Below are 72,089 nucleotides of genomic sequence, written 5' to 3'. Positions count from 1 at the left end.
TTAGTAAAAATAGCACCAAAAAGCACAAAGTGCCAACAGTGGCTATCTGGTCACACTGGACTGGGACAAAGTCACAAGTTCAAACCGACTGCAATGGAGTGCAGGCTAACTACAGAGACCCAGTTAGGCCCACTGAATAGAGTACCTTAAATCCTGATTTGCAGAGAGTTGCAAGGATCTACATAAAAAATGCGTTGCGAAACTGAAGCAATGCGTACTTCCAAGATGAAGCAAGGCTGCGATGCGAGGGTCTGCATCGTCATCGATGATCCCATAAACAGGGCTTGCATTGTAAAGTCCATCATTGAGGATGCTGCACACAGTCGGATAATGCATCTGTACCGACGAGCTGCTTGGCTCTGATGCTGAGTCAAGCATCCCAGTTCCCGCCTCACAGCTGCGCTTCCCTCCCCTTCCCAATTTAATGGCAGCCACTGCACAGACACCCAGCAGACCCGCACAGTGTGCGTGCTGCTTGTTCGCCTTTGGTGCGCCAAATTCAAGCCTGTCTGCACCCAACCGTGACCCGATCACAACCAGTGCCAGGGACTCTGGTACTCAGGCCGCCCACTGCTTCGACTCTGCTGCCCTCCTCGCACTCAACCACAGAAGGAAAAACAACTGCCAGCTGTCCACACTGAACACCACCCATGGCCAGTTCTCCTGTCCCCACTGCCGCTGAACTTTCACCACCCTCCGCACCATCACGACCGCTGCCCACAAGCCGGACGCCAACAACACCAAAGCCCTGTTGTGCATCCTCCTCAACGTGTGCTCCCTGCAGAGACATGCCATAGAGATCTGGGACCTCCTCAACACCCTCTCACCAGACTTCGCCTTCTTCACGGAAACATGGACCAACACCTCCTCCGCCCCTGACATCACCACCACCATTCCAGACGACTACAAGATCCAGAGGAAGGACTGTCCCAACTTCCCAGGAGGAGGACTCTCCATCACACACACGAGATCCCTCTGACTCTCCACCTCCACCATGAGCGACCCCTGTGCCACCACCAAACACCTCCACTTCCAGATCCAGACCAGTCCTAGAACCTCTCTTCGCGGCAAACTCACCTGAAGACACCCCAGACCCGCACTTTGTTCGCCAATACTGTTACTGACCTCGTCACACCCCACGCCATCGCCACCATGAACTAAATACTCATCAGAGACCTAAACTTTCACTTCAACAATCCCAGCTACCCCAACCCCCTCCTGGACAACTTCACCAACATTTGACTGAAACAGCTGATCACTACCACTCCCCACAATGGAAGGACACACCCTCTACCTCATCTTCGTAGGTGGGAACAACATCCGTTTCAGTCACACTACGCAGCCCCTCTGGACAGACAACCACTGAGTACACTTCTCTTTCAACACCGCCACCACTCTCAAACCCAATCCTCTCCCTCCGCGAAGGAACTGGAGCAAGGTCACTGAGGAGCACCTCGACTCCACCCTCAGCCGCAACCCCCCTACCTCGACCTACGCCAACTCTGCAGCCAAGGAACTACACCACTGGATCACCAACTGCACAGACAAGATCGCACCCCTCCGCACCACCAACAGATAATACCCCCTGAAGGCCACCTGGTTCACCATCGACCTCTAAGTAGCCAGACGCTCCTGCTGACTTCTTGAAAAACAATGGAGAAACAGCAAAACCACGGAAGACCTGACCACCTACAAGAACGCCATGACAGACTTCCACCAACGCACAAGATCCACAAAGAAGACCTTCATTCGAAACAGAATCCTCACCAACTCCAGCAACTCAAGGGAACTCGTCAACATCCTCCAGCAATTCACCAAGTCCCACAGTGAAGCCACGGACGTCACTCCCTCCAAAGACCTCTTCAGCAAGCTGGGCTACTACTTCCATCTGAAAATCAAAGCCCTCTACGACAACCTCAGCAAGCTGACTCCAGAAACCACCCTTCCCTCCAGCAACTACAGCTGGTCAACCATCACCACCTGTACCCCAGTCACCACTGAAGACACCACTACTACCATGAAGAGCACCCACCAGGGAGCCCCCATGGACCCTGCCCTCTGCACATCTTCCACTGAGCCATCGCAACCATTGAGCCCCAGCTATGACGCACCATCAAAGCCACTTTTGAATCTGGCACTTTCCCAGATGACTGGAAACGTGCAGAAGTCAAGCCCCTCCTCAAGAAACCTCCGCAGACCCGAAAGACCTGTAAAACTACCGTTCCATCTCTCTCCTTACCTTCGCGGCCAAAGTTACTGAGAAGATCGTCAACGCCCAGCTGACTAGCTTCATCAAAGAGAACTCCATCCTTGACCCCTCCCAATCCAGATTCTGCAGCAACCACAGTACCGAGATCACCCTACTCGCTGCCACTGATGACATCCACATGCCCCGAGACCACACCACAGCCCTCATCCTACTTGACCTCTCCACAGCCTTCGACACCATCTCCCACGGCACCCTCGCAGCCAGAATCCACAACGCCGGAGTACAGGGAACCGCTCTCGACTGGCTCCGCTCCTTCTTTGCCGGCAGAACCCAAAGGATCAGACTCCCTCCTTTTCTCTCCGAACCCACAGAGATCAACTGCGGAGTACCACAAGGATCTTCTCTCAGTCACACGCTCTTCAACATCTACATGGCCCCCCTCGCCGCTATCGTCAAACAGCATGGACGTAGCATTGTATCCTATGCCGATGACACCCAGCACATCCTCTCCCTCACGAAGGACCCTGAAACCACCAGACTCAGCTTTCAAGAAGCTTTGAAAGATGTTGCAGCTTGGATAAGCAGCAGCTGTCTGTAACTCAAATTGGAGAAGACAGAAGTGCTGGTCCTCGGACCCTCCCCCTCCTCATGGGACAACTCCAGGTGGCCCTCTGCACCCCCATGGACCATGCCCTAAACCGCGGCATAATACTCAACTACTCCCTCATCATGACCCAACAGATCAATGATGTCATCTCCACCTGCTTCTACACCCTCCGCATCCTCCGCAAGACCTTCAAGTGGATCCCCCCAAAGCCAGAAAGACCATCACTCACGCACTCATAACTTGCAGATTGGACTACGGAAACACCCTCTACGCTGGAATCAACAAATCCCTGCTACACAAACTCCAGACCATCCAGAACACCGTGGCCAGACTCGTCCTTCGCATCCCACAGCATGACCACATCACCCAATACCTGCAAGACCTCCACTTTCTCCCCGTCGAGAAGAGAGTAACCTTCAAGCTACTCACCCTCACCTACAAATTACGCCAGAACAGCGGACCCAAGTACCTCAACAAAAGAGTCTCCTTCCACGTACCCAAAATGAACCTCCACTTTGCCGACCTCACCCCAGCAGAAACTCCACGCATCCTCAGAACCAGGGCGGGTGGAAGAGTCTTCTCCTAAATCGCAGCTAAAGCCTGGAACAAGCACTCAGTCAAAATCAGACACTCCCCCACTCTGCACACCTCCAGGAAGCGCCTCAAGACCTGGCTCTTTGGCTGAACCGGAGCTGCACCCCTCTCCCCAGCACCTTGAGACCCTCACAGTTGAGTAGCGTGCTTTAAATCCCCTGATTGATTGATTGAAGCATCATTGTCAAGGCTCCCTTTGACGAAAGATGTGAGGGCCTGTGCTAAGACTGCATCACGCAGTGGCAGTTCCGAGGAGGCTATGGAGGTGATGCAGTTCCTTGCGATGGGTCCAATCCTCACAGCAGCAGCGATGCATCAGTTCTGCTCGGGTTTGTGACACACAGCGAAGGGGATGAGTTGGTTCTGCTGGATCCACAGAGGCTGACAGAGCATCTTAAGCCCACTTTCAAGAGTCCAGGACTGGGGTGGCACCACTTGGCAGGGTAGACGCACAGATGGCAGAGTGCAGGTGCAAAGTTGTTGGGAGCCTGTTGTTTCCATGAGGGTTCAGATCAGAGGGCCAGCCAACAATCTCTTGGAGGCACTCTGGGTATTGGGTTCAAGACATGCAGGTCCAGTCCTTCTTACCCAGGCAAGAGGGCATCACGTCACCACAGGAGGGCACCAGTCCTTCGGAGCAGCAGTCCAGCAGAGTGGCAGTCCTTTCATCAGCACAGCAGTCCTTCTTGCTAGCAGAGTAACCGCAGGTCTAGAAGTGTACTGAAGGAGTGGTGTCTGAGGTCCAATATATATATAAAGTTGTGTCTTTGAAGTGTGGAAAAGCATCTAAAGACAGGCCTTTGAAGTGCACAGATGCCCTGCCTCCCCTGTCCTGGCTCCAGACTACCTACAGGGGATATGCAGCCCTCTGTGTGGAGGCAGGACACAGCCTATTCAAGTGTAAGTGGGGCTGGGTCCAGCTCCTCACACCCCATCCTGTCACTGAGGGCCCCCCTGGCCCACTAAAGCTCCCCATTGTGTGTGGCTGCCTAGGCGGAATGCACAAAGCCCAACAGTCACCCACACAAAGTCATGTACCCCACAGACAGGTTGTAGGCATCAAATGGCTAAGGCAGGAAAGTGGCAACTTTCTGTGGTGTTTTAAAAATTGTAATATAAATTCCAACTTCACCATAAGATAAGATTTCTCATTACAATTCAAACGACACCAAACAAGACCTCTGTACCTGTACCCATTTGGAAATTCTCTCTTCTCTGACTTTGCATGCTTACCTAAAAGAGTATTAATGTGGGCTGGCACCAACATTTTACCACTTCTGTTCAACTGGCATTTTTTCTCATGGAGAAAAAAACTACCAATCACACTCTTCCTAGAAGGATACATTATGTGAACAAATGCCAATGGGCAGGGGAGCAACGAGAATTTGGAAGTTGGATCCTAATTATTTTCACATAAAGGCTTTCAAATGGTGCTGGCAAAAAATATAATGAATGTGCTTTCTGTTGTGCTGACTCCCGCAGGCTGCGGCTATAGAGCATCACGATGCCTGATTGTTTGTGCCAGTCCTGTTGCATTGATTTAATAAACAATAAAGCAAAGCTTACAATGAACGTATTAAAATGCATAGAGACAGCTGGCTTCACCAAGTGCAGTGTGCAAATGTACACAATTAGTCATTCAGGCAGTCATCATAGCTATACCAGAGTTATTCCTTGAAACAAATCTTTTCACATTGTAGAGAGACAAGCAAGAGCCAAGCAAGGGGTCTGCCTTTGCCCCAAGATACAAAGCACAAGCTGAAGCGTTTAAAGAGTTGTCATGCAAATCACACGGCAACAGTCATGTAAAACTATAATAACAAGCCGGGTCTGGTGGCTCAGTGGACTAATGCATCCACTGCAGGGGCATGTGTTCGACCTCATATTCACAGGTTCAAATCCGGGCAGGTCCACTCAGCCTTTCATCCATCTGAGGTCGATAAAATGAGTACCGTTGGGTAACAATAAACATCTGTCATTCAGCGCCAAGATTGGGGTGAACGTGCGATTTACAAATACATATGTTATGTTATTTAATTCAATACATTTAATTATACATGAGCATTGAGTGACATTTATTGAATGTCATAGTTTTAAACAGTTCTTCCTTATGAAGGGAAAGCACAGCACATGGGTTTGTTTGCCCTTGCTCTATTTGGGCTTGCCAGTCTCTGTGGCCAGGCTTCACTCTTGCTTGGTTTGCTTACCTCCAAAGTATATATGGGCATGTGTACTGGATGGAGATTCAGCAGATATAGGCCATGCAAAGGAGTGACCTTCTCCATCACTGATTTGACCATATACAACTTCTTGAAGAAGCCAGGGATGAAAAGGGTGGTGTATTTTTATCTAAGGCAGCATATGAGTTCTGTTTGTGGGCTTCAGTGGGAAAGTATATAGAACCTAAAATAATACAGATGCTTCTGACACATTGAGGGGCATATTTATCAAGGTTTTGCATTGCCCTTGCATCACACGAGGGGATGCAAACCCTAAATTGTATTTATCAAGACACGCAAGGCCACCTTCTGTGGCCCTGAGTGGCTTGATGAATTTATATTAACACAAGGCAATGAAAATCACTGCCTTGCATTACTTTGAGGCAAGGGAGTGCCATGGGTGGAGCTTGGGGGATCCCACACATCCATCCATGGATTCTGACACATTCCTAGATTTACCAACATAGGTAGACCTGGGTATGCGTCAGAATTGTACCCCTCCTCACCACAGGCGCAACAAGGAGAAATTATTTTTTTCTCCTTGTTGTTTCCTCTTTCTAAGAATCCTGCATGGCTCTTAGTATTATTTTTGTGCAGGAAGGTTCCACTTCCTGCACAAAAACAATGATGCCTTGCATGCTTGCAAGGGTGCTTGCATTGGAGCTAGGCAGCCAAAGGAGTGCCCGTGCTAGGAAAGGACAAGAATGTGCCATATAATGGTAAATATGGCGCATTCCTGCCCTTTCAAGCAGCAAGGTAGCTTGCTGCATTGCGTGATGTTCTCATAAATATGGCCCTGGTTATTTTACCTTTTTTCACCAGTTCCAGTGCACAAGACTTTCTTTGCAATGTGGGTAAAAAAAACCTCAAAGGGGCTTATTTACAAGCATATTGTGCCACCAGTGAGTCACTTATTTTGACGCCCCAGTGGCGCAGAGTGCAGACCCATTCCTACAAGACTACTCAAAGCCACATTGCATGGCTTTTCATGGCCTCGTAGATATGGAGTAAGGCAAAGCAGTGCAAGTCACTGCGTTGCCTTACTCTGCATCCAAGAGGCATTCCATGGGCGTTTTGATGGGTGTTCCCAAGCAACACACATGGATTTTGGGTTGTGTAAAATTACCACGTGTGGTTTTACTGTGCACATCTTTACAATAGATATTTAACCATGCATACAATTACCACTCTTGTACATCAATTAACACTAAAGGTATACTTACCACACAAGCAACAAGCACGCACACTTTCACCACGTATACCCTTTCTCTCTCTGTGCTGTAAATGTTTTGATTTTATTATAGAATGAAAATTAACCCGTTCCATGCTCCCATCGGCCAGCACTACCTCGCGGGTGCTGCCGTCGGCCAACGACTGACGGAGCCCCGCCCACTCAATAGAACCCACGCACCGCGGCGTAAAAACCGCCGCGGTTAAGGCGTTAAACTTACTTACCTGCATGCAGCATTCTCTGTTCCGATCACCGGTCCTGCTTCAAAGTGCTCTATTCTCTATAAAAAGAGACGTTCAAGCACCTGCGTCCTTTAAATTTTTATTGAAAGTGAAAAAGGACTATTGAGGTGACAAGGAAGAAGAACAGTTAAGAAATGTCTGCACCTGGAGTTTATTTGAACCGCAAGGGGTAATTAAATGTATTTCTGTAGGCACTCGTTTTAATTTTCATTGCTGTATATTGCATCTTTACTAAATTTGGTGTGTGCTGGGGAATTTGAGACGGTAAAATCAGACTGTATTGCACATAAGTTTCAAAGGTGAAAACCAAAAAAGGATTTTCAAATATTAGGGTATTATAGTAAATTACAAGCCAACTTCACATAAAAATGTACCAAAACATACCCAAACAAAGCCAAGTCCCATATGGGCGAAACAAACACATGCCCTGAGCCCTACAACACAGGAACCTTAGCCCACACCAACTCTAACCCTTAAAAACTTGCCACACAAGGTGAAACACTGCCACCTACTGATCAATTGAGTGGTAATGTCTTGCGTTGTTAAGTATTGTGTAGTAACACTCTTTTCGTAGTAAAAAATGCTTAGTAAATGTAATCCAAACTAAAAACTTCAGAGGAAAGGCTGTTCCCCGAATTTTGATGCATTCCCAGATTTACAAGAACTTGTAAACCTGGAAAAGCGTCAAAAGCCTACACTCGTTTTTTTCTCTTTCTTTGTGTGCTGCAATCTGCACATTGATTGTTTTGTGCTGGAAGGTGTCCATTCCTGCACAAAAACAATAATTCCTACAACGTAGACACCCTTGTGCCATGGTGCAAGGGCGACTTCTTTGGCACAAGCCAGCCAATTGTGTGCCAGCGCAGTGGAAGAGATCAAGAATGTGCCCTATCTCATCGATACGGCACATTCCTGCCTTTTTCTTTTGACGCAAGGCAGCACAGCAAAGTGACTTACTGCGCTGCCCTGCATCAAAATTTGTAAATGTGAGGACTTATTTACAATAAACTGGCGTAGGGGATTACCGCAAGGTTTCTTGCAGCGCTGACCTTCACCAATTCTAAAGGGCAGGAATGCACCATATTTACAAGATTCAGTGCATTGCTGTTTTTTCATCCAGTGCCGGTGCACATTGTGCAGCCATGCCCCAACGCAGGCGCCCTTGCACCATGGTGCAAGGCTGTCTGCGTTGTTGTCAGGATTGTTTTTCTGCAGGAAGGGAACCTTCCTGCACAAAAACAATCATAAGAGGAGTTTTCCTTTTTCTATGTGTGCTATAGAATGCAGCATGTTGTAAATCTGGGAATGTGTCAAAATCCATGGGCATTGCGTGGCAACACCCCTAGCAAAGCCCATGAAAGGCCTTTTTGACTCTGAGTAAGGCAAGCCAGCTGCTTTGCCTTACTCCATATCTATAAGGCCATGAAAGGCACACATGGTAGCTGATTTACCTGGCTTTACAGATGTGGCTAAGCCCTGTGCGCCCCGGAACGTCACAAAAAGTGACGTTCTGGCCCTGATGCCCCAAATGTATGGAAATGGTTCCTATAACACTGCCAAGATCGCACCCAAACGAGTTATGTTGTGTAACTACTACCGACAAAATGTGACATTGAGGGGCAGATTTACAAGCCCCTTGCGCCTCATTTACACCGCCGTTGCGTCACTTTTGTGATGCAGCGGTGGCGCAAATCCTGCTCCATGGTGCAGGGGTACTTACAATGTGACGCATCTGGGAGATGCGTCACGTTGTAATGCCCTGCGCCACATGTAGGCGTTCCTGTGTAGGGGGGGGCGTTGCGGCGCAGGAACGCCTCCTAAAAGTGGCTGAGTGAAATCTACAAGATTTCACTCAGTCACTTTGGGGCCCATGCTGCGTCAAAACCCTGCACCTGCCTGAAGCAGGCATAAGGATTGACGCAGCATTAACTAGATAGGGACCCCAGAGTATTGCTGGAGCTGCGTCGCGCTTGCGACGCAACTCCAGCAATGCGTCACTTTTACGGCACAGATGCGTCACGTATCGGTGCCGTTTTTGCACCATGGTGCGCCGCATTTACAATGCGGCGCATCCATGATGGTGGAGCTGTGGCGCACAATAACTGGCGCATCCCTGCTGATTTGCAGGGATGCGCCAGTTATTGTAAATATGCCCCTCAAATCTGGGCAGGCTCCTGCTCTCCTCCTGTTTACATCTATTCAGCAGCTCCATATCTCTTACAGAGTTCTGTATGTTAGAACTTATAAACAAAGAGACTGGGAACATGCTGCTTCATTAATAGTGATTATACCTTTGATAAATTAACAGCAATTATCTCTGCTGAAAATCGGCGGATTGCCAAAACATCTGGTCAAAACGGGTCAGGACTAGCCTCTTCGCCTCCTCGGCGGAACAGTCGGGGACGATGCAGTGCTGAGCTATGGCGTTCTCCGGGGAGCGCTGCTTTACCTAATGTACTGGCTGCACGGCACGCATCAGTACAACAACACCTGCTTTCAGGCTCTGAGCTGCCACTCAAATCCAATCCAGCAGAGCATGGAAATTGGGAACAGTGGGGGGAGACACTGAAGCAATGATAGAGTGAAAGATAGCCTCTTAAATGGGAATAGGGGACATGTCAGGCACAGTCCTGCAGTACACGTTGTGAGAGGCTGAGAGAAAACATTTTCATGTTCGGGTGTCGGACAGAGGTCTGAAAATGAATTATCATTTTGCACAGTATAGATTTGCTTCTGTTTATTTAAGTGTGCGTTCGTGTGCCAGCGTGTGACCAAAATATATCCGTCCAGATGCATTTAGCGAGACAGAACGAGCGGCATACTCATAAAAATAATATTTAAAGAAAATATTAAACGATTGGGCCAATAAAAAAAAGCAAATGATACAAAGAGCTAAAGGATAGATTTTGTTGAAAACGAAGGAGGAAAAATTAATATTGGTTAGACAAACAAAGAATTTAAAATAATGATTTTGCTGTGGGTTGAGTGTAAATGTTAAAATCAAGATCTGGGGGCGGTGACAAAAAATGATTGTCAGAACAAGAACCCTAATTTGTTTGACAGGTGTTACTTAATACGGCAAAGGCAGTCCAGGCATTATACAAAACGGTGGGGAAGCAAAATGTTTATTGCGTAGATTAATAAAAACCTAGCAATCAACTCAATCCAAAGTTAAAAGCAATTTGCATAAGCATTAAAATCAGACGTGTCAATCATTTATTTAACACATGCATTACAATATTATTCAATAAAGAGGTACATTTAAAGACAATGCAAGCATAAGTTAGCCACGATTGCAAACGCCACCGAGCCTGCAACATGGAGGCTGGCTGCAAAGAAAGAAACATATCCTTTATAAACAACCCTGTCATGCGAAGCTTCCTAGGGAAGCCTGTTTTTGACATAAAATGTTCTAGCGGAACTACGCTCTCACAATAGAGGCAACCAACGTGACATTATAGGGTTTGGAATTGCCTTCCATTGGATTAACTTCGTCTCCACTACTCAAGAGAATAGGAAAAAGTGAGTTTGTGCTGCTGCCAAAGTAGTCAGTTTCGAGTTATGTCCTCTTGCTCCACTTTTTGCTGCTTTCCCGTCTGCCCCAGGGTCTGCAGGTATCCGAGAGAAGCATGGGAAGCCATGCCCAATGGCTGCTCCTTTTCTATTAGAGATTGACAGAAGACATAGCACTCTAGGAGGGAAGCAGAGTAAGATCTTAGAGTGAAGTGGGGGCTAGCGACAGGCAGTAGTAAATATTTTAATGTTTCAAGGTAATAAACCATCACAATATTAAAAAAACACTTAGGGGCATATTTACAAGGATTCAACGCTGCTGTAGCGTACATTTTTTTGATGTCCTGGGTAGATGTCCTGAAGAAGACCGACGTGACCTGTTGAATGTGGGCACTATGATACGGTCGAAACATGTTGGCTTTCGCAGTTTAAGGAGGGGTGTTTGAAGAACTTGATTTCCTGCAAAAACACTTCCCGTCCTTTATTCACTTTTAATCCTGACCTTGGAACCTACGAATAAAGGTCTGACAGGTATCCATGAGCCAGTTTTAATAGCACTACTTACTTACTGCACTTTTGTCTATCACTATACCCAGTCTTGGGGTAACACTTTATTTGTGATCACTGTTTGTCACATTTGTGTTTGTCTTCGTTATAGTGTTATGTGTTTCCCCCTCCCTATGCTCCGCCCTGTGCATGGCTACGCCAGTGCGTTTTGTAAGCAGACCCGATGATGAAGCATGTCACACACATTTGTGTGTGACTGAGGTCAGTTTTTCAAAACACACAATCGTGCCACTGCTTGTTTATTTATTCACTCTGGGTGTGGTCCTCTCCACCCCTTTATGTGTTTATAAGTGATACTAGATGGTTCGGGGTGGTAGAGTTTTTTTGACCCTCTCCCCTTTTCTGTGAAGGATGACCTTTTTTTTATTGACATATTTACAAGATGCCGCAAAGCCCCTGTTAGCGGCAGTTTTACATATTTAGTAGCAAATTCGCACAGCACCAATTCAGTTAGCATGACTTACTGAAAATGAGATGCAACGTAGGCGTACCCATGTAAAAATTCACGTAAAACACACAATGCGATATTTACAAGGATTTCCTTGTACATTACTAAAACAGAAAAACGGCGCTAAGTCATCTTTGCGGCAGTTTCTTACCACTAGGAATTACCAGGCCTTAAAAATGATGCTAATACACTTGTATACTTGGAACCTCATTTGTGAGGTTTTGGTGCAGGGCACAATGGGTTGCCATTGCTCCAACGCAGGCTCCCTTGCACTATGGTTCAAGGGTGCCTGCATTGAAGGCCTGACTGATTTTATGCAGGAAGGGACACCTTCCTGCACACAAATCAATCGCAAGAGGCTATTTCCTCTTTTTATATGTTCTGCAGAAATCAGCATACATTGAAAAAGGAAAAATAGAGGAGAAATGAAAACATTTTCCCCCATTGTGCCTTGTTACACTCCCTAAGGGGTGGAGTTAGATTTTGACGCATTTCCAGGTTTACGATTTCTTGTAAATCTGGGAATGCTTCAGATTCCATGGGTGTTGCATGGGAACACCCACGGCAGCACCCATGGAACACCCCTTTCACGAGGTGTTCTGCGGGGCACATATTTACAGGGCCATGAAAAGCCCGGTAAAGTGTCTTTATGTGGCCTTGTAAATATGCTGTGGCACATTGCTCCACCTCAACATAAAAAAGTGCCAATACATCCTTGGCATGCACAACGACACCATCAGCTTCTTGTTATTGCAGCCAGGAGCACAAAGGAGACCACCACCACCACCACCACTGTCATGCATCACTCACCTGGCCACCTGCTCCTTTTCCTCAGTAGCAGTGATAATAGTAACACAGCACCGTTGGAAGCTCTCAAAGGGAAGGGGGAATGAGAAGGAATCCAAAAAAGACAATCCATGTCTCGAGATCTATGTCTGGACAGAGACTGGATCAAGGGCGCACTGTATCAGGGTGGGATGGTCTTCTGACTGGCTCTCTTAGGTCAGTGGAAATGGTTAGTATACCCCTGGAGTCAAAGTGCAGTGAATTATTCTGTACATGTATACAAGGAACAAACATACCAAGCAAGGTTCTTCATAAACGAGTTATGTATCTAGATTTTCATGTAGCACTTGTTATAAATCTTGAAGCCCCTTTTGTGGCGAGTCAAAGTGATCAATATAAACTCTGCAACAAAAGAATGATCATTAATTACACTAATCTTCACTTACTGTACAGACTGATGTTTGCATTTCCAGAACAACTCCCATCTATGTCGACTGATTTACACAAAGAACGAGGGTGCCAGGAAATTCGAAATAACCAATCAAAAGAAAATAAATTAAGCCATTCCATCCTTGAAAAACTCTTTTTAGTAATACGAGGAAATGTATTTAAGTTGTTCCATTTTGCAATGTCTGCTCTTTGCGTTGTTGTAGGAAACTTCTGTCATGTGCTACAGAAAGGCAGTCGTGCCACAGAAGGCAGTATCGCACACATGTTCACATACAAAATTGCAATGTAAAAATAATATAATGTTCCACAGAAAAATAAATGTTCAACATAAACGAAACCGGTCTATGTCAATATTTTTCAATTTAACTCAGTGTTGCAGGAAGTTCAAAACAACAACCGAAAGACGCAGCGTCGAGAATACCTGAGAATGTTCTTTGTCTTTTCTTCTTTTCTGTTGCAGATTAGCGGTGAAGGTGTGCTTGACGTGCAGACCCAGGAAGACCGGATCGTCAGCAACAAGAACCTGAAGACATGGAACCGTGGATAGCCAGAGACTCTCCAGAGCCGTCGGGAACTGTGAAAGAAGGATAGGCAAACAACCAGAAACTGTTGGGGGAGCAGAGACATCTAGCAGGGAAGATCGTCACTGAAGACAGGAAAGCTCAGGTAAGGTAGCGCTGACGAGGGCAAGCGCGTGCAAATAGTTTGAGCGTCTTTTATAGCGCTCAAGCTGCCGCATGTGGAGATGTGCTGACAACTTCACCATCAATTTGGCATTTGTGCGTGTCTACGTTTCTGTGAGCATGTGCCATGGTTGAGAATCCAACGTGCTTAATGTCTTTTCCATAACTAATGTAACTCATGTATACAATTATTGTTGTACATGTCCAGAATGCACAAACATGTAATTGATGGAACAACCACTGCCTCCAGGTATTACTCAGATCAGTAGCACACATGATACATTGGGACAGTTAAACTATCAGAATGTGGGACAGTTCCATAAAATTAGCACTATTTACACTCCAGGCAGGACAAGCGTGAGCGCACACAGTGCGTAAGGACAGGGGTAAACAGGGTCATGACAACAATCACTGCAGTGCCGTAGAAGGAAGTGGATCTATTGCCAGAGGATCACCCTCATTCTACCTCCGGCAAGAGGAAGTCAGAGCCCATTACATGCTTTAGAAGGGACCATTGTCTGCCTCCTGAACCAGATAGGACCTGGACTGCAGACCCACATCCCAGCACTGCACCAACAGTCCTCCACAGACCAAACTACTTGATGTCCTCCACATGCTGACATCAGGAACTTTACAACAAACCACCTCCAGAGTGGCAGGAGTATCACAGGCATCCTTTTCCACGTTCCTCCCCACTATTCTTGATGCCAACATAAGCATGAGAGCTAACAATGATGTCTCCAAGGGCATATCATGAGTGTCATAAAAGAAATCTGCACTCCTATTGCCAGTGCAGACACTCAATGAATGGATACCAAATACTGTCAAAGCTGTGGCCTACACTGGCCCCAAGGTGTCTTGTATTGCAGTGTACACAAGATGCTTGTTCAATGGTTCTGTGCAACCTCGAAACACATCTGCTAACTTCTATATAGTGTCCCTATAGTGGACACTGTGCACCTCCATTTGTCATAAACATCTCACATGGTTACATTCATCCACTTTCATGACCATGCGTCACACTTTGAACTAGCAATTTCCTAATCAGAATTGTCACGGGTAAGCTATGATGAAAGGTCTGAGGCTGGTGTTGTGCGAAAATTGGCAGCACTGCACTTTGTCTTGTCTCAACACACAGGGATGAGGCATATTTATTGTGCATCCCTGTGCATGTCTTTTCGCTGATACCAATAAATCTGAGCAGTGCCAGTGCCGGCACACTTGCACCTTGTAGCAAGGGTGACTGCGCTGCAAGGTTATTTATTCTGAGCATGAATGGACATTTTACAGCCCCAAAGTAATCCAGAAGGGGATGTGCCTCATCCACACATGGAATGAGTGGAAATGCATGAGAACTAACTACATGTCTCCTAGTCTTGCCTGTCTAACATCGCTTTTTCAGAGCTGCCAAATTTGACACAGCCCATATATGTGATTCTGGAGCAGCATAAAAAGCTATGGATGTTGTGGTGGGACACCCAACCCAACACCAATTGCCCAACCCTTTGCTGTAGCGGACTGCTCTGGTAAGGCAAGTAAGATCAGAGTGGTGTAAATCAAGGTTAACTTGCTTGTGGCAACCCTGTAAATATGGGGATGTTTTTAACACCACAAGAACATAAACAAAAGCGATGTCCCATTGGTGTTTGTGCCTTGTAAGCATTCCCAGAACTCTTTGACAAAAGTAGAGAGCAGATCTGAGATGGAGATAACTTCACATAAGGGTATAATATTAGGCACACTGCCTAGAACTGTAACTCCTCATCACATAGGGTCCAATACCTCAAAGAGCAATCCCGCTGATAAAACAGATGAAAGAATAGGTCTAAACTTACATCCCCAACCTAATACTTTGCAACATACCCCAATAGCTGATGGAAATAGTTCTAAAGGCAGAAACAGCAGAGATGACCAAGCAAGGGCACTATTTTGGAATGTCGCAAGCTTACTGAAGAAAATAACAGATCCCCTTAGGTTAGGCTTGGTAGAGACATTTTGGGCCTCATTTATGAAAAGCGAGGCTTCGCTGCGTGAAAACAGATATGCGTCACGTTTCATTGTGCTCTCCTTGCAACATGCTGGATGCGTCATATTTACAGTATGATGCATCATGTCGCAAGGAGTTACAGATATATCAGTATTTCTGACTTATCTGTAGGTGCAAAAATGATGCATTGCTGGAGTGTGTCACGTAAGTTACGCAACTCCATCAATGGGTCATTTCACATGGGCAAATGCCATTTCCGATGTGCATGCTGTGAGGCAGGGGTAAGATATTAATGCATTTGCGTCCTAGAAGTGATGTAGTGAAATCTCATAGATTTAACTGTGTCACTTCTACCAGGCTTACTTGCGTCAAAACGCCCACTCAGCATACATAATACCTGGTACAGGTATAATGTGGCGCAGGGGTTTATAAAGTGACGCATCAACCTAGGTGCGTCACTTTGTAAATATGACACAGCATGGAGCATTTTTTAGCCTGCTGCTGCGTCACAAAAAGTGATGCACCGGCGGCGCAAAAGTGACTCAAGGGCTCATAAATAAGCCCCCCAAAATTCTTTGTTTCCAGGAGACCTGGGCAGAGGACTCTATGCATATTAGTGTGTATAAGACCTATCATACTGCAGCTGTGCCATCGGTACATGGGAGCTCTAAAGGTGGACTAATCACATATGTATCTAATTATATGAACAAAATAGGATAACTTTGGCAATTTCTGATACCCATTACCAACTAATTATCATTGCAACAAATAAACATCATTGTACAGTCGTGATATACTTCTATAATAATGCTTTGCCTGGGGGTTATGAGTAAAATGAATACAGATCTTAACAATGTATTGAATTGATCTTTTAAAGACACATTAGTCCTCTGTGGTGGAGACTTTAATATTGGGTTGTGTGCTTTGAATGGGGGAAAATTATGGTATACTATCCGATGACAATAAGAATTACCCCTACTTAACATATTACAACTATGGGGATTGCTTAAATGAGACCATGTTCAGGTTTGATTTAGGCTTAGCTAATGATTTATGTACCCCCTCGGTGCCTTTTGATTTTACGCTCAATGGGAGGGGTGTAAAATCAATTATTGACTACATAATCATTTCAAATATACATCCAACTGGACTTAAAGGCTTTAAAACTCATCAAAATGCTTTAAGTGACCACTTCCTCCTGAGCATAGCCATTCAAATGCCAATAAAGGTGAATAAATACTAGGGGCAAGTCTACTCACTTGGTGCAAGATATAGCGCTGAATAAAATCAATGGTTATGCCCTATGGTGGTCGAAGGTGGACGCAGTAGAATTCACTAGAAATGTAATGTGGAAATATCAACCAGCCTTTGTGGCCTGCCTTGATGAGGCGACTGAATATTCTGAAATTTTAGAAGCCTATGCATTGATTACTAGAGGAATTAGGGAGGGACTAACAATGGAAAATAAAAAGGTACATAAGATACCCCCAGGTTGTTTTAACACTAGATGCACAAAAGCATACACAAAGCTGAAGCACGCTCTACATAAAACACCAAGAAATAGTGGTGAGATAAAAGAGTGTAGATGGGAATATAAATAGACCTTGAAAGAGCGTAAGGTGGATGCAAAAAGTGAAGCATGGGCAGCGCTACATGAATCGACAATGGCCAGCAATAACATGACCTTAGGAGGGTGGTCAACTCCCCATTCCTGGCACCTTATGATACTTTACTTATAGAAATCGCTATCGGCGAAGACGAATGGGTGAACACTTTACAGACATTTATAAGTCCACACGAAATAAGCCAGACATTGACCAAACCCAGATAGCTCTGGGATCAACTGCTACAAGTGTGTACCCGATAGATCTCCACATTACTTTAGATGTCGTAATCATCACAATTAAGTCTATCAAGGGAGGTAAAGCACCTGGACCAGACGGAGTGCTGGTAGACCTATTTAAAGCCAATTTGTCACTTTGGGACCAACAGCTGGCCCAAGTGATAGTAGCTTGTTGCTCCACGCGGTTCATTACAACATGGTCAGAATCACTCCTGGTACCGACCTTCAAGAATGGGGATCAACAGAACCCTGCTTGTTCTCACTCCTCGATTCGCTGGTTAAGGTGGTGGGGTGCATAGTACTTAACAGACGCCAGGACTGGTCCGAGGAAAACAATATAATATCTGACTATTCAGTTTTCGGGCAAGCTTGGGTACGGTTGAGCAGGGATTAAACCTAAACTTGTTAATTGGAAAGTTTGCAGTGGCCAAACAGGGCAGACTATATCTGGTCTTTGTTGACATAACAGCAGCTTTCGACTGCATGGAACACAATAAATTATGGACCATACTGGCCATTATGGGTGTGGAACTCCCACTTCTATATTTTCTGAGACAGCTATATGCGAACATGAGAGCTAGGGTACGCTATGGGGTAAAAGTCAAAAGCAAAGCTTCATTTGCTGTGGAGAAGGGGTAAGATAGGGCTGTTCCTGGCACCATTCCTATTTATGCTCTACACCTATGGCATCAGTGCCAGGACTTGCCACAAATTGACGAACGCCCTGTACCGGCCCCCCTCTATGCGGACTACACCGTTTTGATGTCACACACACAATTGGAGCTCTAATGGGTCTTAACGTCTTTCACTGCATATATGCTGTAGCTGGGTCTTCGAGCAAATATATCATCAAGTGTGGATGAGGGAGCACTAAGTGCAGAGACATATATATGTATAGACAATAAAACAAATAGAACCCACAAAGACATTTCCCTATTTAGGAATCCTTTATGGTCACAAGGGAACATGGTCTCAGGAAGTTAAAGCCAGGAAGCTTTTATTCCTGAAATATACAGCTGCCCTAGTGAATGTTACAGGAAACTAGGAAAAAGACCTCCTGAGGAATTGATAAGCATATACAAGGCAAAATGCAATACCACTGCTATATATGGAGCAGGTATATGGGGCTACACTAATGCCCAGCCCCTACAGATGGTGGAAAACTGCTTTTTAAGATTTTTCCTTGCTGACCCAGATAGTTCTTCCACATATATATGTCACGCAGAGTTGGGGTTACCCTACATGACGGATTTAATAAAAATCCAACTAGTTCTTTTATGGCATAGAATATGGACCAACACGAAAACCAACCTCAACAGGAATATCATAAGAAACTGTATTAAACTTGATCGGGTCCTTGACATCCCATGTCTGAAATATATAACAGATTTTATGCATGATCTAGGACATACGGAGTACTATGAACAGCCAAACTCTACAGTCTCTGTTACTATAAAAGATCTTAGAAGTGAGTGTATGACTCTTTTAGAGACTTAGGGAGGCCAACCGTCCAGTCCAATCAATTAAAACTGACTACATACAACATGCAGCAATACTTAAAAGAAATTGAGATATAGGGCCATTTGTATCAAGCAAATTCGCATTCGCAAAAGCCGAAATTCGCAGAATTTCGGCCTTTGCGAATGCTAATTTGCTAAATGGTATGTATGAAACATTTTGGCTGCAAAATAAGGAATCGCACAATTTGCCATTCCTTATTTTGCGATTGCACTTAGGGAATCGCAAATTTTGCGATTCCTTTAATGCAATGTATCAAAGAAAAATTAATTCAAAAATGCCCATAAGGATTCGCAAATTACCACCAACTTCTAGTTGGTGGTAACTTGCGAATTCTTTTAAAAAAGCAATTTTTTTTAAATTCCAAATGTGCCATATGACGCTCAAACATTCCCTTAGGGCATGTATGTGCGCCATATGCCCACACATGTCATTTTCAGGCGTGCAGCAGGGTGTTCTTGAGACACCCTTGCACCCTTGAAAATATTCCTAAATTGCGATTAGCAAATTGCTAATTGCAAATTTCCCCTTCATTCCTATGGGCCTCCTGGAATGAAGGGGAAATGTTTTTCATGGGTTACATTAGTTATAGTTACATAGATCAACATAGAAGAAACAAGTCCTCAGTGGAGGAATAGAGGAAATGGGGGAGGGGAATGGAGAACAGGGGGCTGGAAAGCAGATCAGAATCTGGCAAACAAGCAGTGAGAGAAAAGAACCACGCAGGAGCCCAAAAGTTAGAGTAAGCAGGCCCATAACCCAGATGGTGTCACAAAGTCACTAAGTCCAGTGCCAAGTTCAATCACCACAGTAGGTCATCTTGGCAAGGCAGGGGGGACCGTGCAGCCTCCCTCAGAAGTTCCTGTACTCCAGTGCGGTCCATCGAAGCAATGGGGAAATGTTTGGCAGGATTCTGCACTATTGGGTCAGAAGTACGCAGCTGCATAGTGTTCTCCAAAAAGGCAGCTTCAATTGCTGATATCTCCAGGCTAATTCAGGCATTGCCATATGCAACGGGACAGCCCACCTCTAGGAGGCTCTTAAGGTGTCAGTCCGGGAGCCATGGATAGGCGCAGCAGTAAGTTCTTGATTGAGCAAGGCAAAATCGCTGAGTTTGCGGAGAAACAAGAGCACAGATTATTAGTACTAGTGGTTGTCACTTTAAATAGGAACATTGTTTAGGTCAGATTACAATAAAAGAAGATGCGGAATGTCAGGTTTTCACTAGGCGGGCACCATCTTAAATGTAGACAGAACAGATTCTATAATGTTGTGCTCAGATGCGATCGTTGTCATACCCAGACACGAAATGGGCAGCTGGTAAGCAAAGAGTTAATGATCTGGCACGAGTGAGGTACAACGATAACTCCCTAGGCGTGTGCATGATTGAAAAAGGACTGTCAAAGTGTGAGCGCAATTAGTGCGGTCGCCATTTTTAGGTCAGGCAGAGTTGAGGGATCGATAACCCCGGAGCTCGTTTTGAGCTTTAAAGGTAAGAAATAGTTGAGTACCTTTATTAGATGTTGGTCTGAGTGTCGTTGATTGGCCCGCCTTTAGGGGAGCATCTGCTCAGGATGGGATCTGGAGCACCGTCAGGCTGCCAGCACCGCAGTCGGAACATCCGGGACACTGCGCGAGCGTGTCATCACCGGAGGATTAAAAATAGCATAGAATGGCTAGTGGCGTGTCTCAGCGGCAGATCCGGAAGGCGTCGCTGGATGGTCCAGGAGGTGTCTGCAGTATACCCAGCACAGAGGTAGAGTCCTGAAGGTAGGTGGCGGCTGGCAGGGGAAAGCCGCCAGCTCACATCAGCCCAGCAGAACCAGTGGCCATGAAGTGTGTGTGGGGGTGTAGCTCACACAGCTTCGAAACACTAGGGAGCGCTCCTGCCTCCCCCCGCTGATGTAACTCTATGCTAGGGGCGCCCCCACTGGTGCACCGCCCTTGTGAGCCACCAGCGCCTCGCCCCTTCTAACCCTGCAACACGTGGCCATACAAAGGATTTAATTGTTACTGCTTTAATGATTTTTTGTAAAAAATCCTATAAAGCATATTGAAATAAAAAATGACAAAAGTAGTACAAGCTTGGTTGATACATATGTGTGTGTCTCAACCCCATGACCATGGTAGATACCCGACTAGAATGGGGTGAGTACTTGCCATATATGTAGTCACACATACAACATATAGAAAACATGGAGCTTGTACCACTGCATGAATTGCCAATCATACATTGTGAAGTAGCATGCATCTGTGAAGGATTGCATGCTGAGAGCTGAGACACATTTTGAACCGAAGACATCTGACCAATGAAAGCCACATACACAACATATGTCACATGGCATAGCCATAGACTGATGGCAGGCATGCAACAGCTAAAGAAAATGGAACAAATATAGGTCAAATACCACTTGGCGTTGCACATTAGAGTGAAGTTTTTATAGCTGAAAAAAAAAGCCTTGCAAAGTACCTGAGTTGTCAATAGAAATTCAACTCTTAACCATTTGCGGCACACAAATTCAAACAAACTACATTGGCCTGCCACCTCTGATCTCCAATGCTGCCTGTTGATTGCTAGCCAGTTTCTGCATAGTTTTGCGCTTGGCACCACACCAGCGCTTCTTGCAGTCCGTCACTATTCTCTTGAATTCTGCAATGGAGATCACCTTGTTGGCAATGGACTGCAATATAGCGGTTTTGGTCCCCAATGACACCTTGGAGGTAACGAAGGGCTGATGTTGATGGTCCTTCACATCCGCCATCAGGATCTCATTCTCCTCCTGACTGAATATGTGTTTTCTCTTCCTCTTCCCCTAGGAATCTTGCTGGTCATCCTGGCTGTTGGGTGGGTTGGGGAGGTTGTTGCCCAGTGCTGGACTTAGTTTTTGCTGCTCCATTATGCATTCAGGTAATTAAAAAAAATAATTGTTTGCAGCGTATTTGTAAGCTCTTTTTGCCACTAGATGCTGAAAAGTGACGTTGAGCTGACTAGCCTGAACTTTTTCACTGCTATCTGGCTGGCAGGCAATATTCACGCTAATTCGATTTTTTTTATCACCTTGATGCTACAGTTAGCGTCATTTTTCACAACCACTAGCCATAAAGCGATGTATTGTAAATACACCGCAAGCATAGCATTAGGATTTGTCAATCGGCATCTGTAAAAAAATTGCCGCTAAACAGCGTGAAAACTGCTTAGCTGCAATTCTTGTAATATATGCCCCCTTGTGTGAGCATTCAATAAATAATACAAAACACAATGCTGTTGGGGACCGAGTTTCCTAAAGTGCAAGATACAGTAGAAATCCAATATAAAAGACCTTAGCAAAATTACAACCCAAGTCTAAGATTATAAAAGATATGGACCATACCAAGAATCACTATAATCTCTTCTAAGCCAATTTATCATTTTATGTTGTGATAAACAAGCACCTCAAACAATATTATTGCAAATTTATCAAATCACAAAAACGTGTCTCCTGCAAGTTTCCCTAGTTTTTCCTTCTCCCCCCCCCAAAAAAACCCACAGAAAAACAGCTCCCTACAAGGAGTGTGACTTTTTGGCTAAGGTTCACGAAGCAAACTCAGCAGCTAAAGCAGCACATAAAAACCCTAATCCCATAGTCTTGACGATAATATTTCTTATCACAGTTCGATTGACACCTAGTACATAAAAGTGCTACCTGCGTGTGTCAGTCTTACTCCCAAAATAGAACTAATATTCCCATCCCGTATAATTAAAAAAATAAATATGGAAGATATGATAAAAAATTTAAAGCGGATGTTTAAAATGTCAAGCTGCAGTCAACAGTCTTAGAAGAGCTAATGGTTAAAAGCTTGCTGGTCCTACAGACAGTAATTGTTGTGCTTCTTTAAAGAAATTGCACACATCTGGCTGATAACTGTGGACTCTGGTCACTCAGCCATACGAAGATAGCCTTATTATATTGCCTTATATGAAGTTTGGGGTTAGCGACAGGAGATCATATACATTTTATTGATGCCGAAGTGGCATGCCTCACTACACCCAACTTGTCTAGTCTCCTATGAAGGACAAGTATACCAAGCATGATGAAAGCCACAAAGATGTCCAGAGTCTCTGGTCATCTGCTATAAAAGAAATGTAGGTTCACAATTTAAATGTCAAAGGGTTGCCCACCTCTCCGGAAACAAGTGATCACATCTGAATCTGAAATACCTTGCTCCTATTAGTTGTTCCATTTGGCCAGGATTCCAGTGACTATATTTGACACAACACAGTGCAGCAACCAAAGTTGCCGCACTCTCTTGTGTCAAAGGGAGAAAAGAAATGCACTATTTCTTTTTAGATATAGGGCATTTTTTCTCTCCCCCAATGCTGGCACACTTGTGGCTCTGTAGTTAATCTGGAGCAAGAACAGGGAAGGCAGGATGCCTGGGGAATTCAAAGGGAACCCTCTAGAAGTTTCTCCTCCAGTTCAAAGGCACAACTGGGTATAAATACTGGACATCGGACACCACCACTTCAGTACACTTCTGCAACTGTGGATACTCTGCCAGGAAGAAGGATTGCTGTGCTGATGATGACTGACACTCTGCCGGACTGCACTATGCTGGGCTCCTGCTTTGCTGTGCTGACCTGCTGCATGTTGCCCTCTTGCCTGGGTGAGAAGGGCTGGACCTGTACCTCTTGAAACCAGAACTCAGCGTGATTCCGAGGGCAAGTTGATAGGCCTCCTGATCGGAAGCTTCAGAAATATTACAGACTTCCAACAACCTTACATCTGCACCAGGACTCTGCCATCTGTGAGTTTACGCTGCTCAGTGGTGCCACTCCAGTCCTAGACTCTTTGAAGTCAATTTAAGGTGCTTTGCCAGCCTCTGTTGATCCAGTCACCCCGAGCAGATCCGACGTATCACCGCTGCTGTGTGGATTGAACCCATCGCAATGACTCGCATCATTGCTGCTGCCCGCATCATCTTCGGAACTGCCACTGCACTACGCATCCAAGGCATAGTCACATCCCTTCTCAATGGTAGCCTTGATGATGATGACGGACTCTTCATAGCAGCCTCGCAGCTCCTCGGAACCGACGCCTCACCCCAACTTCATGGCGCATCCTGACTCCTGACTTTGTATCACAGCCCCCGTCTTAGGGATCCTTGAGGTTGTGGCAACAAGACCTTGCACTACAGGATTGCCGCATCCCGTAATTGATGCATCACTTTAGCTGCATGAAGCATCTTCGACTCGGATCCACACTATGCTATGCAAACCAGGTTTTAAGGTTTTCTGTTCAGTGACCCTACTGGGTCCCAGTAACCTACCTTTTCTCTATCTCAGTTGGCCTAAACTTGTGACTTTGTCCCAGTCTGGCACAGTGATTGCTTTATTCCTTTTGGTGCTATTTTCTCCAAAAACCTTAAAATTCAATAGCTCCAGTTCTAGTAATTGGATTATTGTTATTTTAGTCTTGAATTCTTTTTTAAAAATAATTATATTTGTAGAATACTATTGGGGGCACCTTTTGTTATGTGTTTTCACTTTGTTACTGCTTGAAGTGTTGCACAAGGGCTTTACATATTGCCTCTGACTTAATCCTAACTACTCTGTGTCAAGCTACCCGAGGGTTGAGCACAGGGTAAATGTAGGATTTCCTTGTGACTTCCCTCTGAGAAGAATTGTGGTACCTGCTGGAGAAGTGTTTCACCCCCTCAACCAGTAACCCAATTTCTTACAGAAACCTATTAAAAAAAGATATTCCTCAAAACTAGATGCACAGAGGAATCATGGATGGAATGACTGCTGTGGACCTCACTATTTTTCCTACCCATAATGTCCAGGTAACCCCAAATATTAGCTACAAACTAACTTTTCCTCCACCCAGCCTGTCCAAACTACTCCAGATCAAAATGGCATCCCACCTGTGTGGGTGGCCAAGTGCCTGCAAAAGGAAAGGGCCCAAAATGCAACATGAACAGATTACATTTTTCCAATCAAAACCCATCATTATTTTCCAATTTTGGTAGCTGTGGATTCTGGCTGCTAGCTCAACCAGTACCTAATAAAACCTCCCATACCCAGACATTAATAAAACCTACTTACCCAGCGGTGCCGGGGATGGTATACCCTGTGTAGCTCTCATGAGGTGTTCATACCCAGAAGCCCTTGCAAGCCGAAAACTTTGGCTAAAAATGCACTTTCTTCTCATATTTCTGTAATGGAAGGTACTGGAATCTGCAGGATGCCACAAATGTCCTACCATCCAGCATACTCGCACGACTCCCAATAAAAACAGTATCTCACTTATGTGGGTGAGCCAAGCACCCGCAACAGAAAAGGACCCAAAACGCAACATGTACACATTCAATTTTTCCATCAAAACCAACCCTTATTTTGCAATGTGGATAGCTGTGGATTTTTGGCCCTTGCTCATGCTGCATCAAGGGAGACCTATAGAAGTCAGACATTTATGAAAACTAGACACCTGGGAGAGCCAAGAGTTGTGTGACTTGGGTGGATCTCTTGAGCTTGTCCTACCCGTCGGATCTCATGAGCTTTTCCTACCCAGAAGCCCTTTCAAACATTCAACTTTGGTTAAAAACACAAATGTTCCTCATATTTCTTTGGCGGATCCAAACATTTCCTACCACCCAGTGTTTCTACATATCTCTCAGTAAAAATGGTACACCAATTGTGTGTGTGTGCCAAGCACCACCTGCAGGAATGGGCCCAAAATGCAGCACTGACTGATCAAAGTTTCCCATTAGAAGCCAACACTTCTTTGCAATGTGGGTAGCTTTGGATTCTGGGCACTAGCTCAGTCTATACCCATGGAATCCTCCAAAACCAGGATATTTAGGAAAACAAGCCTTGGAGAATCCCATGGATCTCATGACATTTTTCTATCCACAAACCTCAAACTTTGCCTAAAATTGTGTATTTTCTAATGCCTGAAGGGGAACTTTACTCCTTCCGCGGAGTGTTTTCGGAGTGTTACCTACTCCGCACTCCGCGAAGTAGGACGAGTAGGCAAAACTCTGCACACTCCGCGGCAGAGCAGAGTTGGCCAGCCCCGCCACCCATCCGCCCTATTAACAAGTATTTAAAAGTTTTAAATGATTAAAACAGCCTTACCTTACATGTGGAAATATTAGAAGGGGTAACCCCATATACCCTTGGAGGCTTGGGCAAATATAATATGAACAAGTAGAAGGTGCCAACAAGGGATTTCGTTCAAGAGTGTATAGATCTTCAGAACAATCAAAATCTCATCATTTAGTGGTTCAAAGTTAGATCAATCTTAAACCAACAATCAAATAAATTGAACAAATATACAATCAATTTACAGACAAACAATAATGATAAGGGAAAAGAGAGAAACACGGGAATATCTTATCAAAATGTATAAATATATTTAGTAGGGTACAAATAGACAATGACTTTTCATTAAGTCACATGCGAAAAATCATGAACAAGGTACAGTCAAATCTGACCCATATCTCATGAATAAAATGTCAGTTCCTCAGTAAATAAAATCTTGACAGATGTCATGCAGGGACAAATAGTCAGAAACATAAAACAATTGTGCTGGAAACAGACAATGTAGTCGACGTTTCGGTCTTCGTTCAAGTTATTCTTTCAGACAATCTTCAGGACAATATGATACTGCATATGACAATAACCCTTTCCGGAGAAAGGCCCAACTGCGAATTGTTTGTAATACTCCCTGCCTTGAGGATTGCTGCCACTTCTGTGATTCGTTGCTGTATATGGATTATTTACTTTATCCGAAAAAAAACGACAGTGTGACTAATAGCGCACCACTAAGGAGATTGATTTTGCCTCGGGAGGGTAGAAGACAAAAAGCTTGATGTTGATAGTGCTACAGTAGCATATGGGGCACACAATCAAACCACAGAAAACAAAAAACAGAAAGATAAATAGGTACAATCATGGAGCATGTGTACAGGAGCCTTAGAGGTTCCCACACAAAGGAATTGTCATAATTAGGCAGTAGCAGGACCAGTATTTAATTTGTCAAATTAGCAGTGCCGAATCCCAAAGTTTTGTTTTGAAGTCCTTAGCCGACATAATCGAAGGTAGGAGTAGCAAACGCCAAGGCTGCAAACTCTTGATTTCACCACATGCCTCTTAATCCACCACTAGACACTACCTGTCTCTTTATCTCACTCTTGCAGATTGCTTTTCGTCCCTGTTTTCTCTCTTTATTACAGTTTTCCATCTTTCTCTTCCTCTTTCTTTTGCCCTTTTTGGTTTTTCTTTTTCTCTTGCTCTGGATCAAAGTCTTTTGAGATAAACAAAGTGATGGTCCCACAAAAAGGCATGCAGGTTAAGTGTGCACCACTTGCAACCACCAGCTCAAATTAAGTACAGAGTAGGAGGCACATGTAAGACAAGTACTGAAGTGAAGACACTATACAAAGGTGGAAAAAGGGGGTATCATGGATTCAAGGGTCCTTAATATCACAATTTCTCTTGCCATTGAGCACTAGGGTGGTATTATCTTACTGCATGGCTATGTCGTGTTTTCTAAAGCCTCAGACTTTCTCTGTATCATGTTATGCCCTCAGCCTCTGCCCAATGAAGAACTGAGCAAAGCCACATTTTGTATCTGTCAGAAGTGACTGACACACGATGGTACATTCTAAAATCATTACGAAAGCCATTCATATTTTACCCCAAAGTATGTATTTTATTTCTGCATCCAGTATGTGGCATTCTGTGGAAGGGTCTAGCAAGAGCTTATGATGTCCTTTAGGCGAATTTTAAATTGGATATATTTGAATTTCACATTGCACAATATTTTATGGGAATACGTTGGAAACTGGGTTACTGGTTGATGGCAGTGAAATCCCATTCAAGAAGCAGCCACAATCTCTGTCAGGGTAAAACACAAGCAAACCTGAAATTAACCTATGATTAACCCTCTTGTAGCTTGGCATGAAGCAGTCAAGCTTAACTTAAAGGCAATGTGTAATATGTTTATGCAGTACTTTAAACAGTAATAGAGTGAAACCACAACCCAAGAAAAATCCACTAAACATTTAGAAAAATTTAGTAAAATGTACTAACTTATTTGAGATCATAACAACAAAAATCCAATCGGTAGAACCAAAGATATTCAATTTTAAGGTTTTCAGCAAAAATAGTGACCAGAAGAAGCACAAAGCTCCAACTGTGGTTATCTGCTCATGCCTGACTAGGATAAAGGCACAAGTTTAGGCCGACTGAGATAGAGTGGAGGATGGATACACAGACCCAGTTAGGCCCACTGAACAAAAAGTCTTAAATCCTGGTTTGCAGAATGTTGCAAGATCTCATGTTGAGGATGTGTTGTGCGGTGGCAGTTCTGATAAGCTGCGAGCCCTGTGCCTTTGTGGAGGATGTCGTCGATGAGGGGCTTGAGATGCGAAGTCCTGCGAGGAAGATGCATTGCACCTGGTGGTACTGAAGAAGCTGTGAGCCTGCCATCTAAAATCCTGCATCATTGTCAAGGATGCTGTAGAGGAAGGGCTTGTGATACAAAGACCTGTGTGTGGATGCGTCTTGCAGCGGCGGTTCTGAGGTGACTGCAGGCTTTTATGTGAGGTTTGGCTTCAGGGAAGTGTTGTGCCGCTGTGGTTCCAATGCAGCTGTGAAGAGATGTAGTGCTCTGCATTGTTTCTGCTCATAGTACCTCCAATGGGTTGGCAGTGTACCTTCAGGCCACTTCCAAGGGTTCGGGGCTGGGGTGGCACCAGCTGGAGGGTAATATTCACAGCAGACATAGACTAGGTGCTGGGTTCAAGGTGGTCGTATCCTTTTCTATCCCTGAGGGTCTGATCATGAGGCCCGCCAACTAGCCCTTGGAGTCACTCTAGTGGTCCTTGTTTTAAGATGCACATCTAATCCTTCACTCCGGCAGCAGGGCTGCAGGTGGCAGGGCAACAGAGTTGCAGTACTTTTTGCAGAGCAGCACAGTAGTCCTCTGAGTCTTCCACAGGTCAAGAGATGTACTGAAGAGTTTGGTACGAGGGTACAATATTTATACCTGGTGCCCACTTTGGAGAAGTAGGAGAAGGTTCTAGAGGTTTACACCCCCAGGTTTGCTGGAAATTTTCTGCCTACCTGCCCTAGCCCGAACTTGTCTTATGTCACAATAGACTAGAGTCAAACCCTTTGTGAGTGTGTTCAGGCAGAGCTTTTGTGATGTGCAAGTGTAGTAGATATTTGATCAACAAGAGAGAGAGCATCAAGGAAAATGGAGGCAGTCTTGGTCTCTCTAAAAATAAGTATATAAATTACAAAAGAGTAAATCCAAAGATTCAAGAGCCAGTAAGGGAAATCACCCTTGTTTTATAAAAGAACCCTCACTCACCAACCTAGTTGGTGACATGCTTCATCATAGGGTTCCCACCAGAGAGGCTGAAAGCTGCTCTGGTGTGCTACAACGCCTGGTTATAGTGGAGCACGTTTTTTTGTAAGTGTGAAAAAGTGATGGTGCAAAAAAATTGTGTTTAAAAGGACGTTTATTCGCCCAATCAAAATTTAATAATAGAGGAATAAGGTAAGAGATAAAAACAGTGTGGTGGATGTTGTAGACTGGAAAGATTGTCCAGTTACATCATGTGGTATAACAAAAAACAATAGTCTACATGTTTAAGCCTCGTTGAGCCAATCGCGAGGACCAATTACCACAGCGAGCGGTATGCGCATGCTAAGGCTAAGGCGCACCCTAACCCGAGGCAGGAACACAGAGGGACCAAATGACTTACGGTTCTCATTGTACCTTCAAAATATTTTTAGAAGGCGGATCAATCTTCTAGCGAGTATATACCCATGGTGTAAGGTTTTCCTAGACTTAAAGTAAGCTCATTCTCCATCTTGTTTGCAGTCTGCCAGCTCCTTTGTAGATATCACAAGCGTCACCACTGCTAGTATTTTTTTAATTAGTCAAGTTCACCTCCTGTAAAAACATATATAGCGACTGGCAATGCCTGAGTCAGTGTGCAGGATTAAAAGCGTGCAAATGCCACAAACTATTGATATTATTAAATCACCTTTCTGGGAATTACCCAGTTCACTTATTTTGGCATATGACTGGGGTACAGCATCTATGCACTACTGTCACGATTAGTTGTGAGCTGTAACTTGACATGGCTACACTTCTGAAGAGCACTATCATCAGCATGAACCTTGTCACTCTTCTGGCGACACATGTTGTTATAGAATTGTATATAACAGCCTTATGTTTCGTCTGTTTCTCTGTTTGTCTTGTCTTGCAGATTGACCCACCTTCTAAAAATGTTTTAAAGGTACAATGAGAAGCGTAAGTCATCGGTCTCTCTGTGTTCCTGCCTCAGGTCAGGGTGCGCCTTAGCATGCGCATACCACTGTGGCAGTTGGTCCTGACGAAAGCCTTGCGATTGGCTCAAGTGTGGTAGATGATAGATCCTCAGCAAGTCAGAGATGGCCTATCCTGCCAACACCTATGCTCTTTGTCCCAAAAAGGTGGGACAATAAATGGACCCCGTCCAAAAGTGCTATTTTCAGAAAATGCAACTTAAAATCCAACTTCATCATTAAAACAACAAGGTAAAGGATGGAGTGCTGAAACTTTTTGACCACTCACCACTAGTCAAGAGATCTGGGTTGAATTGTTCTTTTGCTCACTATGCCACCCCAGTTTGGACTCAGCCATATTCAAATCCGTCTTGACCCTGCTACTCATGGTAACAGTCCAGCCCGAACTGCCAGGCCAGGTCCTACTTGAACCGTAAAAAAGCATCTTCAGACTGGTTTCAGTGTATCACCCCTCATCATCCAGGCTAGCTTGAATCCAGTGGCGCAGCGAGCAAGGGGCCAAAGTCTGGGCATACCCTTCTCCTCTTAGGGTGAACATAGCAAATACAACAAGATGATGGGCGGAGTGCCGGACATTATTACCCACTCACCCCCAGTCAAGAGATCTTGGTTGAGTCCATTGTTCGTTTGTTCACCCCAGTTGGACCCAAACATATGCAAATCAGTCTTGACCCTCCTTCTCATGGTAACAGTCCAGCACTAACTGCCAAGCCATATCTTCTCTGGACCGAAAAAAATAATTCTCAGACCGGTTTCAGGGTATCACTCCTCATCAGCCAGGTTAGTTTGAATCCAGTGGCACAATGAGCAAGGGACACATGTCTGGGCATACCCTTAGCCACTTAGTGCGAACATAGTAAACCTAACAAGATGATAGATGGAGTGCTGAAACCTTTCCATCACTCACCCCTAGAGATCTGGGTTGAATCCATCATTCCTTTGCTCTCTATGTCACCCCAGTTTTGACCCACCACTACGCAAGTCAGTTTTGACCCTGCTCCTCATGGGAACAGTCAAGCCTTAACTGCTAGGAAAGGCCCTCCCTGGACCAGAAACAAACAACCTGGGACCGGTTTCAGGGTATCACCCCTCATCAGCCAGGCTAGCTTTAATCCAATGGCCCAGTGAACAATTAAAAGTTAGCACTTAATAAATGCATGGGCGGATCTAGCGGATCTGGCGTACGCGAAATTGCGAGTTTACGGATTCGCAATCCGCAAAATTCGCGGATTAGCGGATTTTTATGTTTTTTGTGTTGGCGAGCGTTCGCGAGGATTTGTGGACCATTTCGCAATTGCGAACTTACTTTTCGGCTCGCAAAGGCCGCGACTATGTTGTTTCTATGTCTGGTTTATCATCACAGGTTCACAGCACCCTCTGTTTCACCACTGCCACCCTCTGGTACACCCATGCCACCCTCTGGTACATCCTCACTGCCACCCATTAGGTTTGTTTATCACTGTACATTATGGGGGTGAAAAAAAGCAAGCACACCTGCCCTGCTTCAACTGCCATGAATTAATTTGGGGTTGATTAATGTGTCAGTGATTTTGAAACTTCCAGTCTGGCTGGCACCTGCTTCCTTCCTTATCTGTAATTTGCTTTCTGTTGCAGTGAAAGCAAGCACACCTGCCCTTCTTCAACTGCCATGAATTAATTTGGGGTTGATTAATGTGTCAGTAATTTTGAAACTTCCAGTCTGGCTGGCACCTGCTTCCTTCCTTATCTGTAATTTGCTTTCTGTTGCAGTGCAATTTTTTTTCACAGGACCTTTATGGTCTACTTGTAGCTATTCTATGAGCCTGCTGTTTGGGTCATAGCTGGGTCATAGAATAGTTGCAAATAGGCAACTGAACTCTGGAGGGGCCCCTCAGGAAGCACTAGAGTGAATGGTTACTAATGTTAAGTTTGAACTTTTGCACCTACTGATTGCTTTCATTTTTGCTAAAATCGTTTTTCTGCAATTTCGCGCGATTTGCGGGGCGCGAATCTGTGCGAGATCGATTTCGGAAGCCGCGAATTCGTGCGAATACACTTTTTTTTTGGGCGGCGTGTATGTTCACGTGTTTTTTTCCGTGTTCGCAAGGCGCTTGTAGCGATACGTTTGCCAAGTTACCCTAGCGGTCGTACACGGGCGCGTCCATCTTGTTTGCGTGACGTAATTCCGTTTCCGGCCGCTATGTGTAATCTCGCAATGTGTGCGGCTCGCTAGTACAATTTCGCGCGTGATCGCGAGGAAAATCTTGCGCGAACTTACCCACGCGGTCGTGAACGGGCACGGCCATCTTGTTTCTCATTCATTGCTATGGTTCTGGGCATGCTTTCTGTATCCTCTCTGAATCTTTGCCATCCTTTGCTTGTTTGAAGTTTTTTTGATCTATTTTACTTATTATCTATCCCTCTATTTTTCTAGCTCTATATTTTTGTGTTTTCTGCTACTTTTTGTTAATTTTAAACTACTTTTTTAAACTCTTTTCTTTTCTTCTTCCCTATTCTATTTCTTCTTTATTATTTAACTTCATTTCTGCCCAGACCATGGTAAAGGGGGGAGACAGTGACAGCCCGGGAGATTTTTAGTGCGGAGGAGGTGGCCGCACTAATATTCCACGTCCAGCGCCGCTTCCCCAAGATCATCCTGGGAGGCGGCAAGATCGCAACCGGCTACGGCATCCGGGAGCGCCGGAAGCGGTGGGAGAAGGTGTGCTGGGCCATGTTTAAACTCTCTGGGGTCCGGCGCACCTATAACCAGGCCACCCACCGCTGGACAAATGTCATCGACCGGGAACGCGACTTGCTGGCCGTGCTCGGCATAGAGGTCCCCAGGCTTGGTGAGTAGTAGTAGCTATTTCTAGCTATTTCATCACTACTCTGTTTTATCCGGCTCTGTTATTTGCAAATCTTTGTTCTTTACCAAGAGCAATAATGCTGCCGATTACATTGTAGGTAAATTATATTTCAAAATCTTCTATGCATTTCAGGTGCACTGCTCACCTTCTCAGTAGCCTTGCTACTATGCTTATTTGTTTTGTATTTTGTGTTCATTTCATTGGCCTGATAAATTATGTATGAGTGTAGTGTAAAGAACTGCGTAATGCTAGACACTAAGGGTCATATTTTCAATTACCGGCGCATCCCTGCAAAGTAGCAGGGATGCGGCAGTAATTGTGCGCCATGCCACCACCACCACCCATGGGCCCAAAACGTCACAGAAGCCTTACGCATCTGTGCTATAAAGGCGGCGCATTGCTGGAGTTGCGTGCCAACGATGGCGCAGCTCCAGCAATGCTCTGGGGTGCCCTATCTCCCCAATGCTGCATCAAGCCGTACGTCGGCTTCAAGCAGGCGCAGGGTTTGAGTCACGCATCATTGTCCTAAAAGTGACTGATTGACATCTTGTAGATTTCCCTCAGCCACTTTTAGGATTCATTCCTGCGCAGGAACGCCCTCCCTTGCGCCGGAACGCCCCCTGATGGCGCAGGGCTTTACAACGTGATGCATCTCCCATTTTTTTTTTATATACGCCACACCATGGCGCCTCTTTTGTTCTGCCGCTGCGTCACAAAAGTCTCGCAACAATGGAGGAAAATGAGCCGCAAGGGACTTCTAAATCAGCCCCAACAGACTGAAGTCCAGTACTTCCTTTAGACACATGGCTATAAGAAGAAATAGTGGTGGTGGTCGGTGGATTGATAGTTTGAGTATTCACTGATCTGCAAGCACGATGGACTTTGTCTGTCATTTCGCGTGCTGCGGACTGCTGCCTGCCAGGCCTAGGCAAACCTTTTTAGTAGTCTGTTTAGTGAGTTACATAGGAAGTTTCAAAGTCAACGGTCCGCAAATCAGGCAATACGAATAACGTAGTATACCACATGGGATTGGTCAATATATCCCGTGGAATAGTTGTCTATCTATTTGCTATTTCGCCAAAATATTTTGTTATTGTTCTTTTGAAATTTTTGATTTGGTTGACAAATATCATCCATGTTTTCTGGTCTTTCTTTCTTTCATGTTGTACATCAGCTCCCCCCAAGGGCAAGAGGACACAGGAGGAGGAGGGTGCTGTTCAGGAGGATGCAGGCCAGGATCGGGCAGGCGAGGGCTCCTTTGCTGGCCCCAGTAAGTTTTAATTTCAATATAGAGTACCTATTTTTTCCTAGCGTTCCTCATTCGATTTTTTCTAAATCGTCTTTGATCTTCTTGTAGACTGGATCTAAATTCTTATCCTGCCTCGACTATGACTCCCTGTGGTATTATTAGATTATTCTTATTAGTCTGTCTGTGTAGCTAACTAAGATTGCACATTTGGCAATTCCATTGGACTCCCATTCTAGTCAGCAATAGCTCTATGCACTGAGTGCAGTCCTCTGGGATTGTCCATAATGTCTTTTCAAGTCTTCTAAATGTTTATGCTTTGACAATTGCCAACAATAAAAAGGTGAATGACCACCAAGAAAGAATAAGATACTACTTTACTTTTGGTTTGGATAGGAGGACAATCCATTCTACTACTGTTGCAGGGACAAATCTGCACAAACCGAACTATGAACACTAAATAGTGCATTGTTTATCAATTATAATAGGCGCAGGTAGACTTTCTTTCCACATACCTCAGTGATATCAGACTTTGAAGAACCCCCAATCTCCTTACTGACTAGATAGTGTGGCAGAGTCATTTAGCTCCCAAAGTCACCGATGATTGATCCCCAATGATGATTAGATTATCCAACGCAGGACAAGAGTACGGAGTCAGAGTCAAGAAGTGTCAGAGGCACTCATGCTTGCAAAAATTCCAAAACCTTTAGCTCATCCAGTCTAGTCTGGAGGACCAAAAACCACAGAGTCTATTTAAGTTTAAAAGCTTTATTAAAAGTAAACACATTTATTAAAATCAACTTTGTCATAAAAGTAAACGTTTAACTGCAAATGGAAAAGTGCTTAGTGCTAACGATTAATTGGACACATTTCTTGTGGTCGAGCTGAGCTCTCACCTGGTTTGAACTTGAGCTTGACCCTGATCGTGTTCTTAGAAGTCAAGCTTCTGTTAGGAGAAAAAGTGGTGTGTGTTAAAAATAAAAAGCAAGCATTCATCAGTTGTGCCAAAAAGTGCAGCAAGACAACAGCCTTCCCTGGAAAAAGGGACATTTTTACTTTAGAGTAGACAGTTACAAAATATTACATTGTATTTCGTTTTTTTAACATTTCTTTATTCCTCCTAGACCAAATATTATATAGTAGTGAGTGGTGTATTCTAACATTCTTAAATGTACTTTGTAGGTGGAACATCTGGTGGCGGGGCCAGCGCGGAGGTGGTGGTGTTGGAGGAGGACTCTGGGGAGGAGGCGGTGCAAGTGCCGGACGTTCCTGTGAGGGTTCACACGGTGGTGGCGGGAAGAGGTAAGCTATATATTCCTTACTTATTGAGATTGAAGACTGCATAGTGTGCTTTCTGCATGGGTGTATTGTAAATCAACCAGGTAGTAGCCTCCTCTAAATGTACTTCGACTTAGCTGTGAAGTTTTTGGTGAGAAGAATCCCAATAAGATCTTAGATGAACTTGATGGATGGGATGAACAAAAAGCGAAAGAAGGGTGTAAGTACGTGTGGAAGGATGAGAAATTTTATGATGGCTGGCAAAGAAGAATGATATGTGTTTGCTTGGTCCCCGAGGTGGCTGGGAAGGAAAGAATATGGTATGGTGCATGGCTGGGTCAATGATGAAGCAAGGATGGTTGGAAGGAGAACAGCCTGGGTGGGTGAAACAGAAACTGTATGTGTGCATATACTTTGAATGGATGGATGCCTGGAGCATGGTATTATCTGACTCTTAGATAGCATATGTGTATCTAGAGAGAGTAGATGGTCACTGCACTGGATGAACTAAGTGTTACCTTGAAGAGCATGTAACACCGCACCCGCACGTCCGTTCCAGTGTAGGGAAGGCAAGGAAAAGAAGTTGTAAATGTGTCCAAATACTACCATGAATAGTAGCAGTAGTTTGTATTGCAACTGCAAGCACAGCATATATCCGATTATCCGGTTATTACGGTGGACACTCCGTACCTCTCTTAATAACTTTAGTTTCGTAGTAGTACGTCATTCATGGGTGGGTGTATCACTGTTCACTCAATAATAAGCAAAGCACCTAAAGTCATCCCATATGTCATCAAATACATCCCATGTTAAGTGATAGATAATCAAATTATTTAGCTTCTTCATTTTCCTTTTCTAGTACTCATTTGCACTGTAGGGTGAAAGCTAAATTAATTAAGCAGTAGCCCTTGTAACAGAGTATTCTCAGTGCCACCCGTAATAGAAAAGTAATAGCTTCACCACCTGCATGTACTGGACCGGTACAGTAACGCAAGTCTGTCTCACTCATCATGGTGTGCGTCTGTTTTTCTCGGGTGCAAGTTCACTGCGCTGGCATTCTGCCGGCTTGCATAAGATAACGTACCAATTTTCCTAAACAAGAGAGAAGAAGAAGAATAAGACTGGTGTACTGTCATAGTCGACTGTAATGGAAGTGCATAGTGGTCGTAGAATGTGTTCATTAAACTCCCACTAATGTTAGAGCAAGGATGCAGAAGTGGGAGGTTAGATAGATACTGTCCTCAATAGTTATGTACTGTGCTTTCAATTTGCTACTTGAACTGTGACACAACTTTCGGCTCAATCACTTTGTGTTATTAATGTTAAGGAGCATTGGTTACAGACTATGTCTTTCTTTCTTCATATAGTTGCTCCTTCCAAATCGACATCACGGAGGGAGCAGGCTCGAATGGCCCGGCAATGGAGGCTGGATGCCACTGTCGCCGAATATCGGCGGCTGGTGGCCCTGGAGGAGGAGGACACGCAGTCAACCGGTGGAACCACAACATCCTCCACTGGGACAGCTGCATCCTCCTCCGTGCCCCCACGGGCTGCCAGCCAGCGCAGTGCTCCAGCGGTACGGAGCCGGGCTACCAAAGCCAACCGCCACCGCCGAGCAGCAAAGACATCAGCTGCCCCCCACAGGAGTTGCAAGGCACGCCAACGCCGCTTATCCCTCAGAGTGTCCTACCTGGAGCAGGAGGTCCATAGCTACAAGAACTTGGTGGAGGGCCTCCGCTTCGACCATGCCACCCTCCGCAAGGAGTATGATGCCCTGGCCGCTAAATTCAACAGCACCCTCCAGTAGTGTAGTGTCCCTTGCCCTTTTTTTAGAGACTTTTGGGGGGTGGGATTTGGGAGTTGGGTTCTTTTTGGGACTTTGGAAAGACAATCGTTGGGGTTAGGGAGGGTCTTGAGGGAGATTATTTTGTTAGGACTACATAAATATACTTTTTTAAACTTTATCTGACCATACCTGTTTTTTACTTCTTTTGAGTCTGGTGGGTAGGGGTTTAACAGTAAGTTTGTTTTCCTGAAGAGTCCTAGGACTTTAGTAGTACTACCGTCAATCTCTCGTCTAGTCCTAATACTCCATTATACTACCTCCCACCAAACGCTTATCTTACCTGTAATTTGTGTTTGAAAGTAGGGCTAGGCCCAGGGCTGGCTCCACGGGAAATGGGGATTAAGGTTGGCAATCCTGGGCGAATTAAATTTCCTCATTGCGGTGGTACTAGTGGTGTGACACAGTGGCAGTTGCATGCATATGGAAAAAAAGAAAACAAAACCTGGTTTGTCCTTACTGTAGCATTACAACGGTTACGGTACAATAGAGAATATAGCAGGTGACAGTACACTAGAACAGTGCCACAATGTAGCCTAACAAATGGTAAAGTATTGCAAGTATAACTAGTACTTGCGTTGAATTTATTTGACATTGGCTCTTACTACTACAAGAAATAGTACTGAAGCTGAGTAAGTCTAGAATATATCATCGGATTCCTTCACCAGCCTGTTGCCATGACCTTATCCTCCCCAGCAAGTGTGTGGAATTATTGATGTCATTTAGTCACACATCAAGCAAAACCACACAGCCCGGGGGAAGAGGGTTAGGGTTTGGAAAATGGATGGGAATGGGGGTTTCTTTTTGGGTAGGTTTTGTTGAGAGAAGAAAAAAAACAGCACAGCATGGACAAACAATAATTGAAGATAAAGAAATCTTTGGGTACAAACTAAAGCTAACAACAAATCTTTTAAGTGACATAAAGGAAGTGCATGCCCTACTGCATGCATTGTTACTGAAAAGTAAGTAGTACTAGAATGCGACAGTACAGGGCTGCAGCGTTTTCACTAGCTTATCTCTGCACTCAGAGAAACACTTCTTACATTAAATTAGGTTTAAAAATTAGCCGAAGTAAAACCTATAGAATAGCTGTAGGGATCAATTTAGAAGCAGAGAGAGATCCAAGAAATGCAGTCACACTCATAGAAGAAAACAATGGATACTCTATCTGTATGTTGTTGGAGTTGTCCTGTTGAATTTGGTAAGTAAGTTGCATGCAGCAAACAATTCCTCTTATTAGCGGCACTCCTCCATTCCAGCTGACGCTTCGTCCATCAATGTTGGTGACCACTGACAGAAGACACCCTGTCCACTGCCTGCCTGGCGGATGTTGAATTGCGGCTCGTTGATGTGAAGCCTGACTCCATCTTTTTTCCCCATTGCACAGACTGAAACTCGGCCTGTAATTATTGAACGGAAAACAGTAAGTGCTATTACAATACCACTGATAAATAAATATAAGGTATGTACGCTGTGTGGTGCAAAAAGTCACACTTTGATGTTCCTAATTGACAGTACAATATTTTTGAAAGTGCGTACTCTGTCAGAGTCACCTTTTGAAGGATAAATAAGTATGGCCAAATTAATTTAGCGGATCTTTCCCCTCAAGCTAGGTGTACTGTAAACTGTGTTTTAGAACAAAATTAGACCTTCCCAGCAGTGCTCCCACCCAGACCCTTACTAAAGCCAATCGCAAAAATGTAGAAGACCCCCAATCAGATCTCAAAAAACGAGGCCTAGCAGAAAACTGGTGACAAAACGTACTTTGAAAGTAAAAGTAGGCCCAAATACCCCCTTACCCACCGTGGATTGTATTCAAACTACTTGCAAGCAAGCAAAAGTATCCATAGCGATCATCGCTCCAAGAGTGCTCTAAGACCCCAGAACTCATTTGCAAAAATCTAGAACACCCCGAAACACATGCAATCCTGCTGCTAGGGCTAACCCTAACGAACCCTAAGTTACAAAAAGTGCCAAAAGGCTTTTCCTTATGGATTTTGTCCAAACCACTTCTATCCGGTATTAGACCTTCCCAGGAATGCCCCAAGAACCGCCAACCCACCCGCAAAAAAGCACGCGACTACACCCCCAAACAGCCAAAAAGCAAAATCTCATACTTACAATATCTCTCGGCCTTCGGTCCAAACGCGCTGTGCAGCTAGGTCATCATCATAACTCCTGTTTTCCACCACGGATTTCCTGAAAAGCAAATGCAATCTAGATTAGACTGTCGCAGCAGTGCTCCGACAGAGACCCCGAAACCCACCCTCAAACACCAGGAAGCCCCCCAAACAGGCCCCCGAAAACGCTACATTGAGCAAGATGTCAGAAGAAATAGCAAAAAAAAATTCTGCATGGATTTTGTCCAAACCACTTCTATCCGGTATTGGACCTTCCCAGGAATGCCCCAAGACCCGCCAACCCACCCGCAAAAAAGCACGCGACTACACCCCCAAACAGCCAAAAAGCAAAATCTCATACTTACAATATCTCTCGGCCTTCGGTCCAAACGCGCTGTGCAGCTAGGTCATCATCATAACTCCTGTTTTCCACCACGGATTTCCTGAAAAGCAAATGCAATCTAGATTAGACTGTCGCAGCAGTGCTCCGACAGAGACCCCGAAACCCACCCACAAACACCAGGAAGCCCCCCAAACAGGCCCCCGAAAACGCTACATTGAGCAAGATGTCAGAAGAAATAGCAAAAAAAAATTCTGCATGGATTTTGTCCAAACCACTTCTATCCGGTATTAGACCTTCCCAGGAATGCCCCAAGACCCGGCAACCCACCCGCAAAAAAGCACGCGACTACACCCCCAAACAGCCAAAAAGCAAAATCTCATACTTACAATATCTCTCGGCCTTCGGTCCAAACGCGCTGTGCAGCTAGGTCATCATCATAACTCCTGTTTTCCACCACGGATTTCCTGAAAAGCAAATGCAATCTAGATTAGACTGTCGCAGCAGTGCTCCGACAGAGACCCCGAAACCCACCCACAAACACCAGGAAGCCCCCCAAACAGGCCCCCGAAAACGCTACATTGAGCAAGATGTCAGAAGAAATAGCAAAAAAAAATTCTGCATGGATTTTGTCCAAACCACTTCTATCCGGTATTAGACCTTCCCAGGAATGCCCCAAGACCCGCCAACCCACCCGCAAAAAAGCACGCGACTACACCCCCAAACAGCCAAAAAGCAAAATCTCATACTTACAATATCTCTCGGCCTTCGGTCCAAACGCGCTGTGCAGCTAGGTCATCATCATAACTCCTGTTTTCCACCACGGATTTCCTGAAAAGCAAATGCAATCTAGATTAGACTGTCGCAGCAGTGCTCCGACAGAGACCCCGAAACCCACCCACAAACACCAGGAAGCCCCCCAAACAGGCCCCCGAAAACGCTACATTGAGCAAGATGTCAGAAGAAATAGCAAAAAAAAATTCTGCATGGATTTTGTCCAAACCACTTCTATCCGGTATTAGACCTTCCCAGGAATGCCCCAAGACCCGCCAACCCACCCGCAAAAAAGCACGCGACTACACCCCCAAACAGCCAAAAAGCAAAATCTCATACTTACAATATCTCTCGGCCTTCGGTCCAAACGCGCTGTGCAGCTAGGTCATCATCATAACTCCTGTTTTCCACCATGGATTTCATGAAAAGCAAATGCAATCTAGATTAGACTGTCGCAGCAGTGCTCGCAGACCCCAAAACTCACCCACAAACACCCGGAACCCCGCCAAAGAGCACCTCAAAGGCAAGCAAGTCAGCAAAAACGGCAAGAAATTTCCGCCTCATATTTGGTCCAAACCACTTTTATCCGTTATTAGAGCTTCACAGCAATGGCCCCAGAGCCCTCAACTCACCCGCAAAGAAGTAGAACACCCCCACAAGTGCTGAGTCTTTCTTCATTGGGCGTAATCCAGCCCTCTGCTTTGAGGGAAATAGGAGTCTGGAGGAGGAGGATAGAGGAGCATGTTCTTCTGAACTTGTGAACCTGAGGAATGTATACTGCGGCACCTTCAAATCAATAAGCAAACAAGTAAAGACAGTTCTGCTGATGGGCTTGTTTTTGTCATTAGGTGATTAAAGTTTTAATTAAATTAACTGTGCAAAACAAAGAAAGACAGACACACAGGAATAAAAGTGAATAAGGACGAAAAAGAAAGTTATTGATTCATTGTCTCATTTTCAGGGCTCGGTGTCAGGGAATAAGAATAAGAGTTCGTCATCATACTCTGCGAATTCAGGCAGGATGCGGTCAGTGTCACCGAACAGAGAACAAATTCCCTCATCTACGTTGCTGTCCTCCTCGTCTTCATGCGGCGTGGTTTCTCGTACTTTGTAATCTGGTGGTATGAGGTGCTGATTCATCTTTATCATTGTTAACCTCTCCACATTTTTGGGCGAGAGGCGGCTCCGTTTGGGAGTTACAATGCCACCATGAAAACACGTTCAGAAGACACACTTGCGAGTGGGCAAGACAAGTAGTTTATAGCCAGGTTGGAGAGCTGTGGCCACAATTGTTTTTTCCCATGTCAATACTCCAATGGCTCATCATTAAGAAAGACCTCTGTTGAGTCATTCAGATAGTCCTGCACCATCGACTCAAGGTCCTCAACGGTTCCTCCACTTTGCTTACTTTTTGCTGTGCCTGTGACCTTTTTTCGAGAACCATACCCAAGCCAAGATAGCCAATCCTCTTCAGCAGCCAATTTTACTCTTGTGTGTGGTGCAGATGATCCGGTTGCCGGTGTCTTTAACGGCTGAGAGGTCACTTGTGCCACAGCCACAGGTGCAGAAGTGGATTCTTTTGACTGGGGATGGCCTGCTGATGCTGATGCTGATGTACTGCCTTCTCCTTCAATATCCTGCCGTTCTTTTTCAAACCTCTTGGCTGACCTGGCTAGCCAAAGTTTGTACTTTTTAACATCTTCATCAGCAAAAGGAAAGAATGCTTGGCCTGCCATCGCCTTTTTGTAGCGTGGATCCAGAATAGTAGCACAAATGTAATGATGTTCTGAGTTGATCATTTTAAGACGTTTATCACCACATAGGCGCTCTAATAATTTCTCCGACAAAACAAAAGGGTCTTTGTTTTTTTCATCTTTTTCTAACTCAGAAGACACCGCCTTCAGTTGGTGCTCCAGTATGCACAACAATGGGATAGCTTTTCCCAAATTACAGTCCTCCTTGCTGACTGCACGCGTGAAGACCTCAAAAGGACGAAGCATTTCTGTCATGCTTTTAACTATGTCCCATTGCGCCGCATCCATCCTCAGGTCCTTCTGAGCTGTACCCTGTTTTAAGAAATAGTGATCGAGTACCGTATACTGCTCATACAGACGCTCAAGCATGTAGAAGGTTGAGTTCCAACGTGTTGACACCTCCTGGATGAGTGCTTTCACTGGCATTCGACGTTGATGTAGCAGGCTCCTCAGATGCTTCCGGGCCTTAAAAGAATGGCTGAAATGGTTGCACATTTTTCGGCAGGTGGCCATTACCTCGCACGCTGGACTGTTTTTATCACTCAAGAATTTTTGAACTACCAGGTTGATACAGTGCGCCAAACACGGCACTCTGAAATAGTCACCCAGCGCCATGGCCTTAACTACATTGGCGCCATTATCCGTGGAAACATAACCAATCTGGCGTTTTTTTGGGGACAGCCAGTGAAAGACCTTTTTGTTAAACTCGTCCAAAATGTTTCGTGCTGTGTGACGTTTCTCCAAGCCAAACATGGCTAGTGTTGCATGTTTCCAAGCAGCTTTAAAAACTTGGTCCGGGTCAACACCTGCGTTTAGCTTTGCTTTAACCCCTGAAAAAGAGACCCAGTGTGCAGTGATGCACATGTAATCAGCGCCTGCGCTACTGGTCCACATGTCTGTTGTCAGATGTATAGTGTGAACAGCACTCTTCTGCAAAGCTGCCCCAATCACCTCCAGCACATGTTCATGTAGTGCTGGAACCGCAACTCAGGCAAAATAGAACCGGCTAGGAACCTTCCATTTAGGGCAGAGCACTGCCACTAATTCTAGAAAACCTACCGCTTCTACAAAAGAAAAAGGGAGAAGGTCCAGAGCTAGCATTTTAGCCAGCTTAGTGTTATACAGATGCGTCAGTGGGTGGTTGCGTTCATATGGCGCGTCTGAACAAAACATGGTTCTAATGTTGCCCTGGACCAAGCATTTACGGGATGATAATGACTTCGTTGACCCAATTTTGCTCGCTGGTGAACTTTTTCGCATTGGTGTCTCACTCGCTCCAACACTCTTAGTGAGCCTCACATGGGGTGTGCTGCTGACAGGGGTACTGGGTGTAAGTGAAGTGTTTGACACGTCTTCTTCCTCCTCGTCATCATCAGATGAAACATCAACGTTTTCCTGACTTCCAATTCGGGCTTCCTTGATCTCCTTCAGGTGCGCAAACCATTGGACAGCGTGCTGTCTCCTAAGATGACCTCTCTGGCCTCCGGTACCATAGTTGGTACCAAACTTACCACGACTAACTGCAATCTTACAAATGCTACAAATGGCGAACTTTTCCCTTTTTGGGCAAACAGTAAAGAAGTCCCAAACTGGGGACTTGAATTGTCTGTGGGGGCCGGAGGAGGCGGCGATACTGGTGGTGGTGGTCATGCTGCTAATGCCAGATGAAGTGGAGGATGTGGATTGCCGAACTTTAGTACGTTGTGCACTTTCACCGCCACTAATTAAGGTCGAGATGGATGGAGGTCCCTTCTTGCGAGAAAGAAATATGGAAGCGGTACGAGTTGGTGTACTACTTAACTCAAATGATTGTGGTGTTTCCACTGCCTCCTCGTCATCATCATCACGCTCAGCAGCTCTTCGGGCTAGGGTCAAAATGTCTGTTTGCTGCATGCCCGCTGGGGCTGCAGTGACCATTATGATGACTGGGTCGTCGTTGTCAGAGTCTTCATCAGCAGCAGTATCCGCCACTTCTTGTTGAGCCTCATCACACTCCATAACTCTGAGACTTTGGACGAGCTTCCTTTTACGCTTAACTACCTTTGTCAGATCATGGTGTGCCTCACTCTCAGACGGCAGTGGTGCTGGTTCCCAATTTTGATCCGTATCATCAGAAGGAGGTGTGCTTGAAGAAGATGTAGACACCACCCTTGATCTCTTCCTTGCTAGGGGTGTGGAAGACAATGAATGATCATCAGGAGGAGTGGCTTCCTCAAATGATACCTCGCCTTGATTGTCGATTTCCTGATGTGCCCCTACTTCGGGAGGAACAACTATTGTGGGCACTTGTGACCCTCCATGCACCTCTGCTTGCGCATCTCCTTGCGCTGCCTCTCCTTCCACATGTACTTGGGCTTGTACTTGCACATGTGGTTTTTGTTGCGGCTGTGGTTGTTCAACACTCGTCAGATGAGTTACAACAACCTGTGTTGATTGAGGGACATTGCTGGTACTTTCTTGCGATGAGCCAACATCACTGGTCGATGGTGATTGAACAACTAGACTAAGTGCCTCTGCAGCAGTGAAGGGCTTGGACTTAAGTTGGCGTGGTGGTGGTGGTGGCACTGAGCCCAATGGAGCGGGGATGCTGCTCCCAGCTTGGTCCCCAGCAGATCCCGCTGCTGCTGCAGGCATACTTTTTTTTTTACTCCCAAAAAAAGGGGCGGCCGGCACACCAGTCTCCTTGGTAACTTGCTTCTTCTGCTCCTTACTCGCAACTTTCTTGCTAGAGGAGCTACGGGTAACTTTTTTTGGGGCCATCTTCTTCAGAGCAGGTCAGAACAGCAGGCAGCAGTTGCACGAGTTGCAGAGTTGTCTGTGTCCAGACGTGACGTCGCGTGACGTTATGCTGCACACACACACCGCTGCAGGACTTCTTCCTGGCACTGGTGGTTCTCTTGAGTCTTGTGCACCTAAAAGCAATGGAAGACAGAGGAACATCAGTTCAGTTATACACCCCAAAAAATCGAAAAACACAGAAAAATCAGCACAATCCCATGCCATCCATGATGTTTACATTCAAGACACCCCACAGAAAGACTAGGCCCATGCAACACTCACTACCCCTGGGCATAAAGGTTGAAAGCTAAGCAAAATGGTTGCAGACCTAAGAACACTGCCTGCATTCAAAATGTCCGCCTGCCTCCCAGCACATGGCCAGGGCCTGCCTGTTGCAGCACTCAAAATGGCCCCCACCCACATGGCCAATCCCCATGAACACCCCAAAAAATCGAAAACCACACAAAAATCAGCACAATCCCAAGCCATCCATGGCCTCAATGATGTTTAAATTCAAGAAGACACCCCACAGAAAGACTAGGCCCATGCAACACTCACCACCCCTGGGCAAAGGGCCCCACCAGCAGCCCCAAAAAACGACAAAAACCACAAAATTCAGCACAATCCCAGCCCACCCATGGCCTCAATGGTGTTTAAATTCAAGAAGACACCCCACCGAAAGACTAGGCCCATGCACCACTCACTACCCCTGGGCATAATGGATGAAAAGTAGGCAAAATAAGTGCAGGCCTCACACACTGCCTCTCTTCAAAATGGCCCCTTGCACCCCAAGCACATGTTGCCTGTACCAGCACTCAAGATGGCCACCACCACCACCCACATGGCCAGTCCACATCAACAGTACACCCAAAAAAAAACGAAAAACACCCAAAAATCACCACAATCCAATGCCATCCAGGATGTTTACATTAAAGAGAGTGAGACCCCACAGGCACACTCAGTCCATGCACCACTACCCCTGGGCAAAAGGCCACACCAGCAGCCCCCAAAAAACAACAAAAAACACAAAATTCAGCACAATCCCAGCCCATCCATGGCCTCAATGGTGTTTAAATTCAAGAAGACACCCCACCGAAAGACTAGGCCCATGCACCACTCACTACCCCTTGGCATAATGGATGAAAAGTAGGCAAAATAAGTGCAGGCCTCAGACACTGCCTCTCTTCAAAATGGCCCCTTGCACCCCAAGCACATGTTGCCTGTACCAGCACTCAAGATGGCCACCACCACCACCCACATGGCCAGTCCACATCAACAGTACACCCCAAAAAAAACGAAAAACACCCAAAAATCACCACAATCCAATGCCATCCAGGATGTTTACATTAAAGAGAGTGAGACCCCACAGGCACACTCAGTCCATGCACCACTACCCCTGGGCAAAAGGCCACACCAGCAGCCCCAAAAAAACAACAAAAAACACAAAATTCAGCACAATCCCAGCCCATCCATGGCCTCAATGATGTTTAAATTCAAGAAGATACCCCACAGAAAGACTAGGCCCATGCAACACTCACCACCCCTGAGCAAAGGGCCCCACCAGCAGCCCCAAAAAAAGACAAAAAAACACAAAATTCAGCACAATCCCAGCCCATCCATGGCCTCAATGGTGTTTAAATTCAAGAAGACACCCCACCGAAAGACTAGGCCCATGCACCACTCACTACCCCTGGGCATAATGGATGAAAAGTAGGCAAAATAAGTGCAGGCCTCAGACACTGCCTCTCTTCAAAATGGCCCCTTGCACCCCAAGCACATGTTGCCTGTACCAGCACTCAAGATGGCCACAACCCACATGGCCAGTCCACATCAACAGTACACCCCCCAAAAACCGAAAAACACCCAAAAATCACCACAATCCAATGCCATCCACGATGTTTACATTAAAGAGAGTGAGACCCGACAGGCACACTCAGTCCATGCACCACTACCCCTGGGCAAAAGGCCACACCCGCAGCCCCAAAAAATGACAAAAACCACAAAAATCAGCACAATCCCAGCCCATCCATAGCCTCAATGATGATTAAATTCAAGAAGACACCCCACAGAAAGACTAGGCCCATGCAACACTCACCACCCCTGGGCAAAGGGCCCCACCAGCAGCCCCAAAAAAACGACAAAAACCACAAACATCAGCACAATCCCAGCCCATCCATGGCCTCAATGGTGTTTAAATTCAACAAAACAGTTGCATCATGCACCCATAACCAACCCTGGTCCTACTGGATACTGTGGCTGCCCACAATATATTTTATTTAATGTTCTGAAAAAGTTCCAAAATTTAAGTTGCAGCAACTGTAATGCCCCAAACAAACTTACTTGTGAAAGTTGATTTCTAATCCAAAAGTGATCCAAAGAAAGTCAAAAAGGCCTCAAATCCAAATATCCAGCAGCACCCACAAAAAGTAATCCTACAGGTCAAGGTCCAAATGAAAGTGACCAGCACATGAAGAAAGCACTGGGAGGAGCCTGCTGGACAGGAACAGGAAGTTGGAGACTGTGGGGCACTTCCTTCCTCCCCCCCCCCCCAAAAATGGACTCCTTGCAAAAACAAAGTGCATGCAAATGTCAACCTGAGGAGTGATTCTGATACAAATCATCATTTTCTGAAGGCTTATGCTGTTTGCTGGTGGATTTCTTGTGCAGAATTGCAAAATCTCTATTTCGCGAGTGCGAGATTGTTCCTGTCCGCCGCAACTACGTGTTCGCAATTGCGAACTATCGCGAGGCGTGCTCTGCAAGGTGGCAAGCCGCGATTACATATTCGCGGGCGCCGAACTCCCGCGGGATCCCGCAGCAAGATCCAAAATGGCGCAGCACTCGCAAAATATGATCGAGAAAAACAACTCGGCAAACGCTTAATGACGGAAAGTGAACGCCGTGCACCACGCCGCGCGCCGCAATATTGTATCACCAAGCAAAAAATCCACCACGAGCGAATTCACGGATTTTCGACAAATTCGCAAGAGTTCGCGGATTGCGAATTTGCCGAAAATACGCAAAATCCGCGAGCGGAACGGATTTTACGCCCATGCTTAGAAGCCAACCCAATGTTATGCTGTGGGAGAGGCAAGCCTTGTAGTTGTGTAAAACAAATGTAAGAGTTCTTTACTACAAATACATGTACAAGTTAAAAGTACACCTCAACTTTTTACATGCACTGCCCCCTGCCCAATGGACTATTTAGGGCCTATCCTAGGGCTGACTTATATGTGTTAAAAAGGAGCGTTTGGGCCTCACAAAAGATTTATTTGACCAGATTGAAATAGCAGTTTAAAATTGCACACACAGGTTGCAATGGCAGGTTTGAGGCATGTTTAAAGGAGCCACTTATATGAGTGGCACACTCAGTTCTGCAAGCCCACTAGTAGCTTTTAATTTACAGGCCCTGTATGCATTTAGTATCACTTTAGTAGGGTCTTAAAAGTAAATTAAATTTCCCACTTGGGTGTAAGCCAGTTTCACCATGTTTACAGGAGAGAGTACATGCACTTTAGCATTGGTTAGCAGTAGTAAAGTGTGCAATGTCCTAAAAACCAACAAAACCGGGTTCAGAAAACAGAAGGATAAAGGCAAAAGGTTTGGGGATGACCCTTATGAAAGGGTCAAGACCTATAGGGCTATGTCAGGACCTGTGATGTGCTGTTGCATGATTAAGGGTACTTTCTGAGCCATGTTATTAGCGGTCTACCAGAGCCAACACTGTATACGATCTTCCCTAGGTTATGAACAGGAGGTTCAGTTCTGGTAACAGCCTAGTAAGTATGGAGCCTCCTAATCAATTTGCATTAGGAATTGCAAATTGCCCAGGGTTGACCTATATTGTTCCCTAAGAGAGTCAGAGAAAAGTAGAGTACTGTCTTCAAATAAATCACACAATGAAATTAGGCCTACATTTTCCTTGAGTACAATTACGTTTCTAAGGAGGTCGTAACAGTTTTCTGGAATACTTTGTAAGGGCATAGTAGGACATATGTAGTAGTGTGGCTCGTGATTTTCAAAGATCTTCTGCAACAGTCCATGGCCACACTCACTACGCTGGAAAAATTGATGGGTTTTAGGCAGGGAGAAAGAGTTCCTTTATGTGAGTATCGTGGAAAGAGGCAGAACCGAGGGTGGTTTATCTAAAAAGCAACCCACTACTCAGTATGCAGCTCATAGGAGTTAAGCTGTCAAACAATACTATACAAAGTTGGGAGCCCCAGGAATCCATTGTTACAGTGGGAGTCCTAATTTAGCGAAAGAGATTATATGCCTACCTGTGTTACATATTAAAGTCACAAAGTATCTAGAGAACAAAATACTTTTGTGGGAGGTAGAAGCTAAGTTTGTGAAATAGTAATGCAACTGGCTACTATAATCATTCTGCCTTGTGAAATTCTGGCCGGTTCATATGTCATTTGTGTAGCGTCCAGCTAAAGAATGTCCCAGTTATGTCACAACAGTCTAAGTTTTACAGCTAATGGTTCCATTGCTAAGGTGAACAATAATGGTGACAGTGGTCATCCCTGATGGGTGCTTTGGACTATCTTAATTAATCCCTTTGGATATTAACCCTCCCATCCTGATTCTTTCTGTTGGTTTGGTGGACAGCACATTAATCCAGTGTAGCATATTATTGCTTGAACCAAACTTGGCCAAAGCAGCCAGCATGTAGGACCACTGTATGATATTGAACCCTGTTGGGGTACAGAACAAAGCAAGCTGAATTGGGCCAAGTGTTTGAGGCATATTCAATATGCGCTAGATGGGGGATATTGAGTTACGTATTCCTACCTGGGATGAAGCCACAATGATCCTCATGGAACAAGTGAGGAAGATTTGGGAGCAAGTTAGCAGCAATGATCTTGCTGAAATTTTGCTTTCATCCATTATTTAGGATAGACAGGGCCTGTACGATGCAACCTCAAGGAAATCCTTTCCAGGTTTACGAAGGGTGATCTAGGTTTTGTTCATCGTGGTTGGGATTACTTCGCACTCCACTGCAGGATTTTATACTTTGATCAATTTGGGAAGTAGCTGGACCATGTCAACTTTATATAGCTCCATGGGTACCGCAACCAGTCCAGAGGTTTTCGAGAGGCCCATTCCCTAACCACCACGTGGATTTCTTATTCCAAAATTGACTCCTCCATGGACTTCTAAAGCTCTTGGGATATTCTCGGTAGCTGAAGGTCCTTCAAAACAAATGGTATAGCTAAAGATGGACTGTCTGGTACTCCATATTTTAGGCTATTGCAGTATGAGTAAAATTCTGAGTGAATGTCATGCTTGGTGTAGGAGATGGCTAATGGGAAGGAGCAAATAGCTGTATACAGGGATATTGTGTTCTCCTGCTTAACCAGATGTGCTAAAATGCCTGAATGAGTCTTGAATAAATGATCCCAGAATGAGTGCTGCCTGTATCAGCAGTCTAGTCAATGCATCTCAGTGTCTCATCAAATGCACGTGTTATTCCCTTATTGTAGTCAAAGAGGCCCTGTCAACATCATTACCCAGGGCTGCATCCTCAAGATATTTAAGGGAGAACTCTAGTATGCTCAGTTCCTTTATTAGAGACTGGGCACATCCACCATGGATTGTATACAGTGACAGACTATTATGGGAAAACTTAAAAGCTTACCATTCCATAAAGGGGGAGTTGGAAGTACCATCATTCATTGCAAAATATTCATTGATATGTTCACCAATGGAGCCTTTAAAGGCTCCAGAATGGCAGGTTGTGCCTTTCATGTCGGAGAAGTAGTATGGGGCTTACCCCAGTGCACACCAGCTGACAAGGGATTATGGTCTGAAATTGTCTTGCACACATATTCAGTGTGGGAAACTAGCAGTAGCATGGTAGCAGAGAAAAGATTGTGATCTAATCTAACATAGAGGTTATGGGATGGTGAATAGAAAGAGTACTCCCTAACATACGGATTACATGATCTCCATACATTGGATAAGGAACAGTGCAACAGCCACTGTGATAAGGTTTTGTCATTCTGAATCGTCACCACAAAGGGAAGTGGGTCTGTGATCGGTCCAAATGGATATATAGAACACAATTATAGTCGCTGCGGCTATTTTCCGAATGCTGATCATAACATAAAAAACATGTGGCTGTTCAGTATTAGGGGAGGGGATAAATATTACAAGTAGTACTGCTACACCGTCCAATATGTCATCCACCAGTACCTAATGACCTTCCCTGTCTAGGTCGGTTGAGATCATTCTGAATGGAATCCTGGGTCTCACCCAGGTAATGACATCCATGGCATGTGCACAAAAGAAATATATGAAAGCATTGGCTCTTCCATCTCTTCTACAGTTTTAGACCTTTTGAACCAATTAGTTGGGGTTTCTGGAGGAATGCAATATTTCAGGAATATGTCAAATTTGCCCTTTATTGCCTGGTCATCCTTAATTTGTGCTAGATTTTGCTGCTATTTTTTGGCTCTTTGAACTGGGACTCTACTAAACATGTGTGTGTATGTTCTCTGGCCCCTCAAACATGTTGAAATTGGCTATGCTCCAAAGTGGCATATTTAACTTACCTGTAAGTCCCCATGTAAGGATGGAAAAGTCCTCCGTATGATAAAGACTTAAACCCCTGCCCTGAGTGTCCTATTGTACCATTGTCGGTATCACTAGTGTTGAGTTTTTGTCATAGGTGAATATGGATCATGTGTGTGTCATGACATAGGACTGTCTCATGAATTGTAGTCTAGTTGGACTGTGAGGGGTGCCCAAAGAGCTACCCTCATACTGGTGGAAGGCTACCACCTACACCATGAGTTAAGAAGAACAATTGCAGTGGTGGCAGCATACCATGTAGTAATCAGTAGTAGTTAACAGGACGTTTTTACACTGTGCCACTTGAGTGAGACCTACAGTCTCACACACCATGTTTGGCTGCTGTATGCTTAACTAACCCTTTGTATACATCAGATAGATGTGGAGTTCTGTGCAGCACAGGATTGGTGACTGTGTATTGGTTGTATGTAGAGGAGTGTGGCTCACTGATTAGAGCGGCAGACCCTGATGCAGAGGTCTGGCCCGGGACCAGGGTTCAATTCCCGACGCGGCAGGATCCTGAGCCCAAAATGTCCACAGACTCGATAATTCTCGCCTCTGTGCCTATTCTAATCATGGGGTCCCACGCTGCAACTCTGGGCAATAGTTGCTTAATCTCCACTACGGCGGCCCACCTGCTGCGGGATGCCTGGCTTTCACCCTGGGGATACCCAGTAGGGGTTATTTCACAGGGAAAAAGCCAGGACGGGTTCCCAAGGCAAGCGCCTTGATGCCTTCGGGTGATACGTGCGCTATATAAGTCGCAATACATTTACATTTATGTGTGCCAGAGAAGTACAGTAAAGGGGTAGGGCAGGACTGTGAGTACATGTGAGATTAGTACATATGCTGAGTGGATGTATGCTTTGAGTAGTACATTAAATGAAACATGTAGTGCTGAGCAGTATGTGAGCAATGCAAGCATGTGCTAGGTGTATGTATACTTGCATGAAGTACAGTACATGAAAGATGAAGTGTTGTGCAGCGCAAATTGTGAGTGTGTGTGCTGGCAGTGGTGTTTGTAAATAGCACGCCCTGGTTAAAAACAGAAAATCATCAGTGTTGAACAGTGCATGCAGACTGTGTGTGTGCCTTGAATGCGTGTGTACAAGTAATGATACAATGCATCCAGTTACTAGTGATGGACAGTAAGCATGATGTGAATGTACAGTGAGTAAGTGTGCCTGCAATGGTACATTATATGGAAGACCTTGGGTTCCATTCTGGAATGCCTAGGCTAGCCTGGTGAAGATGTTAGAAGGTGAAGAATCCCAGAAGACAGATTTGTGTATAGCTGCATTCAGTGGGTTGGATGGGACACACATTGGAGGGAGCAAGAAGAGACTCCCTTTACAGTTCAATGGACTGCTCTTTGATTCAGTGATAAATCACAAGGAAGGGGCCTGGACACACCTCAGGAAGGAAGACGGGGCTGATGAGGGAAGCATAAAGTGTAGGACTAGGGTGCTAAGATTAACCGTTTGATGCACATATCACTGTGGGTGACATCCAGGTGTGAACAATAGCGGCCTGTGGTGGGAGTGCAGCTGTGCACTGACGTGGGGCGGGGGCAGGGTAGGGTGGGGGGTAGTAAACTACGTATTACAGCCAATTAGATGTAAGTAAACATATAAATAAATAAAATACATTTTATTGCACGTGCTGCATCGCCAAATGCGATGCAGCTTCGCGCAACGAAATTCCCATGAGTGGCAAGTAGACCTGGGCTTAGCTATTACTGAGAAGCAATGGGCCTTCTGCTGTTAGGTGATACGTACTGTTTCATTAAATAGCTGCCATCGGCTGGTGCACTTTAAATATCTTAACCAGGTATATTATACCCTGGGCCGATTCTTCCAATATGGTCTGAGGCATGATTCTTGATGCCCTCACTGTGGTGCTTAAGTTCTCTTGCTCAGCAAGCTGTTGCAGTGGTTCCTGTCAATGCATTTTGCTGTTTGTTATGGGGGCTACGTTGGAAGGGCGCAGCCCTGTAACAAACAGTAAACTTTTTTATTCCAAAAAGAAAATCCCAAATATTTATTTTCTTTTCGTAAAGATTAAAAATTATTGCTCCTCCCCCATAGATGGCTTCTCCCATGGTGGGGGAGCATTAAAATGTTTTCATGATTCCTTAACGCTGGCGGTACAAAACAGTAACAAAAAAATGACTACATGTCTGCCCATCCAAATTGGCTGAGTGGACATCTAGTCATTTCTCCGATAGCCCTTGCTCCTCAGGGCTGTCGGAGGGGATTAATCAAGTGGAAGACAGAGTAGTCTCTGCAGTGATTAACCCAACGGTCCACCCGCATCTAAATGCGAAGGACAGACAACACTCTTTAATTAAATTGGGCCCAAAGTTGGCATTCTTTTGCTGCATTGTAAGCCAGAACCAATGGACTGAGCACACAAAACCTAATTTATGAGTTTTTGCCGTAGGGCAGCACCGCGGTCCTTCTTGCTGCACAGCCTTACACAAAAGGAAAGAGCAGGCATGTACTGTAGCTATCCGATTCGGTGCATTCCTGCCCTTTTCCCCTGTGCTGGTGCACAATGGACTGCAGTGCACCAACGCAGGCACCTTTGCACCATGGTGCAAGGGTGTCTTCGTTGCGGGGATGATTTTTTTTGTGCACAAAAACAATCACAAGAGGCCACGTAACATAGAAAAAGGAAAAACAAGGAGATATTTCTTCTCGTTGGGCCTCCCTTACATCTCCCTTGAGGAGGCGTACGTTTTTGGCGCTGCCTCAGAGTTACGATTTCTCATAAATCTGGAGCAGTGTCACTAAGCCATGGATGTTACTGGTAGTACCCCCAGCAACACCCATTGCACACCCCTTTAACACAAAAAACTGCGTTAAAGGGAAAGATATTTACACGGCAGCATTAAGCCAAAAATGTGCCTTAGTGCTGCCTGGTAGATATGGAGCACTCTCCTGCACCACTGAGCGTCACAACAAGTGATGCACCAGTGGCATAAGGGTCTTATAAATAAGCCCCATAGTATGCCTCAGTTTAATAGACCATTTGCTCCACCTAAATGAGGTACATTGATAGTTACCCACATGGGATTTTATTGAGGATTTATTCAAACTTCAGTCCAAGAGAGAGGCTTCTAAAGAGAGGATATCAATTAGCGTTGGTATGATCGATTGAGATAAAGGAGTGGCCAATGTACGTCAAACATTTTACGACATAATTTACAAGTTATGACGGCATAGGAATCTGTGCCCGTTACCACCAGCTTTATAGCAGCAGTGCTCTATTAATTGCGGACAAAATCAGGGCAATGTTGCTTCTACATATTATTTACAATTGAACTCTGCATTCACAGTGATTAAAAAAAATGCATTTGCTGCAATGCCATTTCTGATTTGTCGCATTATTGCAAACAGTATGCCACTCAAAATGAGGACCGGAGTTTTATCCTCAAAATTAGATCATATGACTTTCTATAGCCTAATCTACCTGAGTCATTATACATGGATGTACTTGAAATTTCACATATGAATAAATGCACTGAAAAAGTGCAGGCGCTTAGATATACAATTTGATTGGATAGATATTAAAAACAAAATGCTTTTATGGGTTCAGTTCTGTAGACCATTAAGCAGCCCACACAGTGGCACCATGTCTTATTTATTTGACCTTCAGAAGCGTTTGAAATACCATTTCTTACTATTACTGAGTTCAGTGGTTTTCATTTTTTTCAGCACTGAAGGATGGGAGGATGAGTGACCTTGTTGGTCACCATTTACACAATCGTATTCGATGTTATTGTTATTATTGTTATTAAATAAATATATATATAATTAATTTGTATAGGGAACATATATAAAAAGCTGGTAATAAACAGAACACTGGTCAATCAATAAACCTCAGCACTTTTAATACTTTACAAGCAGGTTTTTTTCCTTCAAATCCATCCACTTTTATGCGTGTGGAAATAAAAGCATTTTGGCCCTTGAAGCCCTCTGTCATGCAAGAGTTCACAAGTGGTACAATCAGCTGGAAAGGCTTCATTAATTTGCATATGCATGAGCTGTGTAACAAGGGTGAAAAGCAAGGCATTGTGGCGATCAGTGCTATTTGCATATCCCATTTAGCTCCGAAGCAAAATAGTGGCAGGTGATTTTGTCCAAAGATGATTTCTCACCACAATTATTACAGCAGCCTCCTATTTGTAGGACAAACAATAACACCGGCAGGTATATGGTCTCCTTAATTCTTTAGAGATGTTCTTACTCATTTTCCTCCTGCATTTGAAGCAGATGTTGTTGCAGTAAAATCATTGAAAGGTGGCCAAAATGAAAAATTTAATTATTGGGACATTTGTGCGTCTCAAGAGCATGGGACAAGGGACAAATATTTTCCCAGCCTATTGATATGCTGGACCGTAAGCACCTTGCGTACGGACTGAATGGATAAGTGTGGGTCTTTGACAAATAAGAGGGCCTCCATCCAGCAGGGGCATTAGGCCACTTATTCGTAAAGACAGCAGGACATTTAAATGAGAATCGCCTCTTTGGAAAAATGACTGTCCATGAAAAAGCGTGTTGTTCCGGCTGGGAATATTGGTATTTTGTACATGTAATTTATTTTCACGCAGCAGTGTGTTATAGTCATAAAACAGGCCTCTCCCAGTGTAGGCCGCTTTTGTATATTTCAGTCTGTCATTCAAATCGATTACTCACGAGTTATTCAGTGCCATCAGTCACTGGCACCCTTGCTAATTACTGAATATCACTATTTCAAGTGAGACTCAACTTTCTGGTCATTTTTGTGTACAACAGATTTTCTTTCATTTTTTTTATTACAATGCAGATACGCATCCTTAACCATTAAATTCGAGGTTTGCTGATGGTAAAATATCCAATGTCAGTGTCTAACACAAAACCCGTTCAGAACATTTTTTGCGTTGGTAGGACAGGGGCCTGAGAGTTGGCAATTTCACATTGCACTATACACACAGTCGGTTTATATGCGCACAACGGTGGTGTCTTACAACAAAGGCAACAGTGCAGTATGAGAGAGAGAATTACAAATTAATAGTGTGAAATATATCCGACATTACAAAAAATTATAAGAATCTAAAAAAAGGTCACACAATTGACCAAATGCGCTTGAGGAGCATCTTAAAATTGAAAACTGAAAATTTAAAAACAAAATAAGAATGTCCTTTGATATTATTTTATTAGTTTATAAGTGCTTCCCTGCCTGTTTAAATCTACATCCCTGGTTACTAGAGGGCTTATTACGAGTACCACAGTCTTGGGACAGCCGTACTCGTGGTGGCGGTCCGATTGTCGTATTATGAGTGCGGTGATCAGACTGCAACCAGCACACTACAACACTGCCGGCACCGCAAGGATCCTGGATCCTGTGGTGCTGGCAGTGTGTAAAGTGGGGAGGAATGGAGGTGGTGCTGATCCCGGCACCGGTGTCCATAGTACGATTTGCCCTTACGCAAGTATTTTCATGGCAGTGATCCCAGTTTGAAAAAGCTGGCAGAAAGGCTAGGATGGGGCTCCCAAAAGACCTCCCCAGCAAATCATGGGGTGGGTGCAGGGGGCACATGATGTGCCCTACCTTAAGTGCATAGTTGTGCATGCACTGTGTGGCATGCACAACATGGTACATGCCACAATGTGCATGGACAGGCAATTGGCGATGTCACAGCGGTGGTATACTGTTTAGGCTCTCCTATGAGCCTAACATACTGCTGCTGTGACACTGCCACCACACTGCCTACCCACCCTGGATTTTACTCGTAATATGGTGGGCTGGACCAACAAGGGCTTGGCGGTCTTCCTGGCACCTCCGCCTTGGCAGTCCTATGGGAAGGTTGGCAAACTCATAATAAGGCCCTGGGTAACCATGTGACGTGCATTGGATCCAATAGTGAAACCATTGACGTTGATTCGCCAAAATGCTTGGGGTATTGGAATAAACATCACACCCTCTGACCCAGATGATATCAAACATTTGACTCCTTATTATACCATTAGCAATCCAACACTATCCTTCTTGCTTTTTAGAGGAGGCAATGGAAATGGTACGGAGAGGAAGCTACAGAAAATGGCCTTACCACCAACTTCTTATCCTGTAGCACAGGAGTAGCGAGGACAGTGCCAGCGCTTCAAAGGGCAAACCTGCGGTAGCAGTTGTCATCTCTTGCTACTAGATAATATATTTCACCATTTTATCGGAAAAAAAATGTATTCCAAATACCTATGGTATCCAAGTGCCACTTATGATTTTCTCATTGAGGTTAGAGAACTATTCCTAAAAGACTTGCAGTAATACCTGTTCCTAAATGCAACGAGGTGAGGCAGGCATTTCCTGTACAGAATTCCAGAGGTTCTGAAGGCCACATTTTGGGTTAACTGGTGTCTTGAAGAGTTTAAAAGTTGAAGATTTTACTACCTTAAACAGCAGTTAGTGGTTGCTTGACACACATCCTTAAATGTATGTGCTGCTTGTGGCTGGATGTGTTGACATGTCTAACATAAACAATTGGAAATAACACAATAAAATAGACAAATTTAGGTAACAACATTAGAACATAAGAGGACCCCAGGCAACCATAATAAAAAGACACAGCAGCACAAACACCAGCAGAATGCATCACCATAAAAAATAGATGGCACACGACAAACATGCATAAAACTTCTAATAATAAAAATCACTCCAGAAACCGGCTTTCATAACATGGTGGTAAAATGTGTATGTACCAAGCTCTAGCATCAAGGACAAGAAATTGTGCATTTCAAAAACAGCCCTTCATTTTAAATTATCATTCCAGCATTCACTTAAACTTTATGTTTTATGGCCCGCAATTTCATGCTCATCTTAGGAAGGGCCATTCTCTTGTACAAAATACTGTTTTCTGGAAAGAGGATCAAGAGAGGGAAGACAACACATTTCTGGGAACGGTTGTGTGCTGAGGTGACCAGAAATATAAAAGAAGTCTTTGTAGTTTACAATACAAAGTTAAGGATTGGGCAACGTTTACAACTTGTTCCACATGTCTGATGATGTAAAGCAAATATCTACCAACCCTAGCATCCCAGTAAAATGTTTGATGGCCTAGAATGCAAGTTAAAGCACTCGCGTTCTTGATCTGGCAGCTGGCAGTCAGTTTAGCGAAGGGCTAATAAGGATCAATGAAGAGTGAATATGCAGAAAAGTTTGCGAAATTCTTTAGATGTTTTCATAATTTAAGACTGATTGGAGTGAAAACAACCACTAAAATATTACAACTTCATGTTATTTCTCATCTTTTATGTGTAGTGCTGTAGGAAAGTGGGTTTGGTTGAGGGGAGTGGAAGCCCCACTGAAACAACAATCACAGTCCTTGTCAGGGTGAACCACAACATTTACTAATTTAAATTGTGCTCAACCCTCTGATAGCTTAGCAGAAAAAGCAATCAGGATTAACTAAGAGGTAATGTGTGAAGTATGTATGCAGTACACTAACTCAAATAAGGTGAAACTATGAGGGTGGTGTGGGAAATCCTGCATGGTGCCTTTTGTATGGTCCCCCTCTTATTATAACAGTTGGCGTTGCCTGCGCCATGAGGTGGGCTCACATCGAGTGACTGGTGTGCCTAATCCTTGCTTGGTGATGCTGGGACCCCACATACCCTCTACTAGAGTCAAGGAAAGTATCAAGTTCAGGCTTGGGTCGAATACAAGGATCAGGTAAGTCCCGGTGAAGAGTTTCTTTCTCAAGCCTTGCGTAAAAAGTTCTATTCAATTTGTAGGAGGCTGCGAGGAGGAGGCTTTTGTAGCAAAAAGCAGGCCAAGGGTTGTGGATGGGCATTGCTGTAGCATAAAGAGCCAGTTGCTGCTGAAGCTTCACATTGGAGGCGGTTGTGGGCTGTCGTTGCTGTAGCGTAAAATGTAGTTAATGCGCAGCCAGTTATGGGTGGCAGAGTTTCAGCACGAACTGGCCTATTCACAATTGTGAGGAGTCCAAACCTCAGGATTTTCACATTTTCTTCTTGGAGGAGCTTCAACTGATGCCAGCCAAGGTTCCATGACCCAAGGGCACCTTTTGAGGATCAGGACCCACTCTAGCAGAGGCCAAAACAGGGCTCAGGCATGTCCATGCAAGTCCAGTTGCAGCTGGCCAGCTGGGCAGTTGCACAGAGGACTCTGAAACATGTTATGTCTCTGCTGCTCACACTGATGATCAGCCAACTGACCCTTTGAGTCACTTTGGATAGAGCAAAACCAAAGGGGATGATGGACGGAGTGTTGAACATTGCAAGCACTCACCCCTAGTCAACTGATCTGGGTTTAATCCATCATCATTCTTTAGCTCACTCAACCACCCCAGTTCAGACATGGCCATATGCAAATCAGTCTCACCCTGTGCCTCATGGCAACAGTCCAGCCCGAACTGCCAAGCCATGGCTTTACTTTGGATAGCCCAAGATTAAGGCAAGCCGGTCCAATCTTCCTTCTTCAGATAGAAAGGCAGTCTTCTGGCTGCAAGGCATTCATTTTTCTGAATCTTCCACAGGTCCAGGAGTACTCTGATGAGTGGCTCTGGAGGCCCAATATTTAAACCTAGTGACATAATCTGTGTGGGGATTCTCTAGCCTACCCCTAACACTGGTTCTGGAACGTTCTTCCCCTTTTCCTGGTCAAGACTCCAAACTGTCTTGGGTGACAAAAGGCATGACAGGCCTGGTGTCAAATTCCTTTGTGTGTGCTGTGGCAATGCCCTTTGAAGTGTAAGTAGGTTTTAGTACAGTCCCTCCCAGTACTTCTGCCAGGATGGCCAATCCTGTCGACACCTTAGTGTGGACAGGATGGGCATTAGTGTGTAACCTTAGAGATGGACCTTAGTGTGGAAGAGGTGTAGCGCAGCGGCCAGGGTGCCTGACTCCAGACCGCGGCGTTCACGGTCCGATCCCGGGGGCCGGCGGCAGGTCAACCCATCACCATGTGACTCTGGGCAATAGCTTGCTTAATCTTCCCGAGGGCCCCCAGCACTGGGAAAGCACTTCAGAGGGAGCTGTGCGCTTTACAAATTAAAGGTGATTTATTATTTAGTGACGGGAACCACTGCAAAAACCCCAACAACATATCCAGTCACAGCCATGAGACCCAGGACACTAACAGAAGGCACAGTTGATTGGGACAAGACAATGCCAACTTTCTAAAAGTATCATAAAAACGGGTTATGGCATAATCCCCCCAAGGATACATCTGGGCAGAAGCTAACCGACAAAAGGAAATGATGCCCCGGGATGAATACATGCAAGTTACTACAGCAATAGGAACTAAAGTATTGATCTCCTGCGTGGGAGCCTAGTCCCCAATTCTAACTATTAAACAATTAATTTACTCACAAAGTCATCCACAATTTTTTCACATATCTTTACTTTATGTTTTGATATAGATATCTACACAATTATAAATTTTCAAGCACATAAAAAACCATTATATGTACATAAACACATGTTCATACCACAAATTCCCCAAGATTTTTGTACCCATCCATTTAAACCTTGTTGCAGTAAGATACGTATATATATATATATATATATATATATATATATATATAGATAGATATATATATATATATATAAGCAATCCGAGGGGAGGTAATCCTTTTCACACACCACATAAACAGAGAGCGACTCTATTCAGTCCCTTGTATAGTGTGTATTGTAAAGTTCCTAAATCCACATTACAATTTAATGTTAATGTTATGGGGGATTTATAAAGCGCACGGCTACTCCAAGGAGTGTCCCGGCACTGAATGGGCCCCCTTGAAAGAGAGAAGGTATGCAATCTAGTCCTAAGGTCTACATTTACTGATTAAACAACCAGGTTTTAAGTTCGCACCTGAAACTAATACGCTCCTATTCTTGTCTAAGGGCGAGGGGGAGAGAGTTCCATAGTCTTCCCACTAACACCTGGAAAGATCGTTCCCCCTTACTAGACCGAAAAAAAATTCGGCACCAGTAGCAGGTGTTGTGTGGATGAACCCAGAGTCCTAGCAGGAATATAAGGTGTAATCCTCTTTCTAGCCCTACTATTATGTAGGGCCTTAAAGGCCAACACCAGAGACTTAAAATGTATCCTATTCTTCACTGGAAGCCAGTGCAGAGCTTTTAGATGGATCGTCATATGGGCCCTTGCCCCTACCAGAGAAATAGGTCTGGTGGCCACATGTTGAACAACATGTAAGCGGCCCAATAGATAGTTTGGAATACCCAGGTAAAGAGCAATCCAGCCTGGACATAATCAGGGCTTGGACCACAGTTTTCCTATGGGACAAAGGGAGCAGAGGTAGTATATTTCTCATCATTCTTAGAAGTCCAAAGCACATGCCAACCACAGATTGCACATGCGACTTCATGAAAACATCTGAATGAAGCGAGACTCCTAGATTTTTAACTGTGGTTACTGGACAAGAAGGGGGCGATTGATTCTGAGGCCACCAATTCCCCCATTCATCCCCAGGGGTATGTCAGAAAAAGATTATTTCAGTTTTTGTGGAATTACACAATAATTGATTTTGTCGAAACCAATCAAATACCTTAGTCAAATATAAATGGATAGAGTTTTTATTAAACTGCTCATCCTTCTCACACGTGAACAACAATTGAGAGTCGTCAGCATAGGTTATAACTTTTGCCCCATATTGTTCTGCAAGAGGCGCTAATGGTGCCAAATAGATGTTAAATAAGGTTGGGCTCAGAACTGAGCCCTGAGGCACTCCCACATTCATCGGACTCCTCCTCTTCTTCTGGTCGACGCATTTCAGGCCACTGAGTCGGGCCTCATCAGGACATGGGTAACACAACATAAACCATAACCCACTCGCAACTGAGTTAGTAACAGCTATACGCAGTAGCGGCCGGTGGTGGGAGTCCTGCGGGTGGCGAGACGGGGGTGGAGCCGGGTGGGAGGTAATAAACTATAGAATGCGGCCGAACAGAGGTAAGTAAACAAATAAATAAATCAAATGATTTTTCTTGCGCGTGCTGCATTGCCAAATGCGATGCAGTGTGCGCAACAAAATTCCATTACAATACATAATACTTTTGGGGCAACAGTGGGGTTAGTGTTGGATAGAGTAGGTGTAAAAATTACTATTCCCACTCCAGGGAGTGCAACAGTAGGCTAAGTGTTGGGTAGTGTAGGGGTAAAAATACTATAACAAAACAAAAGGAGGAGTGCCCCCTGAAGGCGAAACAGAGAAAGTCTCTGCGGCTGAAGCTTAACGCTTAATCAAGCACTTGTGCCCAACCTTAACATAGGACATAGCATGTCCTTTTTGAAGACCCCTCACTCACCAACCTAGTTGGTAGCATGCTTCATCATCGAGGTCCCACCCCGAAGGCCGAGTGCCAACAGGGTGTGCTACGACACCTGTTTACAGTGGAGCGGGTATTTTTTCTCTTTTTATATGTGCAGTGATAAAAAGGGGTAAGTGATTTAAAAAGGGGCCAAATCTACTCACTTCAAGACTTTATTCCTGAGTGATTGGACACCCTTGTAAAAAAACTGTGACACCTATGTCTAATTAAGTAAACTTCGGTGTTAAAGACGTGTAGTGTTGTGAAAACAGCGACGTGTGCTATCTGGTTAAAATATAGGTCTTAGGTCTACATGTTTCAACCTCTTGTGATTGTGGGTTTTCGTCAGGACCAAAAGGAAAAAGAGAGGGGGACCTGGGTGGTACGCACACGCTAAGGTGCGCCCTTCCCTCGATCCGTGATGAATGGGAGCACAAAATCGGGTCCCTACTCAAAATGTAGTCTTCTCCCCACTCTGGAAGAAAAACCTGTAAAGAAAAATATCAGGAAATAGGGTGGTTGGGATCACAAAATACAAAACAAACATTGGTTGTACATATACCATATAGAGAATGGCGTAGAAAGAATTTTTTTGCGGTAGGTAGATGGAGTTGATAAGTTAACCATATTAGTAACTACTCCATTCTTGGCGTATCCAGCCATTGGAATCAGTGTGTGGCTCAGGTACTGACGCTGCTCTGAAAAGGCTGTGTCGCTATATGAGCCCTGTGATGGGAGAAAGTTTGTAGGCTATATGACTACATAGCCCTTTTGATTTGTGAAGGTTTTTTACGATAAGAACTGTGCAGATTAGGCATATCGTGGTGAACAAAACGGCTACTCAGGGAGGTGATGATGTCTCACAATATACCCATGCACGCCACATTCATTAATCCCAGTTATAAGATGTAGCAAAACAACACACGGATATTTGTAAAACATTCGGCTTACTCATAGAGCGGTAGGAACCCGCTTCATGGGCGTTCGTGGTCCAAAGGTGATGCTCGCGTAATCTAAGGAATAACGGAAAACACGGGAGGGAAACGCGGTGAGTGACAAGACGTCATCTCATGCGTATAAACAAAATCCAGGGAGATCGTGTGTGGACTGACTTACTTGCGGCTTCTGCTCCTCGAACTGGTAACCTACTTGGTTCCATCAACGATACGCCCCGTGGGAATCCCTCACCCACAGTGAGGGAACGCTAAAATAGTTTGATGCTCCACTTCCTGAAGGGGCATGGTCGGGCGGCTCACGTGGGTCATTTGGCCAATCAAGAACTAATGTGTCAGAATGAGGCTTGGAACTCAGTTTCTATAGCAACCCTGGGTGCTCCGAGGGAAGCTCGGATGCGCCCTAGTGAACTCAAAACAGCGAGGCGAATTTGGCTTACATGATTAAGCGGGAAAAAGTCATTTCGATGGAAATGTGTAATAGCAGGTCGGAACAGAACACCAGAGGCAGGTGAGCAGGGTCTATAGACGCTGTTCTCATTCGATACATTAAAAATATTACAAACGTGTAAATAAGCATATTGTCTCAATTGTTAAGGGGCTTCTACCACAGTTACTACAGATAATTGGATACGTGCAGGGACCGTATCAAACAATATCTAGAAGTATACCCAAATATATTTCCATGTGACCAAATGGGCAGTGATAGCTCTGGATGGTACATGTTGATTCTTTGCCCATGGTCTGCGGTGTACTCTTTTCTTGTCGATACCAGGTCTATCCCATGACTGAATTCCAGGGAATGTTGTCATTTAGACCAATCCAATGTGTTGACAGCCTATAGACCCATCTTTGTTCTTTCTCGAAGAGGCGTTGAGTCAGGTTGTTGCCAGGGCTTATCTGCTCAATGATAGTCCATTGTAGGTCGTCAGGCATATGTCCTGCAGTCAGATAATGTTCTGTCAGTCTAGTCATGGACTTCTTACATCTGATGGTGCTCCTGTGTTCACCTATGCGTAATTTTACTTTTCTGTTGGTCATACCAATGTAGTGCAGATTACAGGGGCACGTTATTCTGTAGACTACATTTTCACTGTTACAGTTTGTATGGCCTTGGATTGTCCAAATCTTCCCTGGTTCCAGATTCAAGGTCTTTGTGTTTGTCGTGAAGTGACACACACTACAATTGCCACACTTGTAATGGCCCTTCACCTTAGGTAGACCCCATGCATTTAGCACTGTTTCATTTTTTACTGCTTTCATTATTGGTCTAGTATTTACCACTGCATCTTTTATGCTTCTCGCTTTTTTGAAAGAAAAGAGCGGTTTTTCCCTTTGCCTTTTGCCGGAATTCAGAATCGACCAATGTTTATTTATTACCCTGGTTACATCGTTGGAAATCTTGTTATATGTGGTAACACAAGTGAGGGGAGTTTCCTCGGTTGGTCTCACTGTGTTTTCCAAAAGTACTTCCCGGGGTTAATTGTGAGCACGTTTCTGACTTTTTTGTAGGATTTTGTTCGGATACCCTCTGTCCTTCAGTTTTTTGGTGAGGTCACTTGCTTGCTCTTTGTAATCCTTAAGTTGACTACAATTACGGCGGATTCGTAAATATTGCCCGTGCGGAAGATTTTCCCGTAATGGCCTGGGATGAAAACTCTCGAATCTTAGAAGATTGTTTCTTGCCGTTGGTTTGTAGTGTGTTACAGTTTCAAAAATCCCATTCACTTTGTTTATAACCAGGTCAAGGAACACCAGTGTGTTATGGTCCTTAACATAGGTGAATTTTAGATTATCGTCACAGGTATTCATCCAATTGAAAAAAGAAGCCAGAGACTCTTATGTTCCATTCCAGATTGTCAGCACATCATCAATGTACCGTTTCCATAACAGGACATTTGATCTATAGGGGTTGTTTTCGCTGAGTATGTGTTTTTTCTCATAATCATGGACGTATAGTCCTGCCACCAGCGTGGCAGGACTATACGAAAACAACCCCTATAGATCAAATGTCCAGTTATGGAAACGGTACATTGATGATGTGCTGACAATCTGGAATGGAACAGAAGAGTCTCTGGCCTCTTTTTTCAATTGGATGAATACCTGCGACGATAATCTAAAATTCACCTATGTTAAGGACCATAGCACACTGGTATTCATTGACCTGGTTATAAACAAAGTGAATGTGATTTTTGAAACTGTAACACACTACAAACCAACGGCAAGAAACAATCTTCTAAGATTCGAGAGTTTTCATCCCAGGCCATTACGGGAAAATCTTCCGTACGGGCAATATTTACGAATCCGCCGTAATTGTAGTCAACTTAAGGATTACAAAGAGCAAGCAAGTGACCTCACCAAAAAACTGAAGGACAGAGGGTATCCGAACAAAATCGTACAAAAAAGTCAGAAACGTGCTCGCAATCAACCCCGGGAAGTACTTTTGGAAAACACAGTGAGACCAACCGAGGAAACTCCCCTTACTTGTGTTACCACATATAACAAGATTTCCAACGATGTAACCAGGGTAATAAATAAACATTGGTCGATTCTGATTTCCGGCAAAAGGCAATGGGAAAAACCGCTCTTTTCTTTAAAAAAAAGCGAGAAGCATAAAAGATGCAGTGGTAAATACTAGACCAATAATGAAAGCAGTACAAAATGAAACAGTGCTAAATGCATGGGGTCTACCTAAGGTGACGGGCCATTACAAGTGTGGCAATTGTAGTGTGTGTCCCTTCACGACAAACACAAAGACCTTGAATCTGGAACAAGGGAAGATTTGGACAATCCGAGGCCATACAAACTGTAACAGTGAAAATGTAGTCTACAGAAGAACGTGCAACTGTAATCTGCACTACATTGGTATGACCAACAGAAAAGTAAAATTATGCATAGGTGAACACAGGAGCACCATCAGATGTAAGAAGTCCATGACTAGACTGACAGAACATTATCTGACTGCAGGACATATGCCTGATGACCTACAATGGACTATCATTGAGCAGATAAGCCCTGGCAACAACCTGACTCAACGCCTCTTCGAGAAAGAACAAAGATGGGTCTATAAGCTGTCAACACATAGGATTGGTCTAAACGACAACATTCCCTGGAATTCAGTCATGGAGTAGACCTGGTATCGACAAGAAAAGAGTACACCACAGACCACTTGCAAAGAATCAACATGTACCTTCCAGAGCTATCACTGCCCATTTGGTCACATGGAAATATCTTTGGGTATACTTCTAGATATTCTTTGATACGGTCCATGCACGTATCCAATTATCTATAGTAACTGTGGTAGAAGCCCCTTAACAATTGAGACAATATGCTTATTTACACGTTTGTAATATTTTTAATATATCGAATGAGAACAGCGTCTATAGACCCTGCTCACCTGCCTCTGGTGTTCTGTTCCGACCTGATATTACACATTTCCATCGAAATTACTTTTGCCCGCTTAATCAAGTAAGCCAAATTCACCTCGCTGTTTTGAGTTCACTAGGGCGCATCCGAGCTTCCCTCGGAGCACCCAGGGTTGCCATAGAAACTGAGTTCCAAGCCTCATTCTGACACATTAGTTCTTGATTGGCCAAATGACCCACGTGAGCCGCCCGACCATGCCCCTTCCAGGAAGTGGAGCCTCAAACTATTTTAGCGTTCCCTCACTGTGGGTTAGGGATTCCCATGGGGCGTATCGTTGATGGAACCAAGTAGGTTACCAGTTCGAGGAGCAGAAGCCACAAGTAAGTCAGTCCACACACGATCTCCCTGGATTTTGTTTATACGCATGAGAGGACGTCTTGTCACTCACCGCGTTTCCCGCCCGTGTTTTCCGTTACTCCTTAGATTACGTGAGCATCACCTTTGGACCAAGAACGCCCATGAAGCGGATTCCTACCGCTCTATGAGTGAGCCGAATGTTTTACAAATATCCGTGTGTTGTTTTGCTACATCTTATGAAACGAACCATCAAATCCTATAACTGGGATTAATGAATGTGGCGTGCATGGGTATATTGTGAGACATCATCACCTCCCCGAGTAGCCGTTTTGTTCACCACGATATGCTTAATCTGCACAGTTCTTACCGTAAAAAACCTTCACAAATCAAAAGGGCTATGTAGTCATATAGCCTACAAACTTTCTCCCATCACAGGGCTCATATAGCGACACAGCCTTTTCAGAGCAGCGTCAGTACCTGAGCCACACACTGATTCCAATGGCTGGATACGCCAAGAATGGAGTAGTTACTGATATGGTTAACTAACCATCTCTATCTTCCTACCGCGAAAAAATTCTTTCTATGCCATTCTCTATATGTTATATGTACAACCAATGTTTGTTTTGTATTTTGTGATCCCAACCACCCTATTTCCTGATATTTTTCTTTACAGGTTTTTCTTCCAGAGTGGGGAGAAGACTACATTTTGAGTAGGGACCCGATTTTTAACCACATAGCACACGTCGCTTTTTTAACAACACTACACGTCTTTAACACCGAAGTCTACTTAATTAGACATAGGTGTCACAGTTTTTTACAAGGGTGTCCAATCACTCAGGAATAAAGTCTGGAAGTGCGTAGATTTGGCCCCTTTTTAAATCACTTACCCCTTTTTATCACTGCACATATAAAAAGAGAAAAAATACCCGCTCCACTGTAATCAGGTGTCGTAGCACACCCTGTTGGCACTCGGCCTTCGGGGTGGGACCCCGATGATGAAGCATGTCACCAACTAGGTTGGTGAGTGAGGGGTCTTCAAAAAGGACATGCTATGTCCTATGTTAAGGTTGGGCACAAGTGCTTGATTAAGCCTTAAGCTTCAGGTGCAGAGACTTTCTCTGTCTCGCCTTCAGGGGGCACTCCTCCTTTTGATTTGTTATAATCCCTTACAGGGGACCAGGAGTTCTCACCTCAGATTCAAGTGAAATACCCTCACTCTCTTATTGTTTTCCCCACCGTAAAAATACTATCCTAATGTACCCCAAAACCCATGCCCACATTAAAACAAAAAAATCCCCATTAGTTACCTTATAATGTGTTGTAATGGCATGCGTTGTAATGGTATGCGTTGTAATGGCATGCGTTGCAGTGACATGCATTGAAATGGCATGCGTTATAATGTCATGGAAAGTAAAGGCAGTTGCGTTGTAACAGCTGCGTTGTAATGGTAGGGTGTTTTAATGACTGCGTTGTAATGGTTATTTCCCATCCTAGTGTTAGTCAATAGAACACATAGGCCTGACAACAGTAAAAATGTTTTTAGGAGTTTTTCACTGCCAGGCCCTTTAAAACATACGCGCACATGTCCTGCTTTTTAAATACAATGTGCCCTGTACTATGGGTCTCTAAGGCCTACCTTAGGGGTGGCTTAAGAATATTAAAAAAGAAGCTTTAGGCCTGACAAAAAGGTATCTTTAGCCAGGTCGAATGGCAGTTTAAAACTGCACTACAGGACACAGGGGCAGACCCGAGACATGTTTTAAAAGCCTACTTTATTGCGTGGTACAATGAGTACTCCTGCCCACTCCTGCCCACTAGTATCATTTAAATTACAGGCCCATGTATTACAATTTACTAGGAAATTGCTTGTAAATGCAATGTGCCAGTTAGGTGTAGCCCAGTTTTGCCATGTTTGAAGGAGAGAGCACAAGTACTTTAGCACTGGTTAGCAGAGGAAAAGCTCACAGAGTCCTAAAGCAGGAAACAACTAAGTCAGCAAACAGGAAGCATGAAGGCAAACAAATTGGAGAACACCACACCAAGTATGTCATCCCTACCAACTGGGTAACAATACAGGAGTAATATGGTGAAGCCTGAATAAGACAGATTGGCAAAACAACTACCAAAAACATATAAATATGGAATTCATAATTGGTGCAATAAAATACAACTTGATAAAACCGCACTGAGGGCTACAGAATATTGCTCAAAAATAGCCAATGTAATTACAGTATTAACTGGATATATGCATGTTGTTTCTGTGGCAGGTAGCATGGTTGTGCATTATGAGGTTATTTAGGCACAGTCGGGCACTACAGTTTAGGATATTCTGTAACTAATACCTTAAAAGTGGTGCCCAAAGCTAGGACTATTAGCCCTTGAGAGAGTAGAAAACACTTGCCTGAGTTATCAATATATACAAAACTGAAATTGACAAATATATGTGCCAGAAACAGGGTTATTCAACTGGAAAGGTGGCATCTCTACTGACTAAATACACCAATGCTTGATTGAGCATTGGTCTATTAATACCATAAAAGCAATGACATGGGATTGAGGGCTCTTGCTCTTGACACTAGTAAGAATGAAGCAAATTATTGGCTTGCGCGGAGATGAAATTGCTGATGGACTTGGACGAAACTCTCAGACAAGACTACCAAGTGAGGAAGAGGTAAAAATAATTTCTGGTACAGATTGGAGGATTACAGGAAGTATTACCTGACCTGACAGACCACCAGGACCCCGGCCTCAATTCTGCGACTCCATCGCCGACCTCATCAGCATGCACGCGCTGACCTCCACCAACTACATCCTCCCCGGAGACCTGAACTTTCACCTAGAGAACAACAACGACAGCAACTCCTCCACCCAGATCGACAATCTCGCCAACCTCGGACTGAAATAGCTCATCATGACACCGACCCACACTGCTGGCCACACCCTAGATGCCATTTTCTCCTCAAGCTCCCTCGTCACCTTCAGCCACGCCCCGAACTCACCTGGACAGTTCACCACTGCATCCACTTCTCCTTCCAAAAACCCCTAACACACCACCGCACACTACAGACCCCCCGCTGCTGCTGGGGCAAAGTCACTAAAGAACAACTACAGACAAGCCTCGCACTCAACCCTCCGACGAACCCCAACAACCCAGATGAAGTTGCACTCACCCTCGAACGCTGGATGAATAACTGCGCCAACACCGTCGCCCCGCTGAAAAACCCCACCAGCAGAAACACCAGCAGAAGAGTCAGCTGGTTCACCCCGGAACTCCTTGACTCAAAACGCACCTGTCGGAAACTGGAAAACATATGGCACAGCGCCAAGACGCCAGACAGCCGCACTGCCTACAAAGACGCCGTCCGCAACCACCACCACCTCATCAGGACCGCCAAAAGAACCTCCTTCACAAACCGCCTTGACAACAATGCACACAATAGCAAGGAGCTCTTCACCATCGTGAAGGAACTCTCCAACCCCAGCTCCGACGCCAATGACATCCCACCATCGCAAGCCCTGTGCGACTCCCTCGCCACCTTCTTTCATCAGAAGATCACCAACATCCATGACAGCTTCAGACCCCGGATGACCCCTGCACCCCACCGCCCGAGACACCCTGACAACCTGGGCCAAGGTGAGCATCGAGGACACAATCAAGACCATGAGAACAATCCACTCTGGTTCCCCATCTGACCCTCTCCCGCACCACATCTTCAACAAAGCCAGCAATTCCATCAAACTCCACCTTCCCTGAGAACTGGAAGCATGCAGAGATCAACGCCCTACTGAAGAAACCCAGGGCGGATCCGAGCGACCTCAAGAACGTCCGTCCCATCTCCCTGCTTCCGTTCCCAGCAAAGGTCATTGAGAAGATAGTAAACACCCAGCTCACCCGCCACCTCGAAGACAACAACATCCTGGACCCGTCCCAATCAGGTTTCCACAGCAAACACAACACCGAGACACCCCTCATCACCACCACAGACGACATCAGGATCCTACTAGACAACGGCGAGACGGCAGCCCTCATCCTCTTGGACCTCTCCGCCACCTTCTCATCACCGTCTGCCAACACACACTATGCACACACCTCCACGACGCAAGGATCTGAGACAAGGCCCTGGACTGGACCACCTCCTTCCTCTCCGGCAGAACTCAGAGAGTCCGCCTCCCCCCGTTCTGATCCGATTCCTCCGAGATCATCTGTGGCATCCCTCAAGGATCTTCCCTCAGCCCGACGCTGTTCAACGTCACATGGCTCCACTAGCACACATCGCCGGA

Source organism: Lissotriton helveticus, chromosome 9, assembly GCF_964261635.1.
Source record: "Lissotriton helveticus chromosome 9, aLisHel1.1, whole genome shotgun sequence".
NCBI lineage: Eukaryota > Metazoa > Chordata > Amphibia > Caudata > Salamandridae > Lissotriton > Lissotriton helveticus.
Note: the sequence above shows the minus strand (reverse complement) of the source record.